General features: G+C 45.1%; 2 non-coding genes across 2 annotated transcripts; one reads left to right on the top strand and one right to left on the bottom strand.

The window, feature by feature from the left end:
• Positions 1–14,107: 14,107 nt before the first annotated feature.
• LOC125577540 lies at positions 14,108–14,214 on the bottom strand. Its single transcript, XR_007315949.1, has one exon. It is a non-coding gene; the product is annotated as a small nucleolar RNA R71 (small nucleolar RNA).
• A 38,605-nt stretch (positions 14,215–52,819) lies between these two features.
• On the top strand, positions 52,820–52,925 carry LOC125577458. The gene has a single exon (XR_007315873.1). It is a non-coding gene; the product is annotated as a small nucleolar RNA R71 (small nucleolar RNA).
• The last annotated feature ends 19,164 nt before the right edge of the window (positions 52,926–72,089 follow it).

Below are 72,089 nucleotides of genomic sequence, written 5' to 3'. Positions count from 1 at the left end.
GCCCATCAAGATGGTGTAAGCTAGGTCAAAGACGAAGCATCAGGACGACTATATAAAGGAAAAGGGAAGCAACGAAAGGATCCGAAACTCTTGACTGACACTTGGCGGCTAGATTAGGGTTTTCACCTCTGCTTCATCTCGCCGTTGTTTGTACTTTTCCGGTAGCTCTTCGAGCCACCGGCTTTCTTTCTGTCGCACTCTTCTCATTTCCTTTGTAACCGACTGAACGTTTCCTCCGACCATTAATAAGACGTCTTTGTTAAACCCACATCTTCTTTATAACCGTTTTCCGATCAAACAAGCTTCATGGGTTCTCGAGCGAGACCTTGGATTTATCTTCTACCATCTTGGATGAAACGTCATTTACCAATGGAAAAAGTTCAAAGAGTATTCACTTCGGGATCTCGGTCTTGTTAGCTCTGATATCACAAAGAAAGAGAGCTCTCACCCTATCGGATTCCAGACAAATGAAAATACTTATTTTCAATATCGTGATCTTGTAAAGAGATCTTGTAGCCCTCTCGAGTTCTTCTTTGTGGGAAAAAGATTCTTCGTTTTAACAAATATGGGGAGGCATTTGTTTTGTGGAGTAAACCGTAAAAGGGTTTCGTGTTTCCTTTTTCATCGAACAATCCCATGGTGGAAGAATTGTCTAATCGTAATGTCACTTGATTTTCCTATTAAATGGAGATGAATTCTTCTTGGTCCGTGAATTAGACATTGGTATTGATTTTTGAACGAGACGTTGGCATCGGTTCTTGGTCGGGACGTCTAGTTCATTGGTCTCAAACTAGACGTCGGTCTCGTCTATAATTACCTCGAATGAGATGTCTTTGCAGTAGAAAGAATTTGTTGTTTCTGCTCTCGAGCTTATGAGCTCTAGAAAGCGGTCTGATCAAATACATGTTCGTTTTTGACCCATCAAGCAGTAGTGGGAAAATTGGTAATTTGGATCTCGGAAACGTGCGAGCTGTTCTTGATGCTTGTGGGCTTCCAAAAAGAATTGTATTCACGTCTCTTACGTGAACTTCCTTGACGAGAATATAAAATGACGTGTGGTTTCGTTTTTTCACAATGAAGATGGATTATAAAGCTTCGTGAACCATATGTCTTCAGATTAAATTAATGAGAGAAATGCCATTTTCTTCTTTCTACATTGTCTATTGGAAAATCGCTCCTCGTTTAATCATCGCGTGGTGCTAAGCTGTGTATGATAAAATGATGTAGATATATTACTCTCCTTGATTTCCTCGAAAGTGACGTTTTGTTGCATGCACCCCTTCGATAAAGCGTCAACGTACTTTTCTTTGAATTAACCGGTAATTGTCCCCCTAGTTCTTCAAGCGAGGTGACGAGGATGGAGAACTGAGAAATCTTCTATCGACTGAAACAACATGATTCCAAAGCCATTGTTCCTTAAAGAGTTCGCGGAATCGTTTGTCGCTATTAGAAGATGGGTGTTTAGATCGATGACAGCACGTTATCTCTTTGCAGCTAGGGTCCGACCGATTTGCTCGATTTTGGTGGGTGAAGTTTCGGCTAGCTCCGCTTTCGTGAGCAGAGGGTCTTGACGGTTCATCTCATTTGGATCTCGTGGAATTTTGTGATCGGGATCTCGTAAGATCGAGAGCGATGTCGGATCCCATTAGATCTGGTGGTTATGTCGTTTTTTTCTGCGTGTTGCGAGTAGGGCAACAACGACTTGGGGCTTCTAGTTTTATTGATCAAGTTTAGCCTGATCTGGTTTGAGTTATGACTGACCACACTTGGTCGGGGTGGTGGTTTCATCAGTTTCGAACAATACGTTTGCTTCGTCGCGATCTCATCAGATCAACTACAATAGGAGAGTTCGTATCTTTATTCGTTGTCATCATCAAAGTATGATTTCGTCTCTCCTTGTAGAAATACGGAGACGTCGTCTTTACCTCGTTCAACAAATATAAAAAATTGAATATCTTTTATTCTCCTCAAACAATATGAGTTGTTTGATCGTTTGTTCTTGTACGTTAATGATTCCATGGCACATTAATAGAAAATGTGGTGGTCTTTTTGGATGCGGCTCTCTAAGTCCAAGCTCCTCGTTTTTCCAGTCTCGTGATGGGGAGCTATGTCTTTGTTATATAATGAAGTTATCGCAATATATTTTTTTTTATTGTCTCTCTTGCTGAACCAAAGAGGTCTTTAAGACCTCGTACTCTTCTTTCCTGAAAGTGGAGCGGTCATCATAGGGAACAGTGTTTACGGTTTTAGCTCTTGAGTTATGGCAGGGAACTCGTGTTCTGCCCTTTCGATCCAGCGGTGGTCAGGACATTAATTGTTTTTTCGTTAGTGTTGTTCCATGAGAGAGAGGTGCCTGTAGCTGTGGTTCTCCAGCTTGTGAGCTCGCGTGGATAGTAACCCTAGCTCAATTTAAATCATCTCGCCGTTCTTAAATGAGACGTCGAGTTCGTTGGATCTCGTCTCGAACCGGAAGTTGGGTTTGTCAGTTCTCCTGAGAAGTCTGGTTCGTCTTCTATAAGTTCCAATTGGCCGAAAATGATCTTGTATTGGGTTTCGTGTGAAGAACTCACGTTATCTCCAAACACGGAGTCGTATCAAGGCAATAGAAGAAATATGAAGAGCGACCTTTTCTCCGGCTCGTGCCCGCCTGTAGGAACATCGCATGATCACTCGTCAAACAGACACGTCGTCAAGAAGACTGGAACATAAGACTTAATGAGAGTGGGATCCTGAAAAAGGCACGTAGTTCTTGTTCTTCTTCATGTCCGCGAAGATTATTATCATAAAATGATAATAACATATTTCTGTTTATAAATATTTCTATCTTCCAATGAAAGTCTTCTTGAGTTTTTTCTCAGGACGAAGGATTCGGGTCTAGTCGAATATATGACCACATCGTGAAACAAACGACGAGCATATAAGTGATTTTTAAGAGCCAGTACTCTTCTTCATTGGAAAGTGAAGCACTCTGGTTTCTCAATGTCTCCTCAATAAATATATCGGGATCTTGAGAATCAGGTGTACTTAGTTTTTTGTGCACAGTCCGAGTGTGTTCGAGGTATTGTGTTTCAGTCTCTTAAAGATTCTTCCTTGACTACGATCATTTAAGTTGCCTGAGACAATATCGACCACTTATTGGATTTGCGATCTAAACTCAGGGAGGTCGGGTTATCATAGCTCATCATCGGTCCGCTATGGTTTGAGGGCGTTGATGAAGAAAATTCCTTTTATCGGTTTCTGAGATTTGATTTGGCTGACGTCGGAATCGAATCTCATGTTTTGTTTCTTGTTGCTGACCTAGCAATATCAAATGTCATTGTGGTGGATGATGGCTAGTTTGGTGCAGTATCGTACTCCATATGAGATTGATCCATTTTCGTGCTTAGAAGCCTTGGATCGGGTTCCTAGTAAGGATGTTATCGTTTCTTTTCCCCACAGTCGGCGCCAAAATGTAGATCCTAAAATCTACACTAAGTATTTGAGATATAAAACTAGGAAAGAAAAAGGATATGGGCAACAATATCCTAAGAACACAATGATGTAATCATGTATGAGTTGACAAAAATGGACTCAATTCGTATGCTGAATAGCATAAAGATATCGGGAGAAGGAAGATCGTGACTGAACTCGGGATCGAGCTGCCTACGTACCCTCGACGAGAGATCAAGTCTAAACGTAGTTCGGTTATTATCATCTCTCGAAAGAGACGTCGGGTTTCTTTGTTAGGTTTCGTTTATTATCATTTCGGGATATACATCGATTATGGATAAGAATAAGGAGTTAGGGTCCTCATATCGGCTAATGACGATCTTGCAAGATAAGGTTTCGTGTGAAGAGCCATTGTTCTTGATTAAACACAGAAGCGAATGTGATCGGGAAGAGTAGCATGTCTCCGGCTCGATGTTGTTGTTCGGGACAAGTTAAACATAAAGGAATAACTTCTCTCTTTGAAAAGTGGAGACGTCATCTACGGTTTAGCTCGAGCTTAGCGAGTTCTCCTTTCCACCTTTCCATCAAGCGGTGGTCTTGACTCTTATGAAGAGAATATTTAATGGTTTCTTTTCTGGTTTTGTTCGTGAGAGAGATTCCCTAGATCACGAGCTCTCCTCCAAAGGCGTAGAGAATTATATATCTTGTTAAGCGTGATCTCATGTAGAAGAAGCGTGATTCCTTCTTCTTCTTTTTCTAGCATTATATCTTCTTATATTTGTGTATATATTTCTTGGAAAACCCGATGTCTTTGAGAGCGACCTCTTACTCTCTTTTATACCAAGAGCTCGGCTCCTTCCACTTCGTAATGTTGTTGCACGTGATTCCACATATTAAGCTGCGACTCATTATTTGTTGACCATATTCCAAGATATGTTGAGAATAATCTCTGTGATCTTTGACTCATTCATTATCCAACGGGCTTTATGGGCTGTCGTCAAGTTCCAACTTCTCGCAGATCCGTTTAAGCTCAACTCACGGTAATCATTAGTCGCTTTTCTGATCCTTTTGGAGGGAGGGATTTTAGTGCTAAATATTGGTCTAAAAAGGACCATACAAACTTAGGGCAACCCAGATCATGTCAGGTTCGACCATTTGAGGAGTTGGGAGAGTTGTGCAAATATAGGGCGAGGTAAGGACATGCGGTCTGTACCATCGACCGTACGAACGAGCAGACACATCAACCTTATCCGGATCGACCTGAAATGGAGTTGTGATGACTTAGGGCACAAGAGACGCGTGGTCTGATCCTTATGGACGTTGGAGACACAAGGGAAGAGAGAGGATGTGGTCTAAGTGGTCGTAAAGACAGCCTGTCCAAAGTTGGAAAGAAAGAGACCTTTGTGGAATGATTAAAAAGAGCCTTTAGGAAACCAATCATGAGCAATCATTTCCAGCCAATCAAACTTCGTGCAGCTTGCAAAGACCACCCAAGACTCCATCCCGGTTGTCCATACTTCAAGCATTATCAACCATTATATGTAGCTTAATGATTTGTAACTCATAAAACCTTATAAAAATCTATGTAGTTGGCAACTTGTAATCTTGTTTTTGATCCGAGTTTACACTAGTCTCATCATACGACCTAAAAAATCCTATTTATGTGTTTTGTAAGCCATTTCTGATGGCTACGATTTCTTTACGCTTTATTCTATTATTTTATTTTATCTTAAAGTTGAAGAGAAGATCAATGCTCCTTCAGAGATTGATTTGAAATCCATTGGTTTTATCACTAATTTGTTATCTGTTATTCGGACTATGACTTGTGATATTGCTTCCATGTCTGATTAATTCACCTGTTAGGTTTAGGGTTCAAATAGGTTATGAATTAGCCAAATATAGAATCGCTAAGTTGTTAATGATATCCATAAATATAATTGTTCTTACTTTTTGTGTTCTAGAGTCCCGAACTATAACCCTGATATTAGGATAATTAGGCGCAAGCAGAAAACTAGTCTTTTACCTGAAATAATTTTTATTGTGCTAGGATTGTTAGAAACAAACATAAGTTGATCTAGGAAACCTAGTGACAATAATTCAAAACAGCTCGGTAAAGCTTGATGGAAGGAACATCGATCGACAATCCTATAAGTGTATCGATCGACGTTCTGAAAGGTGTATCGATCGACACTTTCTCAAGATTGACAGTTGAGATCTGAGATCCAGACAATATATATTCTAAACAAAAGGAAGTTGATAGATTATTACTTAAGTTTGAGTTCTAGAATATCATGCATGCAACTTTAATCTCTATACTATTATAATCCTGATTACTTGAATAGAAACCCTAAGTCTAGCTATTTCTTTGTTGTTTACAAACCTCAGTCAATCAGTCGGACAACTGTCTTGTCCACCATGTTTACAACTTTGTTTACTATTTTAATATTGATTACCTAGCTTAATTTTGATTTCTATAGTCTATTGTGTGCCCTAACTCTCTGTGGATTCGATCCGTAAGTACTACAATTGAAACTCTTATTTGAGAGAGTAAAAATCACTCTTTAGAGTAATTTGTGTGATATCAAATTTGGCGCCGTTGCCGGAGAGCTTTGATTGCCATTAGACTTGATTAATAGGTTTAGTCTAGGTTTTATTTACTGTTTTAAGTTACTCACGATTTTTTTTTTGTTTTTTGTTTTTCACGTACATGCCCACTAATACCAGAGCAGGAAGAAGGAATTACTTTTCTTCTCAGACCCAGCGCGTTTGGAACGCACGATCCGCAAAGAGAAACACACAGCATCAATCGACACAAACTCTTCTTCGTCGATCGATACCGAACCACGAACATACAACATGGTCGCGACTCTTGTGATGACAAGGAATAAAAATGGATACCTGCATGACCCCGAGGTTCATCTGTGTAATGCAGCATGTCAGAAAATAGATGCACAAGGGACTGAAATACTTGAAGCATCTGCTGCTACTGAGGTTGAAAGAGTTCTTCGACAGAGAACGATAGCAGAATTAATCAGGCCTAGTCAGTTCTATACCAACAGGTCTGCGATTCAGCTTCCAGCAATCAAGGGAGTTGATATGAAACCCGCCTATTTCTCCTATGTGGATCCGCACCCTTTTCATGGTCTTTTTCATGAAAATCTTTTGGACCATACTGAGACACTAGAAGAATTTTTTTTGGGCATCCAGGAGCACGAAGCAACCAAAAACTACATCATATGCAAGTTGTTCAAAAATTCTCTTTCTGGGAATGCGGTTAGTTGGCTGAAGCTCCTACCACCAGGATCTCTCATTACCTGGAGTGATGACAAAACGGCATTTCTGACTAAATTCTTTGATGATGCAAAGGCTGAAGAGATAAGAGATGAGATTTGGACATTCTCTCAGGGACCTACTTAAACATTTAAAAGCTTTTAGAAAGGTTTAGGAGATACATAAGGGACTGTCCACATCATGGTTTTACAGAGATCCAGCTGTTGAAACATTTTGGCAAGGGTATTGATGCGCAATACCATATAATGCTGCATAGTGCAAGCGAAGGAAACTTCGAGACAAGGATCCTAGAGAAGAAATTGATTAAAAACATTGTATCAAGAAAAAGTACCAAGAATCTGGATATGCAATGGATGGTGACAAAATCGCTGAGGCTGACAATGGTTATGTAGATGAAGTCTCATTAGTAGAACCGGCTGTAGAGAAGGATGAGAATCATGATGATATACCATGGATTTGACCCATTTTCACCCATGGTATATAAGTATTTTACTATCTATATACTATATATTCTATCATATTAGGTATGTTTTCAGGTTCAGAAGTATCTTGGAGTAAAGTGATGATTATGGAGCATTTAGGAGCTTAAATGAGTATTCATCTGAGCTGACCATTAGAGGTCGATACGAAAAAGACACAATCGATCGATGCATATCCAGTGTCGTCGATCGACACAGAAGAAAAGCCTCGATGATTGAAGATTTAGATCGATCGATGTACATCCGGTACCATCGCTCGATGTCGAGACGCGGAAGAACGACTTGGTTCCAGCCGATTTAAAACCCAGGACTTCACCAAATTACAAGATTACCCCTGACGAGTTTTTAACCTAATAGATATATACTTGCCTAAGTGTTAGGAGGCAAGAGAGCTTTTGGCCACCTTTGTATTCTTATTTTCAGTAGAGAGTTTTAGGAGAGAAGATCATAGAGAGATTTGTGATTGGAACTCCATTGATTCATCTATTCTATTCTATGCAGTTTTTATTTATATTTTGTGTCATGAATTGCTTAGCTATGTCTGAGTAGTTTACTCGTTAGATTCAGGGTTCAAATAGGTTAGAGGGATTAGTCCCAACTATAGATTGCTAAGTTGTGGTATTCATTGATTGATTGTTCGTAATGCTTGTTCCAGATTAGCTACCTAGAATATTGAACCTAGGAATTTGCATGAGTCAAGCATCCTTGACCATCCAGTCCTGAACCTAATCTATCATACTAGACAACTGGAAAAAGGCTACCGCTGAACTAGGAAGCTAGTGAGCATTATCAACTTACGCCTAAGGCTTAACTAGAAGCATCGATCGATATCGTCTTCTGACAATCGATCGATATTTGTGAAAGGTGTATCGAACGATATCTCTATAGGACCATCGATTGACACTTTCTTGTGATCAATATACGACAGTTGAGATCCAAGATCTAGTTAGTTAACCAGTGAAACATTACCATCGCTGATCACTGTGTCTAAGGGGTTGAGCTCTAATATATCATACATGCAACTGATAGGCATCTATATGATTATAATATCCAACACCTGAATAGAAACCATAATACCTTTCCAATAAATTACACCCCCAAATCATCTTGTTAGTCGAGCAATAGACTTGCTCAATTAGGATTGCTATTTACATTTAAACCATAAAACAACAAACACTTAGAATTAATAATTACTAGATTTAATAGGTTCCCTAGCTCCTTGTGGATTTGATCCCTAAGTACTACAATTGAACCTCTTATTTGAGAGAGTAATTCACTCCTTAGAGTAATTTGAGTAGTATCACATGACCATATTCAGAGGATGGAATCTATGATGGAAAAGATCCCGAAAGTTCAGTAGAAGATGAGTGACCACTTAAATCTAAGGTTGAATTTTGTCTACAAGGAGTTTACTGGAAAATTTGAAGCCTTGGACGCCCATGTCATTGTTAGTGGATTTTTGTGTAAGATTTTTGTGAGTACCAAAGAAAGATGGACAAGTATGGTGTTTTGTATTATTTTGAAGAGAGAAGACTTGAAGAGATGTTTTATTGAGTAAACAAGCTGGACCTACAATGAATTGAGTATGAACCCTAGTTCTAGCCGTCTAGCTCTAATCTCTAAGTCTTGAAGTGTCGATCCCCTGTTCTAGGGTTTGGGCTTCCCTTATATAGTCGTCTGTAGGTCGGTCTTGGTCGGCTAGGGCTACACTCTTCCATATTCGGAAATATTGAAGGATCCCCTTATCGGAATATTTCCATTTCTGGAGGAAGGGGGTGGTCCCTAGGACTGGACCAGGAGTGCTCCCTAGCGGGGATCCAAGGCATCTCCTAGCGGGGACCCGGAGGCCGGTGTCCTGCCTGGGGTCAAGAGGAATTCAATACCTGAGTATTTATCTAATCTCACTCAAATTACCCTAAGGAGTGAATTACTCTCTCAAATAAGAGGTTCAGTTGTAGTACTTAGGGATTAAATTCTCAGGGAGCTGGGGAACCTAATAAATCTAATTAAGTTGATTAAGCTAGGTTGATTATGTTTAAATGTAAAAGACAGGTTTATGAGCAAGGTGGTTGCTATGAGACTGATAGAAAATCTAGCAAACAACAGCAGCACCAAGAACACTGACCTTAAAAGGAAGAAGTCTGTTGCATCCCTAGGAAAGGAGCAGATGTACGAAGTTAGATGTGGTTCATGAGCTTCTTAGGAAGCGGGTCTCTTCAGCTGAAGGAGAAGTAGCTGTAGACATGGAAGGAGAAGAAGATGTGAACTACATTGGAGGTACTGGATTTCAGAGATTTGGAAACCAGGGTGAAAACATAAACTACTTTGGCAATGGTCAGAGGAGTAACCAGAGTTCACAGTTCCAGAAACCTTTCAGCAACAACAGCAAAGGCTATGGATACTCATATTACCAGAATCCACCACCATAGACTCAGGAAAGCAAGATTGAAGCAATGCTTGACAGAGTTCTGGAAGGACAACAACAACTCACTGTGGACTTCAATGGGAAGATAGATTCTGCATACAACTGTCTGAACACAAGAATTGAGACCTTAGGGACCCAAGTGAGGAAGCTTGAAATGCAAGTGGCTCAGACTAGAGACACTGTAAAGAGGCAAGAAGCCTTGGCTAGAGAGGTAGGAGTTGAGAAAGCAAAACACCACGTGAATGCTGATACCACTCAAATTACCCTAAGGAGTGTTACTCTCATCAAAAGAGGTTCAGATGTCGTACTTAGGGATCAAATCCACAAGGAGCTAGGGAACAATTAAATCTAGTGTTTATTAATTCTAAGAGTTGTAAATGTTTAAATGAAATAGCAATAGTAACAAACGAAGGTAATAGTAAATGTAACTTGGTTGGAAATGATATTAGATGCAGGACCACTATTCAGGTGTTGGAGATTATAATACCTATAGATGCCTAATTGTTGCATGCATGATATGTTAGAGCTCAATCGCTTAACTCAGTGATCAGCTGTCGCATGTTTCACTGGTTAACAGGCTAGATCTCGTGTCTCAACGGTTAGTATGTTGACATCGAGAGAGTGTCGATCGATGGGTTCTAGCCAGGCCTATGCGCGAGTATGATATGCCCTATTAAGATACTAAATTTGCGGTTAGCCCTCTCTACCAGTCCTAATATGATAGATAGATGTCAGGATGGGATAACAAGGGAGTTTGAATATGCAATCCTATGATCAAGTTCTAGTTAGCAAGAAAAAAACAAGCAATGAATACAAATCTATCATGAATATCACAACAAGGCAGATCTATAGTTTGGGGCTAATCCCACAAACCTATCTGAACCCTGGATCTAATAATTGAACTACTCAGACATAGCAAAGCAATTCATAACAATGAAAAAATAGAAACTCATAGTATAGATGAAAAGAAATGATGACAAGGAGTTCCAATCACAAGTGATCTTCTCTCCAAAACTCTCTTCTCTCTCAAAGTAAAACTTGTAACAAAAAAGGTCTCTCTAAGCTCTTTCTCTAAGCTCTCTGCCTTCAAAACACTTAGGCAATATATAATCTACTAGGTTAAAAACTCATCAGGGCATTTTCGTAATTTGGCTGGGCCTTGGGTTTTAAGTCTGCTGAATCCAAAATGTCGCGTGTCTGATGTCTCGACATCGATCAATGGTACTTGTGTACATCGATCGATATTAATCTTCATCTGTCGAGGCATCTCCTGGTATCGATCGTCAGCACTGATGCACATCGATCGATTGTTCTTCCTCTCGTCGACCTCTACGTGGTCAGCTCGGGTGAAATGTCCTTTAAGCTCCAAAATGCTCCAAAGTCATAGTTTTACTCCGAAATGCACCTGAACCTGAAAACATACCTAGAAGAGTAGAAAACGTAGATATATATATATAGCAAAACACCTATATACCATGGATGAAAACGGGCCAAATCCAAGGTATATCAACTCCCCCAGACTTACCCTTTTGCTTGTCCTCAAGCAAAACATACAGGCAGTCTCTCTGAAAGAGGTTTGAAAATATTAGGGACTTAAGATTTTAAAGCATAGAAATCTTTTCCTCAATAATTTTGCAACCACATTTAAAAAGTCCTAATCACAGAAGAACATTATGCAATATCCTAGCTTAACAACCATTTCTAACATAACACAACTCATCAATTCACGTCTGACATCCCCTCTACTGATTTCATTTCTTAGCATAAATATAAAGTGAATGCTTTACCTTGGGAGTATCGATCATAGGATGCAAGGATTTCAGACAAGTATCTGGAGCTGCAGGTAAAAGTTAGTTCATAGTTTCTCTCTCTCTTATTTTCTCTCTTGAGTCAAAGTCTTCTTCCATTGCAGGATCAGTGACCAAGATTGGACAGACTTCCATGAATCAAAACTTAATGGTGGTTGCCACCAAGCTCTGTTCACTTCTTTTTGACCTATATCCAAGAGTACTTTGTGAAAGCGAGCCTTGAAGATTGCCGCCTCCAAGTCCCGTTTCGAACTCTTTTATTGGAGTCTTTATGAATCAAGCCTTAATGGTTTAGCCACCAAGTCCTGTTCAGACTCATCCTAAGTAAACAATAGATCTTTCTTTTTTTTTAAAAAAAATACTCACTAACTATTCTAGGGTCGAAATTTAGAGAGAGAAAATGTGATAAATAATCTACACCAGGCGTTACCTTCCAGACTTGTCTGAAGAATCCGATCCCATGTATACCAAGCCACAAGACAAGCGGTTATGTCAGGTTTAGTATTGGAAATCAGCTTTGGTTGCTTCATGCTTTTCAAGGCAAGTGTGTAGTTGACAGGTTGATCTGCTTTAGCATCTATAGTGCTATCTGCAATCAGTAAATCTAAAATGGTGCTAAAGATTGGTTAGATATTCAAGTTTAAATCAATATAAGATTATAGTCCCTATTTTCAATAGCTAAGCACAATTTATTAAAATTCCTTTTATATAAGAATAAAATAAATTATATCAGTAAATCTCCCCCCAAACTTAAATTACACTGTCCCAGTGATATGTGGTATTTTTAATACCAATATATGTGCACTTTTAGCTCATTCTCAGTCCTAATTCGTGTTTAATTTACATCATTCCAGGTTGGGAGCAGGTGAAAGAATAAAGAAGAGAGATTCAGGAAGTCAGATGCCGTTTTGAAGAATTCAACGTGGAACAGTCATTTAGAACAACCCAAGGGTTGCTTCCGAAGAGATCAAGCATTTGACTGCTCCCGATCATTAAGGAAACTTCCTATTCCGGGAGTTTGCCCTAGTTTCGACTTTCTCTTTCTCTTATTTTCCTATCACTAGCGCCTCCCTATAAAAGGCCTAGGCTATCATTTCTTTTACTTACGCTAGTTTTGCAAGAAACCTAGACAATTCTCTTTGGATTTACGCAACTTGTAAGGGAGAAGACTCCATCTCTCATTCTCACGAGAAGATTATCCTGAACCCTTGTCTTTCTACTTATTTTATATGCAGTATTATTCAGAAATCATGTCTGTGTCATCTTGCATTATGATTGAGTAGTAGGCTAAGCTTGCTTAGGGTTGTAGGGTGTTAGCCGCATGAACTGAACACAAATAAGTGATCTCAACTGTTCTTCGTTCATATTGATCTTACTGCCTGCATTGAACTGATCACTTAATGTTGGATCTTTGATTTAATCCTCTAGCTAACCGTTAGGAGATAAGTTGACATATATTGAATGAGCTTTGTTTCCTTAATCAGCAAGAGTAGATATTAGGGTATTAAGTAAACTAATCAGATCTTGCATCTAAGGCTTGCTATCGCGTCTTGTTCGAAGCGAGAGCTTAGGATTCAAGACCGACACGCATAGGGAACAAGATCACGATAGTGAGTTGTTCCAGCCGAGTGATCTGAGTTCTAGACCGCATTTCATCGCACTTGAATAGTTGTTCCGTTCTGCAATTAACATCCGATCATTGACCCTAAGCCAGCTTCATTTAAATTGAATTCGAATTACCTAGGCATTCTTGTTACTTTTGTCACAATTAATTCTCAAAACCCACTTGTTTCTCAGCTTAACATTGAACTCATAAGAGTAAAGAGTAAACTGGTCCTCTGGATTGAATCTCAAATATTACAACTACCACTGTTAACTTGACAGTAACAAGGATTCATTTTTAGTGTATCAAGTTTTGGCGCCGTTGCCGGGGACTAAGCTTTTACCTTTATTTTTCAGTTTAATATTTAGTCTGAGATATCTAACTTGCTTTACTTCTTTGTTGGAACAGATGATCCAAGTGCATGACCAGTAGACATACTCGGAGCAACGCACAAGAACCACTACATCAGCTGACTAACAAAGAACTCGCAAGATTAGAAAGACAGAACCGTCAACAGCCAAGAACAACCGACACCAACATGGGTGATCATGGTAATATGGATGACCTCACTGCTGCATTGGCACTCATTCAACAACAAATGCAGAATCAGCAACAGCAGATGCAGCAGATGCAGCAAACCATCCAGAATCAGCAACAAGCTGCACAAGAGCAAGCAGCCGAGAACGCTGCGCGAGAGGAGCGTGGTGCTCTTATTGGGGAGCGAAACCTTCCGAGGAACTTTGCTACTAACCGCTCTCCCATCAATCCTCCACCCTGTACTTGACAAGATTATGAGATCAAACGTGCACTAATAGGTCTGGTATAGAAGAGCACATTCAGTGGCCTCACTTCAGACATACCAATGGACCACATAGAGGCCTTTGAGAGGATCTGCAATTTCTCTCGCTCTAATGGAGTGCCACCGGATTACGTCAAGTGCACGCTGTTCCCATTTTCTCTCGAGGAGAAAGCTGCACGCTGGCTGCAATCTCTCCCAACCGGTTCTCTAACCTCATGGGACAAGGTTCGATCAGCATTCCTGAGCCAGTTCTACCCAAAGTCCAAAACCGCGGCTCTAAGGCATAGAATCTCCAACTTCAAGCAGAAATCTGATGAACCTTTTTATGAAGCTTGGGAGAGGTATAAAGAGTACCAGAGGGAGTGCCCACACCATGGGTTTGATGACGATTACATATTGGAGGTGTTATACGATGGAGTGAGCTATGAGTACCGGAACACCCTTGATTCCTCTAGTAACGGAGACTTCATGACTCAGACCACCCCTGGTGCATTCGCGCTGATTGAGAACATGGCTTCTAGTTCACTCAACAAGAACAAGGAGCATGATCGTTCCAAAAGTGTGAACAGCATAGACGACTTAGCGGCGAAGGTGGACCAACTGCTGAAGGGAAACCAGAGCCAGGTTTTCATAATGGAAGAAGCATCTCCTGAGAAGAGTGCGGGCGACAAGGCGTTTGAAGCTGAGCAGGCAGGAGACGATCAGCAGGAAGTGAGCTACGTAAATGGACAAGGGTGGCAGCTGAAGAATTACCACCCAAACCCTAACGTAAGGAACAATCCACAACTTTTCTGGCCTAAGCAGGACAAACCAGTTGATCCGGCGCAGAACAACCAGGGCCAGTATTCGGGGTATCAGAAGAGCTATCAACCCCGAACCTATGTTCTAAGCCAACCACAGAGCAATCAACCTCAGATACAGAACCACCAGAACACTCAAGTCGCTACCTCCACCCCTGTCACTGTTCCGCAAGATGAAACTAAAACCATGTTGCAGCAACTCCTCCAAGGACAACAGCTCCAAGGGAAAGCTCTGAACCAAGTCACTACCGAGATGAATACTAGAATGAACCATATGTTCGGAGACCTGAGCACCAAATATGATAATGTCGCAAGCCATATGAGACAGATGGACATTCAGATAGCTCAGACTGCCGAGAGTGTCAAGAGGAAGCAAGGTACTCTACCTGGTAAAACAGACAAAAACCCCAAGGAGTGCAATGCGGTTCAGCTAAGAAGCGGGAAGCAACTTTCCGAGCCAGAAAGGAGGAGGTTCACCGCGGCTGAGAAGGGGAAGCAGAAAGAGTCAGAACCAGCAGATGAGGGGAATACAGAGCCAGCAGTTGAAACAGGTTCGCCAGGCTCAGAACAACCAGCTGAAGCAGTGCGTCCGATTCCAGAGGCTGTTCCTCCTCGCGAATACATTCCGAAGGTCCCTTACCCTGTTCCAGCGAAGGTCACTCGTAAGGACAAAGAGGAAATAAAATGCAGGAAGATGCTGGAGGATCTAACCGTCCGACTTCCGTTGATGGATGCGATCCAGATGATGCCCTCCATGCACAGTTTTATGAAGGAATTGATCTCAGGGAAAATATCAGAGGAGAGCGAGTTCATGACGGTTTCCAAGGAGTGCAGCGCAGTGCTTCAGAACAGGCAAATTAAGAAGCAAGGGGATCCCGGCAAATTTGTCCTCTCTATCCAGATTGGGAAGACAGTTTTCGCATGCTCCTTGGTTGATCTTGGGTCCAGCGTAAATCTCATGCCGTACTCTGTAGCTCTACGTCTAGGATACACGCATTTCAAACCGACTAAGATGTCCTTGGTTTTCGCAGACAGATCAGTCAAATCCCCTGTTGGTATTCTAGAGGATCTCCAAGTGAAAGTGGGGAACACCTCTGTTCCAGCAGACTTTGTTGTTCTGGAATTGGAAGAAGAGTCTAAGGATCCTCTCATCTTGGGAAGACCATTCTTATGTACTGTTGGAGCCAGCATTGATGTGCGACAGGGGAAGATTGATCTGAATCTTGGGGACATAGTTATGCAATTCGAGATGGATGAGTTGCTAAAGAAGCCGATGTTGGATGGGCAAACCTTTGAGGTCAATGAAGGGATTGATCCGCTCCAACCACAAGAAGGAATGATCGAGGAGATTCTTACCGAAGACCCACTGGAATTTGCACTGGCGCGAGCTGAAGCCGAGCAGAGTGTGGTGAACATTGATGCAGATGGATATGCCAAGATGCTTGACTCCGCGAGGAGTATGGGGAGAATGGTGGCGAGTCTAAGTCTGGGGGAGGAGAGCAACAGGAGCGAGACCACTCCATCTGGAGTGACCCCTACACCGGACCAACCAGAGGATCCCTGGAGCGAGCTTAAGGCTCCCAAGGTTGAGCTAAAACTTCCCAAAGGGCTCAGGTACGCTTTCTTAGGTCCGAATTCTACATATCCTGTCATTGTGAATGCTGAGCTGAATAATGTGGAAACTGCATTGCTTTTGTGTGAGCTTAGAAAATATCGTAAGGCATTAGGATATTCGCTAGCTGACATCCCTGGCATTTCACCTGATTTATGCATGCATAGAATACACTTGGAAGATGAATCAATGACTTCTGTCGAACATCAGAGGAGGTTAAACTCAAATCTAAAAGATGTCGTTAAGAAGGAGATAATGAAACCTCTTGAAGCAGGTGTGATCTATGCCATTTCTGATAGTAAATGGGCCAGTCCTGTTCATGTTGTACCTAAGAAAGGTGGGATCACTGTTATCACAAATGAAAAGAATGAATTGATCCCTACTAGGACAGTGACAGGACATCGCATGTGCATTGATTTCAGGAAATTAAATGCAGCAACTAGAAAAGATCACTTCCCACTCCCTTTTATTGATCAAATGCTTGAGAGATTGGCTAACCACCCATATTACTGCTTTTTAGATGGTTATTCAGGTTTCTTTCAGATTCCCATCCATCCAGACGATCAGGAGAAGACGATGTTCACATGCCCCTACGGAACGTACGCTTACAGGAGAATGCCATTCGGCTTGCGCAATGCGCCAGCAACATTCCAGCGCTGCATGATGTCGATCTTTACTGACCTGATTGAAGACATTATGGAAGTTTTCATGGACAATTTCAGCGTCTATGAAACCTCCTTTAATGTCTGTTTGTCAAACTTGTGCAGGGTGCTTAAAAGATGTGAGGAGAAACACCTCGTACTCAACTGGGAGAAATTCCACTTCATGGTCACAGACGGGATTGTTTTAGGGCACAAGATCTTCGTGAAAGGAATTGAGGTGGATAAGGTAAAGATCGAGGTGATGATGAGTTTGCAACCACCAACAAACGTGAAGGCAATCAGGAGTTTCTTGGGTCACGCTGGGTTTTACCGACGGTTTATCCAGGACTTCTCAAGGATAGCAAGACCACTCCCAGACTGCTCTGCAAGGAGATCAAATTCGATTTCAACAATGAGTGTCTAGCTGCCTTCCACACCATCAAGGGAGCTCTAGTTAGCGACCTGTTGTGCAACCGCCAGACTGGGACCTACCCTTTGAAATCATGACTGATGCAAGCGACTTTGCAGTTGTAGCAGTACTTGGGCAGCGTAAGGACAAGAAACTTCATGTGATCTATTACGCAAGCAAAACTATGGATGAAGCTCAGTGCAGATATGCTACAACGGAGAAAGAGCTTCTGGCTATTGTTTTTGCTTTCGAAAAATTCAGGTCCTACCTAGTGGGATCTAAGGTGATTGTGCACACAGACCATGCTGCTCTTAAATATCTGCTCACAAAGAAAGATGCGAAACCAAGGTTGTTAAGGTGGATTCTTCTCCTCCAAGAATTTGATCTAGAGATAAAAGATAAGAGAGGTGTCGAGAATGGGATTGCTGACCATCTGTCCAGAATGAAGATCGAGGACGACACAACTCTTGATGAGGAACACCCAGTGGAACACGTCAACGCGATTGGTCTGTGTTACGTGGAACAATCTCTACGAACCACATCAGACTGCTCCAGCATCGCGGAACAACCTCCGAGGAAGGCACCCGATTGTTCTCACATCTCGGAACATCCAGTCGCCTTGATCCAAAAGCAATACCCTCACCTCCCATGGTTTGCTGAGATTGCGAATTATCTAGCTGCTGAAAAGCCACCCCTTAAGTTCACAGGAAACGACAAGAGGAAATTTTTAAGGGAAGCAAGGCGTTATGTTTGGGATGAACCGTTCTTGTACAAACAAGGCAAGGATGGTTTATTCAGAAGGTGTGTTCCAGAGGCAGATATCCCAGGAATTCTGCACCACTGCCATGGTTCATCTTACGCAGGCCACTTTGCTACATTCAAAACGATTTCCAAAATCCTCCAAGCAGGGTTCTGGTGGCCAACTATGTTCAGGGATGCTCAAGCCTACGTAGCCAGGTGCGATGCATGCCAGCGACTTGGGAACATCAGAAAGAGGAATGAGATGCCTCAGAATTACATTCTAGAAGTTGAGGTGTTCGACTGTTGGGGAGTCGATTTCATGGGACCATTCCCTTCGTCCTTCAAAAATGAGTACATCCTTGTCGCCGTTGACTACGTTTCTAAGTGGGTAGAAGCAATAACGAGCCCTACTAACGATGCAAAAGTGGCGACTAAGATGTTCAGCTCAATCATATTTCCAAGATTCGGAGTGCCTAGGGTCGTAATCAGCAATGGTGGAACACACTTCATCAACAAAGCATTTCAAGGCCTTTTGAAGAAGAATGGAGTAAAACACAAGGTGGCGACCGCTTACTATCCACAGACGAGCGGACAGGTCGAGGTGTCCAACAGAGAGATCAAAACCATCCTGCAGAAAACTGTCAACACTTCGCGAAAAGACTGGTCACTTAAGCTGGACGATGCACTATGGGCCTACAGAACAGCCTACAAGACGCCGCTAGGAACGACCCCCTACCACCTGGTGTATGGTAAAGCATGTCACCTCCCCGTCGAGCTTAAGTACAAGGCTGCATGGGCAGTCAAGCTACTGAACTTCGACATCAAGCCAGCAACCGAGAGACGCATGATCCAGATCCATGAGCTGGAGGAGATAAGGCACCTCGCGTATGAAAGCTCCAAAATTTACAAAGAGAAGACCAAGGCCTACCATGACAAGAGGATCATTGCCAGACATTTCGAACCAAACGATAAGGTCTTGCTTTTCAATTTGAGGCTGAGATTGTTCCCAGGGAAGTTGAAGTCTAGATGGTCTGCGCCTTTCACTGTTAAAGAAGTTCGACCCTACAGAGCAGTTGTGTTACTGGACAGAAAAGGCGACGAGTTCGTAGTGAATGGGCAGCGCGTCAAGCATTACCTTGCTGACTCCACTATCGCGGAGGGAGAAGAAATTCCCCTAAGCGATCCCCCATCAGCCTGATCGATTGATCCAAGTCGAGCTAATGACTTTAAACAAGCGCTTGGTGGGAGGCAACCCACTGGTCAGTACATACATTGTTTACATAGTCTGTTCTTTTTCTTTTCTAATTTATTTTGTAGGTGAAAAACAAGAAAAATCGGACTCTTCACTTAGAACAACCAATGGACTGTTCTTCTGATAGAACAACCCATCGACTGTTCCAGGTAAGTGTTCCGAATAAAAAAAAAACAAATAATAAAAAAAGAGAGGATAATTTCGGGAGCAGTTAGGGTTTTGCCTATTTAAGGCTTCACCCTTCACTTTCCCCTTTCAGTCTGCCGTACACTGATCTCCCCCACTTGCGATTTTTAAACAACCACCAAATCTTTGATTCTCAACCGTTTTAAGTGGTTTTGCTTCTCATTCGTTTGGAATCTCGAGTTCCCTCTGTTTTTGCAGATCACTTCACCAGTTTCTACAGGTAAGAGGCTCGACAATTCCCATCCAAATCGCAAAAAACTCGGTTTGCAAGTTCATTTCTAACCGCTTTCATCGATCGATTAATGTTTAACCACTTGATTTCGATCTCCCCTCGTGATGTTAGGGTTGATTTAGAATATGAACACTCTCCTCTTTCACATTTGCGATTTGAGAATGAAGCCATAGGGGTTTAGATTTCAGTTTGGATTGGTTGAAATTTGTTGAAGTGAAAAGCGGTTTGCAGTTCGCACACGGAGAGATGGGAATAATTTGATTCCATTTCTTCTGTGCGACATAATGGAACTAATGCTTGATCTTGTTTGCCTTGTAGATGGCAAGAACTAAGCAATCCGCCAAGCGAACGAGAGCCACATGCAGCACACCACCCCCGCAAGCGCAGCAACAAACTTCCGCCTCCTACCCATGGCCCCGTGAACAAGAGGGTGAACGGATTGATCTCGACAGCCCATTGCTCTTGGACTTCAATTGCGAGGGGTGGGATAAGGGGACAGCAGCGCGTTACAATGCCCTCCTCCGAGTTGACATGCAACCAACTCGTTTCTGCCACGCGGAAACTTTGGCTGATCTTGGGATCGACGAGGATGTATTCGAGACGCTGCACGCCATCGGGATTGCTCCTCTGTGCTACACAACGCACGAGCGCTACCCAGACCTTGTTTGCCAGGTGCTCGCCACAGCCACGGTCACTTACGAGGATTCCGACGCACCCTCCTACGCCAACTGCTCATTCTCTTTCATGGCAGATGGAGAGTACTGCTCCTTGTCCCTCGACAAGCTTAATGAAATCTATGAGATGGCCACTAAACCGAAGGGGGTAGTGTTGGGGTCAAAATCGGTCACGAAGGAATCAATGTCTGAAAGTCCGTAAAAATCAGCATAAACGTTTTTACGAAAAGTAATCTTCGTAAAGATATCTTTACGAAGAGCCTTGCAGTAAAATATCGTCCAAATCTCAATCGAACCACTAAATACCGATTGTCCGAAGGCAACGGACATGTATCCAAATCGGCCGCGGACAAACTCGAGTATGGAAATCAGACCGCGGACAAGCCAAGCCCGATCGATCCGCGGTGTTGGGGTCAAAAACGGTTACGACGGAATTACCACCCGAAAATCCTCGGAGATCGTATTTCCGGAAGAGATAGTAAAAGAAGAGATGTAATTTTCGTAAAAATAACCAATACGAAGTTTTTACGAAGAAGTATCCTTTGGGATTCAAACCGAACAAACCAAGCTCGGTCACCACGCATACACGCCGTCCGATCGCTATGCAGCAACCAAACCTGAGCCAAAGCTCGATCGCTACGTAGTGACCGAGCGACCGTCCCGCTCGGTCGCTACGTAGAGACCGAGCTCGAGTCAAAGCTCGGTCGCTACGTAGCGATCGAGCGATCGTCTCGCTCGGTCGCTACGTAGCGACCGAGCAATCGTCCCGCTCGGTCGCTACGTAGCGACCGAGCTCGAGCCAAAGCTCGGTCGCTACGTAGCGACCGAGCGATCGTCCCGCTCGGTCGCTACGTAGCGACCGAGCTCGAGCCAAAGCTCGGTCGCTACGTAGCGACCGAGCGATCGTCCCGCTTGGTCGCTACGTAGCGACCGAGCTCGAGCCGAAGCTCGGTCGCTACGTAGTGACCGAGCGATCGTCCCGCTCAGTCGCTACGTAGCGACCGAGCTCGGCCAAGCTCGGTCGCTACGTAGCGACCGAGCGATCGTCCCGCTCGGTCGCTACGTAGCGACCGAGCTCGGCCAAGCTCGGTCGCTACGTACCGACCGAGCTCGAGCCAAAGCTCGGTCGCTACGTAGCGACCGAGCGATCGTCCCGTTCGGTCGCTACGTAGCGACCTAGCACTCGTCTCGCTCGGTCGCTACGTAGCGACCGGGCTCGAGCCAAAGTTCGGTCGCTGTGTAGCGATTGAACCTTTCCGAACATCGATACGACACCAGTCTTTGCATTCTCGTCAAACCTCCGAATGCTATCTCCCGAAGACCATAGCAAGCTCAATCCATGTTTCCCGCTATTCTAATTCATCGATCAAACTTCTCGGATTAGAAACCGCGGAAAACTCGTAGTAAACGTGTCGAGTCGGAAGACGGCCCAAAGGGACCTAAAACACGACTCGAGGCCCATCCTACGATTTTTCCTAACCAAAAGCCCGTGAACCACAGCATTGTTCACGCTTGGCCCACGAGAAAGGATAAATGTCAAGTTTCCGCGGATAAATACGGAAGTTTTGAGGATAATTGTGAAGATCGGGAAAAATGGAATATCTCCATTTTTATGCTATGACGGCTTAAGGGCAGAAGAGTAAAAGCGTAAACCGACCTTGGAGCTAGTATATAAGGAGTCCTAGGCGAGGAGCAAAGAGGAGAACTTTTTCAGAGCAAACTAAGCACTTAGAGCAATTTAGGCATTTTTTCCGTTTTTGTTATTTCGAGCTGCGACTCAATTAGGTTTAGCCGTCTTAGGGTTGCTAGAACTAGGAATCTCGCCGACAGCTCTCGACCCTAGGCTTATACCTTGTTCTAACGCTCATACGCAGATTCATAATAAAGATCTACTTTGCTCTCTTTTCGATTTCTTATTTTTATCGTTGTTATTCTCGTGTTCTGATTGCTTGACGTGTGGTAATTACCAGATATCCGGGTCCTCTGGGAAATTAGGTTTTTCCTAGTTTCCTTATTTAAACGGAAATCGACAGTGCGAATTTCGGTTCCCACAGTTTGGCGCTAGAAGGAGGGGGACTTACGGATCAATCTAACCCGCAAAAGCTACAACACTCTCAATCAGACATGTCAACTAACGACGCGGATAACGTGCAAACCCCTCTTAACGGAGGCAGCGGCACCGATCTCCATTCTCCAGCAGCGGACGTATCCGCGGCCAACGCACAAGCCAACGCCGCGACGCTCGAGGAGTTTAAAAAGATGTTCGCCACCTATGAGAAAAGGTCGGAAGAACAGGATAAGCTCGTGAATACCTTGACCAAACAGGTTGAAACCTTAACGGCAAGGACTCGAGCAATCCATCCCCGCGGAACCACTAAAGTTCGCGGGAAATGACTCGACTTCGCAACACCACTCGATAGGCCTGGAACCGCGCGGTAACGACCAAACTGTGGAAGTACGGATAAAACTGGGGGTAGATCGGCCTTGGTCCGACCATTCGCTACGTATTGAGCGACCAAGCCAATCGGTCGGTCGCTACATATTGAGCGACGAAGGCACTCGGTCACTCACTATGTATTGAGCGACCTAGCCATTCCGTCGGTCGCTACGTATTGAGTGACGAAGACTCTCAGTCGGTCGCTATGTATTGAGCGACCAAGACACTCAGTCGGTCGCTACGTATTGAGCGACCAAGACACTCCGTCGGTCGCTACGTATTGAGCGAGGAAGACACTCCGTCGGTCGCTATGTATTGAGTGACGACTCTCAGTCGGTCGCTACGTATTGAGCGACCAAGACACTCAGTCGGTCACTACGTATTGAGCGACCAAGACACTCCGTCGGTCGCTATGTATTGAGTGACAAGACATTCAGTCGGTCGCTACGTATTGAGTGACCTAGCCACTCGATCGGTCGCTACGTATTGAGCGACCAAGACACTCCGTCGGTCACTACGTATTGAGTGACGAAGACTCTCAGTCGGTCGCTACGTATTGAGCGACCAAGACACTCAGTCGGTCGCTACGTATTGAGCGACCAAGACACTCAGTCGGTCGCTACGTATTGAGTGACAAGACACTCGGTCGGTCGCTACGTATTGAGTGACCTAGCCACTCGATCGGTCTCTACGTATTGAGCGACCTAGCCACTCGGTCGATCGCTACGTATTGAGCGACCAAGCCACTCTGTCAGTCGCTACGTATTGAGCAACCAAGCCACTCGGTCGGTCACTACGTATCGAGCGACCTAGCCACTCGGTCGGTCGCTACGTAGTGACCAACCTGCGAACGAGTCGATCGCTATTATTTTTTCGGAAAAACTTTCGTAAAACTAAAATAAGCAACATTTGACAACCTTCAAAATTCTAACAACAATCGTAGAAAAAGAATCTCTGATAAGGGAAGCGATGGAGCAAAATCCGAGAATCAGAATTTGCCCATCCGCCTCTCTCCACGATCTCCCAATCCTTCCTCTCACAACTCGATTTTTTCGACGATATGCTCATTCATTTTCGTAAATCCAATGATATTAAGATCGAAACATGGATCACGAAAATCGAGAAAATTGGTAGCTGCCTAAACGCGGCCAGGAAAGCATAGATATCCAGGAAGAATCAATATTCTTGCTATTCGAAATGAGCAGACAGACACGAAAAGAGTAAGGGCAAATGAGCAAGCAAAACAGAGAAGAGGCTAACCCAGATCTACGAGAGAACTAAGGTATTCCCGACTTGAAATCAGGCTTGGAATTTCGTAGAAAATTACTAAGAAATAGAAACGCCTAAGAGACTGCCGTAGAACTTTAGGGAACTTAAAACCTAGGTGGATAGTCTAGTGAAATAAGTCTTTGGCGATTTTTCCTGTCTCGGTATATTGTTCCATAATTGTTCATCCAGATCTTGTAAACCGATCTAAACTCTCCGAAAGTCGAGAAACGATCGCCACGCTTGCTTCCTAAAGAGAGAAAAAGTTAGAGACATGAACGTCGTCTTAAAACCGATTCGTTTCTGGCAATTTTCTCGGAACCGACATATCCCAAGTCGTCAACGTGGAAACAACCAAATCACAGTCCAAACGTCGTCTATAAATCGCCCCGAATTATCGATCATTCCAAACATCAGAAGAGAAAACGTACACAACCCTTCAAAGTATCGGTTCAACCGTTTTCTTTCGTAAAAAAAAAAGGGGAGTAGGTACGTATACTATACTCGTATACTCCCAAACTTCAAAAAACTTCTGCAAATCGTCAAGAATAGGCAAACGACAATCTTAATATTCGTCTAAACGCTAGCAACATATCCAGACGATCATGAACATAATCTCAAAAACTATACATTATTTCTTGTCGCAATCATGCGTACAGAAAACTTGTACCAATATCAAACTGAAGCTCGACGATTAGCCAAAGTATTGAAGCCTTTTCCGGCTTCAGAAAGCCAGTTTCGTTTTAAAAATTTCTACGAGAAATCATCAATCACCAAAGCATTTCTTTCAGTTTCCGTTGTACCAAGTAAGTCACGGAAAAGCATCGAAAACATTTGCGACAAAGAAAACTCGAGAATATATGTAGCATCGTGCACATTAAAAGGATCACTTTCCTCCCGATGGTTAGCTAGATCCACCTCTGGTTGACCAATTCGTTCAAGAAACGAATGTGTCATGAGAATCCTCTCGAAAAACCTATGAAAAACGTTTCGCGACTAGATCGTATTGAAATAAACTTCGGTAATACTCCATGAGTAACTCCAAGCAACTTTCATCTAAGATCAAAATCACAGCGGGAACGTTTCTCGTAAAACCCGCAGAAAAAATGCTACTTTGACATATGTATACATATCACTGATTTACGACCTTCGTAAAATCGGTGATATGATATGATAAATTATCGTATAGCCCACAGTCGGAAATCATATGGTAAATTCTTCGTAACGAAACTAAGTCCTAACAACCAAACGGTTAACGGAAAATCTAAACTTTTCGAAAATTGACCAAGTTCAATACGCTCCACAATTCACTTTAAGCCCGCAACGTTTTAACCATAATACGCGGCATGTAAGGAAAAATTCGTAACAAAGCTTCTTCTAGAGCTATACGAAACATCCTAAAAAATGCACGAAATACATCTCGGAAGGCCAACACTTCACAAAGCACTATGAAGGAAAACGCTTGTTCCCATGGACAAATTTACACGACACCTCAGTCATAATTCCTCGATCGCAAATAAAACTATTAGCATCCAAACATGAACAACAATTTTGGCTGCGAACATTCGTAGTCAAACTAGAATGTTTTTCAAACGCATGGCTAAGACTAAACCCTTGCAACATCGCGAAATATCTTCAAGCCCGCGAACATTTCAAGCACGAAACGTGGCATACGAAAGAATAACAAATCTTCAGCATCGCGAGACGTCGCAGACGCCTGAAGATTAGTTCTTCGACGAAATTTCCTTCCTCGATAAAAATACCTTCATGGAAGACCAAACAGTCATACGCACTAACATCTTCTCAAAAAATATTCTTCGCGAAGACTCGAAACGGTATTTTTTACCATTAAGTTTGTTGCTGATCACAACAAACTCTCAACGTCCTAAACAGACATAGCCATCTCACGAAGATGACTCTCTTACATCTGACACAAGGATAATAGCGCTATAAAAGAAATCCGAAATTTTGGTCCAACACTTCCGGTCTCCGGAGAGATGGTCGATTCGTATCAAACAAGTCGTGTAAGCCGAGAACCTATCGCGGACTTTAAATCGATACGAATCAGGAAGAAATCGCAACAGGAAAAACGATAGCCGGCCAGTCACCGCACAATCCTTAAACCGAAAGTAAACCTAGGTCTTGCCCTAAACCCAGCGCACTGGTCTCTAACATCTCTAGGCATAGTATCAAACACTCTGATACGAGATCCCAAAATTTGTCTCTTTGCCAATGTTCGAACGTCTTCAGAAAATCCCGCAAGTTTACACACTGCGGAAAACTCTCGAAACAGATTATGGATATGGCAATTCACACAGAGTTAGATTACGAGACGACAACTCGTAGTCTTCCCTCTACATCCATACAAAATGCCATCGGCAGCAACACGCCTTATAACCGCTACATAAAAACTAGACCATAAAGGTCCTACTGGAAAACTAGTCATAAGAACCTTAACTCCAAGACGAACTACGAAAGGCTTGATCCCTTCAACAAGGGTACGTAGGCAGCCGTCATAAGGCGCAGCCCCAATCTTATCGCGCTTTCTACTTTTAGGAGAGCGAGAGGATCACTTACCACAGACCTTTTCAACCATTAATTCCGCCTAACTCACCTAACTTGCCAAGCCACTCGCTAGAACCTCACGCTAGAAGCTCATGGTTCTAACGAGCTGGGGGGCTAACTGTTGGGGTCAAAATCGGTCACGACTGAATCAATGTCTGAAAGTCCGTAAAAATCAGCATAAACGTTTTTACGAAAAGTAATCTTCGTAAAGATATCTTTACGAAGAGCCTTGCAGTAAAATATCGTCCAAATCTCAATCGAACCACTAAATACCAATTGCCCAAAGGCAACGGACATGTATCCAAATCGGCCGCGGACAAACTCGAGTATGGAAATCAGACCGCGGACAAGCCAAGCCCGATCGATACGCGGTGTTGGGGTCAAAAACGGTTACGACGGAATTACCACCCGAAAATCCTCGGAGATCGTATTTCCGAAAGAGATAGTAAAAGAAGAGATGTAATTTTCGTAAAAATAACCAATACGAAGTTTTTACGAAGAAATATCTTTTGGGATTCAAACCGAACAAACCAAGCTCGGTCACCACGCATACACGCCGTCCGATCGCTATGCAGCAACCAAACCTGAGCCAAAGCTCGGTCGCTACGTAGTGACCGAGCGACCGTCCCGCTCGGTCGCTACGTAGTGACCGAGCGACCGTCCCGCTCGGTCGCTACGTAGTGACCAAGCACTCGTCTCGCTCGGTCGCTACGTAGCGACCGGGCTCGAGCCAAAGTTCGGTCGCTGTGTAGCGATTGAACCTTTCCGAGCATCGATACGACACCAGTCTTTGCATTCTCGTCAAACCTCCGAATGCTATCTCCCGAAGACCGTAGCAAGCTCAGTCCATGTTTCCCGCTATTCTAATTCATCGATCAAACTTCTCGGATTAGAAACCGCGGAAAACTCGTAGTAAACGTGTCGAGTCGGAAGACGGCCCAAAGGGACCTAAAACACGACTCGAGGCCCATCCTACGATTTTTCCTAACCAAAAGCCCGTGAACCACAGCATTGTTCACGCTTGGCCCACGAGGAAGGATAAATGTCAAGTTTCCGCGGATAAATACGGAAGTTTTGAGGATAATTGTGAAGAACGGGAAAAATGGAATATCTCCATTTTTATGCTATGACGGCTTAAGGGCAGAAGAGTAAAAGCGTAAACCGACCTTGGAGCTAGTATATAAGGAGTCCTAGGCGAGGAGCAAAGAGGAGAACTTTTTCAGAGCAAACTAAGCACTTAGAGCAATTTAGGCAATTTTTCCGTTTTTGTTATTTCGAGCTGCGACTCAATTAGGTTTAGCCGTCTTAGGGTTGCTAGAACTAGGAATCTCGCCGACAGCTCTCGAGCCTAGGCTTATACCTTGTTGTAACGCTCATACGCAGATTCGGAATAAAGATCTACTTTGCTCTCTTTTCGATTTCTTATTTTTATCGTTGTTATTCTCGTGTTCTGATTGCTTGACGTGTGGTAATTAACAGATATCCGGGTCCTCTAGGAAATTAGGGTTTTCCTAGTTTCCTTATTTAAACGGAAATCGACAGTGCGAATTTCGGTTCCCACAGGCAGCGGTGGCGAAAAAGTTCTCTCCTTCTAACGCCTTTTGGGACTGCATTGCAAATGGGAACTTCACAGCCGGAAAGGTCTACCAGTCGCAGATCCGGAACCCCGCGCTTCGTGTCATCGCAAAGATCATCTCAAACCTCCTGTTCGCTAAGGATCTGACCTCGAAGGTCACCAACGGGGAGCTGCAAACCCTGTACACTGGTATTGAGGATGAAATTCGCGCCTGTGGATCCGGCATTCCCATTCAAAAGGTTAAGACGAATCCTGGTTTCAACTTCATGACCATGATCTGCGAGCGGCGACAGTGCCTTATGCACGGCTCGAACAAGAAGGACATAAGCGGCAGCCTGCTCACACCGCTCTTCAACCATTTCGGCATTGATCTCACCAAATACAGCGTCAACAAGGAGGTCCAATACCTCGACATTAGGTACCTAATGGCGTGCCAAATCATGCGAGATGAAGAGACCTACAGCTTTTTTGATAAAGCCGGTACCCAGCTGTTCACAAAACTGCCGCACCCCAAGATCACCAGGTTCAGCGTGTTCGAGAACATACGATTCCTCCCGCCACCCGAGCTCCTTTGCACTGATCCACGTGCTGCAGTCCCTGACGAAGACATGGATGACGTTGAGTACATCACCCCCGAGGCCGACCCATCATACGACCTCGGAGAGCTTGCTGATGTGACCGATGATCAAGCTTACAGACGCTGGATGGTGGACTCGCAGCGAAAGAACAACAGCCTCATGCGGAGGATACTCCACCTCGTCACTGGAGGATGCATTGGAGGGAGCGCCCAACGCCAGTCTACGACAGAGCGACCTCCAAGATCACACCGACCAGGCAAGGAGCCCATGGGAACTGGCCCTTCTTCAGAAGAGGTTCATCGCTCGCGCAACAGGCGATCCTTTGACCCAGCCGAAAGCGGCGAGTCCGACTGAGTCCGCAAGGACTATCCTCTATCCATTGTTCTATCCATCTGAACTCTTTATTTTTATGTTTTATGCTGTGTTGCTTTTTGGCTGACCTCAGCTTCATTTCCACCAGGGATGGTGTCGATTAAGTCTGGGGGAAGCACTGTGTGCTGAAACTCTATTTCTTTGTTTCTTTGTTTTTGAGTTAGTCCTTGCGTTATTTGGATGTTTTATCGCGTCAGTTTAGGATCGAGTCAGTTAAAACTCCTGTGGGAATTAGGACCTTGTGATATATTCTTTTAACCCCCTCGTGCTCTAACACTCTTATCCAGTGACCTTAGCAGTGATGAAAGAGCCCACACTTGGACCTGGAACACCCTTTGACTCATCTCATTTGAATCTCCAGAAGCTCTCATCCGATCAGGTTACACTGGGTAGACTCAACTCCACCCAACTTGAACCTAATCTTGACTGAAATTCTTCTTGTTATGGGCACTAGATCAGGAAAACGAGACCAACGCTCAGGGCTTCTTATCCTTTTTACCAATCTTGCTGATCATGAGCGGCTAGCTCATTTTTAGCTAGTTCCAACCTTCTACCTAAGCCTCTATTTTCACCCTCATGCACTATGTTTTTTCAATGTCATATGTGCAGATATGTGCAAAAGGGCCGGAGAGGATATGATTGACACAGCCCCTTACTCATTGACGCCTCACACTCAGAGAGGAGAGCAAGCAGAATGAGAACAGTCGACAAGATCAACCCTTAAAGAAAGGAACAGTCGAAGGTGCATGGTCTAGCAAGAGGATCAATGGCACCCCGCGAGAAACAGAGGATAGACCCCCAGTGGCTGCAAAACATTCATCCCGATACCTTTCTCCATCTCCACTAAAAAAAATAAAATATGAATACTTTAATTTTGAGATGGGGAGGGTAGATTCGAGATGCATGCTGCTGGAAAAGGGTGAGCAAGAAGTGGGTACAGATTTTTGAGGAATAAAAAGAAGTCAAGAGCTGGAGAACAGTGGCACGAATGATCCACATTGTAGAACAACCCAATCCGTGAAGCAGAAATGAGTAAGGGTTGTGGGCTTCAATAAATCCGTCCTCTCTTGCTATTTTGCGCGATATCCTGCATGCACTCAAACACGGTAACCCTTAAACACTCTCAGCTCCACCGTAAAACAGCCTGTTCCTTATCAACCCGTCTACCCTGGATAGTGCTTGTAATGAGAAGCTCACGCTGTTCTTAAATAATTCTTAAAGGAGTTTTGTCTCGATAGTGCAACCTTTTCAGGTATGAGATAGAGAGTACGGAGCTGATCTTCGAACAGCAATCGTGGGGTGTTCTGGTAAGGGTGTGCGATCTGATTCTACAGCTTGTATGGTTCAGAGATGTGTGGTAAGAGCATGGTTATTCAGAGAAAGCGATTTCCCGCTCCTTCGAACCTTTCTCCCTGTTCTTGAGGCTTGGTCTTGTTCGAGGACAAACAAGGATCTAAGTATGGGGGAATTGATATGTGGTGTTTTTAATACCAATATATGTGCACTTTGAGCTCATTCTCATTCCTAATTCGTGTTTAATTTACATCATTCCAGGTTGGGAGCAGGTGAAAGAGTAAGGAAGAGAGATTCAGGAAGTCAGATGTCGTTTTGAAGAATTCAACGTGGAACAGTCATTTAGAACAATCCAAGGGTTGCTCCCGAAGTCAGATGTCGTTTTGAAGAATTCAACGTGGAACAGTCATTTAGAACAATCCAAGGGTTGCCCCCGAAGATATCAAGCATTTGACTGCTCCCGAACATTAAGAAAACTTCCTATTCCGGGAGTTTGCCCTAGTTTCAACTTTCTCTTTCTCTTATTTTCCTATCACTAGCGCGTCCCTATAAAAGGCTTAGGCTATCATTTCTTTTACTTACGCTAGTTTTGCAAGAAACCTAGACAATTCTCTTTGGATTTACGCAACTTGTAAGGGAGAAGGCTCCATCTCTCATTCTCACGAGAAGATTATCCTGAACCCTTTTCTTTCTACTAATTTTATATGCAGTATTATTCAGAAATCATGTCTGTGTCATCTTGCATTATGATTGAGTAGTAGGCTAAGCTTGCTTAGGGTTGTAGGGTGTTAGCCGCATGAACTGAACACAAATAAGTGATCTCAACTGTTCTTCATTCATATTGATCTTATTGCCTGCATTGAACTGATCACTTAATGTTGGATCTTTGATTTAATCCTCTAGCTAACCGTTAGGAGATAAGTTGACATATATTGAATGAGCTTTGTATCCCTAATCAGCAAGAGTAGATATTAGGGTATTAAGTGAACTAATCAGATCTTGCATCTAAGGCTTGCTATCGCGTCTTGTTCCAAGCGAGAGCTTAGGATTCAAGACCGACATGCATAGGGAACAAGATCACGATAGTGAGTTGTTCCAGCCGAGTGATCTGAGTTCTAGACCGCATTTCATCGCACTTGAATAGTTGTTCAGTTCTGCAATTAACATCCGATCATTGACCCTAAGCCAGCTTCATTTAAATTGAATTCGAATTACCTAGGCATTCTTGTTACTTTTGTCACAATTAATTCTCAAAACCCTCTTGTTTCTCAGCTTAACATTGAACTCATAAGAGTAAAGAGTAAACTGGTCCTCTGGATTGAATCTCAAATATTACAACTACCACTGTTAACTTGACAGTAGCAAGGATTCATTTTTAGTGTATCACCCAGTGTAACTCAGTCGGAGTTATGATGAAATAGTTCATGATGTACAAAATGTAACAAGTAGGGAAGATACATCTGACCGGAGTAGATATCGATCGATGGGAATATGTTACATTGATCGTCGTGTGGTTGTCGATGTCGAGCGATGTCGACGTCTCGTCGGCGGTCGATATTCAGGTCCTCCTACTTGGGTCTCCTAAATCTGAAAGTGGGTTGCCTCCCACTCAGCGCTTGGTTATAGTCTTTTAGCTTGAATGTGGTAGTGATTTGCTATTTGGTGGAGAAACAGCTGCTTGTTGGAAAACAAGCATCCACGTCATCTCTGCACATTCTGGACCAAGATGCAATGAAACTTCTTGTGGCCTCATCATTTCTTGTCCATTTGTCATCCATCTTCGCAAGTACATTGGAGATGTTTTGTAGCCTATCTTGAATGTTGTCAATGCTGGCCTGGTGCCAGCCTATGTTGTCATAGGCGTATGCTGAAAGTTCTGTCAGTTCCTTGTGCATTGACTCTATTGTCTTGTGTATCAGCTGCTCGCCGGCTGGTGTAGACTCGGCGTCGATCGATGCGATTATGTGTTCGTCGGTCGATCTCGGCGACTTACCATCGAGCGATATCGCTCGCGTCCTGTCGATCCATGCTGATATCTGGTGCTGAGCTGCGAGTTGTTCTGAATGGCTTTAACTTCTTTCTGTAGCCATTCTGCGTGGCTGTCTAGTCCACTGATTTTGTTGTCGAATGGGAAGTAGATGTCATCGCAGCGTTTGTCAAGTCGTTCCTCCATGGTGTGTATAGCAGTGTAGATCTTGGATGTGATCTTGTCAACCTCTGCTGCTGTGTAAGGAAGTAACTCCACGGGATTCTTACCATCGATCCAAAGCCCTCGTAGCCTGTCGATCGATGCTGATTTTGCCTGCAAAAAATTTTGATTAGTAATGTTATCAATATTCCTTTGGGCATGAAGTAATTGACTAGACAATTTGTTTAAATCTAGCATGACTGGTGATATAAAGCGGTCATGCATGTCTTCGTAAGTCCTCAGCCTCTCATTCAGGGCTGAGACCTTAGAGTCGAGCGATGTGAATGTACACACGTCGATCGATTGTTAGGGTCAAAAACGGTCACGACGGAATTACCACCCGAAAATCCTCGGAGGTCATATTTCCGAAAGAGATAGTAAAAAGAAAGATATAATTTTCGTAAAAAATAACCGATACGAAGTTTTTACGAAGAAGTATCCTTGAAGATTCAAAAGCAAACGAACCAAGCTCGGTCGTTGCGTAACTACCGCACATACACGCTGTCCGGTCGCTACATAGCAACCAAGTCCGAGTCGATGCCGGTCGCTACAAAGCGACCGAACATCTGACCTGCTCGGTCGCTACGTAGCGACCAAGCTCGAGCCAAAGCTCGGTTGTTACGTAGCGACCGAGCAATCGTCCCGCTCGGTCGCTACGTAGCGACCGACCTCGGCTAAGTTCGGTCGCTACATAGCGACCGAGCTCACGCCAAAGCTCGGTCGCTACGTAGCGACCGAGCGCGTAGCGACCAAGCTCGAGCCAAAGCTCGGTCGCTACGTAGCGACCGAGCGCACGTCCCGCTCGGTCGTTACGTAGCGACCGAGCTCGGCCAAGCTCGGTCGTTGCGTAACGACCAAGCTCTTCCGAACATCGATACAACACCAGTCCATGCATTCTCGTCAAACCTTCAAATGCTATCTCCCGAAGACCGTAGCAAGCTCAGTCCATGCTTTCCGCTATTCTAAATCATCGATCAGACTTTGCGAATTAAAAACCGCAGAAAGTTCGTTCTTTATCGAAAGAACTCGTAGTAAACGTGTCGAGTCGGAAGACGGCCCAAAGGGACCTAAAACACGACTCGAGTCCCATCTTACGATTTCTTAACCAAAGGCCCGTAAACCACAACACGGTTTACGCTTGGTCCACAAGGAAGGATAAATGTCAAGTTTCCGCGGATAAATACGGAAGTTTTGAAGATAATTGTGAAGATCGGGAAAAATGGAATATCTCCATTTTTATGCTATGACGGCTTAAGGGCAGAAGAGTAAAAGCGTAAACCGACTTTGGAGCTAGTATATAAGGAGTCCTAGGCGAGGAGCATGGAGGAGAATTTTTTCAGAGAAAACTTAGCATTTAGAGCAATTTAGGCATTTTTCCGTTTTTGTTATTTCGAGCTGCGACTCAATTAGGTTTAGCCGTCTTAGGGTTGCTAGAACTAGGAATCTCGCCGACAGCTCTCGAGCCCAGGCTTATACCTTGTTGTAAACGCTCATACGCAAATTCGGAAATAAGATCTTCTTTGCTCTCCTTTTCGATTTCTTATACTTTATCATTGTTATTCTCATGTTCTGATTGCTTGACGTGTGGTAATTAGCAGATATCCGGACCCTCTGGGAAATTAGGGTTTTCCTAGTTTCCTTATTTAAACGGAAGTCGACAGTGCAAATTTTGGTTCCCACAGTTTGGAAGGAGGGGGGAGGGGGTACAGATTAATCTAACCCGCAAAAGCCACAACACTCTCAATCAGACATGTCAACTAACGACGCGGATAACGTGCAAACCCTCTTAACGGAGGCAGCGGCACTGATCTCCATACTCCAGCAGCGGACGTATCCGCGGCCAACGCACAAGCCAACGCCGCGACGCTCGAGGAGTTTAAAAAGATGTTCGCCACCTATGAGAAAAGGTCGGAAGAACATGATAAGCTCGTGAATACCTTAACGGCAAGGACCCAAGCAATCCGTCCCCGGGGAACGACCTTCCGGTCAAAACCCTAGCGAGAAATCTCCCATCGAAAAGGGGAACCCAGAAAGTCTTCTGCCCCCTGCAAAGGACTCGGAGGATAACGAGGCCGAACGCATTGACCTGGATCGTAGCGATGTCTCCAACGACACCGACGAGGACGTCGACAGACACCCAAGAAGGACCAGGAGCCGATCTGCTCGGGAAGGCTCCCCGTTCGAAAAAACAATGACGGAAGAAGAAGAAATCGCCTAATGGAACGAACAAGAGGAGCTGGCTGAAAGGTAAACCGAGCTCACTCGCAGTAAACGCCGACAGGCTCGGAAATCTACTGACGAGACACCGGATATTCGCGATCTTCGTGACTATATCACCAAGACTGCGGCAGAAGTGAAGGCCGTAAAGTCTCAAATCCATCATGCTACTAGTGCTGCCCCCGAAATCGATCGACTGCTGGAAGGAGCTCGGAAGACCCCTTTTACCAGTCGAATTTCGGACATGAGGGTGTCTGATCCGGGAAAAATCAAAATACCAAAGTACGATGGTACGGCCGATCTAAAAGCGCACATTCAGGCTTTCCACATCGCGATGGGAAGAGCTAGACTGAAGGACGGCGAAAAGGATGCCGGCTACTGCCGCCTGTTCGTCAAAAACCTGGAAGGAGCAGCGCTTGAATGGTTCGCACGCCTTCGTCGTAACACCATCGGGAGTTTCTGACAGCTCGCATCGGAATTTCTTAAACAATACTTTGTATTCATAGACAGGGAAACTTCCGATGTTGATCTCTGGAGTCTCTCCCAGAGGGAAGACGAACCCCTCCGCGAGTTTATCAGTCGGTTCAAGCTGATAATGTCCAGGGTCAGCGGGATAAGCGACAAAGTGGCCATCGACGCGCTGAGGAAGACGCTCTGGTACAAGTCAAAATTCAGAAAGTGGATAACTCTCGACAAACCGTGAACGATCCAGGACGCCCTCCACAAAGCAACAAACTACATCATAGTCGAGGAAGAAACTAAGGTCTTATCTCAAAAACATAAGGCGATAAGACCATCCCTGAAGGACGTGGATTCAAAAGGAAGAAAGAAGAACTCTCGTAACGACAAATACGTCCATCACGAAGGGGAAGATCTCCAAGGGGCGCATAATTATGCGATCAATTCGGATCAAGGCCGAACCACGGGCAACACGTGGACTCGCAATCAAGGGTATGACAAAAACAGCTTCTGCGAGTTCCACCAGTCCCGAGGACACTCCACGACCAACTGCAAAGTCTTGGGAGCAAGACTGGCCGCGAAGCTACTCGCTGGAGAGCTCTCGGAAGTAACTAGCGTCAAGGATCTCATCCTCGATTCTGATCGCCCTCCAAAGACGGACAGAAATCCGCCCGCTGAAAAATCCCCTCAACAAAACCAGCCTGGGGATAAATGCGGTAGGAGGCCGGACGACAAGGGGAACGATAACAATCGTCGCAGAGTCAATATGATCATCGGAGGATCACAATACTGCAGCGATACTGTGTCGTCCATCAAGGCTTACCAACGGAAGGCAGAGTCGAGTGCAAATTGGACTACATGGTCTCCTCCCCGAGATGGCAAAAATTGCTCGATCACCTTCACCAAGGAGGAAGCCGGCGGCATCGATCAACCTCACTGCGATCCACTCGTCATAGATCTCGTCATTCGAGACTTAGAAGTCGGAAGGGTACTCGTCGACACGGGAAGCACAGTCAACGTAATCTTCCGCGACACTCTCAAGCGGATGAGCATTGAACTCGGAGAAGTAATTCCGACGCCAAAACCGCTCACGGGTTTTTCAGGCGAAGTATCGATGACTCTTGGATCGATCCAGTTGCCAGTCATGGCCAAGGAGATCACGAAAATCGTCGAGTTCGCGGTAGTCGATCATCCCGCTATCTACAACGTGATCATGGGAACCCCATGGCTCAACGCCATGCAGGCAGTTCCGTCGACCTACCACCTGGGTCTCAAATTCCCAACCCCAAGCGGAGTCGCGGCTATCTAGGGATGCCAAAAACAGTCGCGGCTATGCTTCGTCGCAGAGCACAAGTTAGGGCAAATCACGACTTCTGCAGCTGCAAACGGCAAGCGCTCGAGGATAGATCGATCTTCGGCCAAAAACGCCCCGAGGAAAGACGAATTAAAATCGGCTGCCGACGCAAACGCATCGGACGTCGAAACTCAACACGAGTCCGAAGCCCACGCTACAACTCAATCGGAACATCCGGAAAATAGCGTTGACCCAGCCACGATCGACATGGTTAAGGCGGACATCGCGACATCTACTGCCGAGTAAAAACACTCGCGGCATGAAACAGAACTACGAGATGACTTGATCCTCGAAAGGGGTACGTAGGCAGCCCGTCAAAAGACGAGTTCAGCTATCCCCCTCTCTAAAAAGGGGGGGGGGGAATGGGTGCGTATACTCGGACACTCCCACTTAGAAAAATCTTCATTATTGTAATCGAGTTTTTAGAAACTTCAAAAACTTTTACTACAATCTACGTTGCTTCTTTTTATCGAAAACGTTTACGCTTCAGTTAAACACAAAAAACTTTCAGGACACGCCTGGAAACATTAAGAATCTTGTCTGCGGCCTCATCCGGGCCAAAAATCGTAAAGTTATCATCTTTCAAACATTTGAAGATACACGTATAATCCTCGAAACAACTGCGAGACGTCGCAAAGTTAAAATTCAAAGATAATACGAACAAACTGTCCGAACGCGACCACCAAAAACCTTACACCCCGTTCGTCGATTGGCCCCGACGAACACGCCAGCCGTCTTAAACAAACGCAATTCGATCACTCTTTTGATCTTCAAAAACGTCCAACACAAGGACAAAAGCGCGCTACAACAAAAATCCAAAATTTTGGTCTAGCACTTCCAGTTGACTCTGAGAAGATGCTCGATTCGTACCATGATCACGAGTAAGTTGCGCTCCTCGCTCCAACTTCTCGCCTTGCATGCGAGCGAGATCTCGTTCCGCTTTCTCCGCTTTAAAACGATAGACCATAGCCTCCCTATGGCTCGCTTCAATGGCCGAGCCAAGCAAGTTGAGGCCCTGCGAAACCAATTAACGCATTGTGAGCAGAAAAAGAAATACCCAGGCAATCACAAATATTTTCGAAAAAATCATACCCCATTGATGTTTCGAGACCCTTCTGCGACGACTTTCGGCCTCGCCGACTCTTTCGCAGGTGGAGGAGCATCAAAACCGGGTGACAGACCAGCAAAGAAATCATCGAAATCCGGAATAGGGAGCTCGCTCAAGCCACTCCCATCGCCATAAGCAAGGTTCGGATCCCATCCTGGAAGCATAGAGTCATCCATCGAAAATTCTATGTCGCCAAGGTCGATATCCTTTCCCTTCCAAGAGCTCGACTCCGGCACAGCTGCTGGGGCTACAACGGGATTCTGGTTATCAGGTTCGGAGTCGCTTCCCGTGTCCGCAACCGAGGCAGGACCAGGGTGCACGAACCTCAGTGCCTTCCGAATCCTCTTCGGCGTAAAGGAAGTCCAAAAGAAGGGACCATTCCTAAGAAGATCCCTCACCGCAATGATGTCCTCGGGGAACAGAGCAAGAGGATTGATGAAAGGATGATCGTTCGGCAACCTCCGGAACAGTGGAATGCAACTCTCTTCAACAGACGCAGCGTCTATACGAACAAAGAAGAAAAACTTCTTCCACGAGTTGAAGTTCGAAATGAACTTCTTAACCACTGACATAAAGTTCCGAGGGACCAGCCTATGCTTGTCCGTATCTTTGACGAGTTGAAGCCTCAAAAGCGCTTCAAAATGATCGACGGAAAGGGAAAGGCCATGCTCGTAGCTCAGGATCAGGATCCCAATAAGATGCTGAATGGCGAGAGGAGTCAACTGGCTTATCGCAACCTCGAAACGGTCCAACACTCGGACGAGGATTTCGAGGATTGGAAACCATAAGCGACAACGTACTACGAACGCCTCGTAGCAAGTGAAGTAACCCTCTGGGGGCTGCTAGCACACTCTCCGGGATAGGGAATCCGGAACTCCACAGCATCCGGGATATGGTAGAACGATCGCATGATCACGAGAAACTCGTCGGTACTCCTGCTTGCATCCCCTTTCTCGACTCCACGATGGATCAGGACCGGGAACGACTTCTCTTTGGGAGGAGTCATCGAACCATAAGGCGCAACCCACCATGCCTCATTCTCGGCGGGATGTACCGAGTGAGGCACAAACTCCATCTTCGGAACAATGAGCTCTTCGTAAGCACTCGCGGATGAAGACCCTTTTTTCGAAATCTTTTTCTTGCTCGACATTTTACACTTCTCTTGACAAAATAGAGGAAAAGGGTGGAGAGAAAGAAATAGACTTTTCTTAAGAAAGATCTTAGAGAAAACAAGAAAGTGAAAAAAATGTGAAACAAGTTACCTCCCTTCTTATAGGCATGAGAATTTACTATTCAAGCTCGGACTTTCGGATATTAATTCCATCCAATACGCCTAACTTGCCAAACATGCCTAACCGCACGATAGGACCCTGTGATGCATGGTCCTAACGGGCTGGGGGGCTAACTGTTGGGGTCAAAAATGGTCACGACGGAATTACCACCCGAAAATCCTCGGAGGTCATATTTCCAAAAGAGATAGTAAAAAGAAAGATATAACTTTCGTAAAAAATAACCGATACGAAGTTTTTACCAAGAAGTATCCTTGAAGATTCAAAAGCAAACGAACCAAGCTCGGTCGTTGCGTAACTACCGCACATACACGCTGTCCGGTCGCTACATAGCAACCAAGCCCGAGTCGATGCCGGTCGCTACGAAGCGACCGAACATCCGACACGCTCGGTCGCTACATAGCGACCAAGCTCGAGCCAAAGCTCGGTCGCTACGTAGCGACCGAGCAATCGTCCCGCTCGGTCGCTACGTATTAACCGAGCTAAAGCTAAAGCTCGGTCGCTACGTAGCGACCAAGCAATCGTCCCGCTCGGTCGCTACGTAGCGACCGAGCTCGGCTAAGCTTGGTCGCTACGTATTGACCGAGCTTAAGCCAAAGCTCGGTCGCTACGTAGCGACCGAGCGCGCGTCTCGCTCTGTCGCTACGTAGCGACTGAGCTCGGCCAAAGCTCGGTCGCTACGTAGCGACCGAGCGCACATCCCGCTCAGTCGTTACGTAGCGACCGAGCGCGCATCCCGCTCAGTCGTTATGTAGCGACCGAGCTCGGCCAAGCTCGGTCGCTACGTAGCGACCGGGCTTGAGCCAAAGCTCGGGCGTTGCGTAACGACCAAGCTCTTCCGAACATCGATACAACACCAGTCCATGCATTCTCGTCAAACCTTCAAATGCTATCTCCCGAAGACCGTGGCAAGCTCAGTCCATACTTTCCGCTATTCTAAATCATCGATCAGACTTTGCGAATTAAAAACCGCGGAAAGTTCGTTCTTTATCGAAAGAACTCGTAGTAAACGTGTCGAGTCGGAAGACGGCCCAAAGGGACCTAAAACACGACTCGAGGCCAATCCTATGATTTCTTAACCAAAGGCCCGTAAACCACAGCACGGTTTACGCTTGGTCCACAAGGAAGGATAAATGTCAAGTTTCCGCGGATAAATACGGAAGTTTTGAAGATAATTGTGAAGATCGGGAAAATGGAATATCTCCGTTTTTATGCTATGACGTCTTAAGGGCAGAAGAGTAAAAGCGTAAACCGACCTTGGAGCTAGTATATAAGGAGTCCTAGGCGAGGAGCATGGAGTAGAATTTTTTCAGAGAAAACTTAGCATTTAGAGCAATTTAGGCATTTTTCCGTTTTTGTTATTTCGAGCTGCGACTCAATTAGGTCTAGCCGTCTTAGGGTTGCTAGAACTAGGAATCTCGCCGACAGCTCTCGAGCCCAGGCTTATACCTTGTTGTAAACGCTCATACGCAAATTCGGAAATAAGATCTTCTTTGCTCTCCTTTTCGATTTCTTATACTTTATCGTTGTTATTCTCGTATTCTGATTGCTTGACGTGTGGTAATTAGCAGATATCCGGGCCCTCTGGGAAATTAGGGTTTTCCTAGTTTCCTTATTTAAACGGAAATCGACAGTGCGAATTTCGGTTCCCACAGTTTCACTAAAAGAGTCCTCAGAATCCCAATCGAAAAAGCTTTGATGAAGCTTACTTCACACACCGGTTGTGGATGTCCTTCAGAGAAACAAAGGTAACTGAGGAGGACATTAGGAGAATGTTTCATCAAGTCAGAGAGACGATGAGACAAAGGATCACATTGACGAAGAAGAGTGATCCTGGGAAATTTGCAATACCATGCGTAGTCAAGGGTGTTGAATTTCCTCCATTTAATGTGTGACACAGGAGCATCAGTTAGTATCCTCCCTAGGATCATGGCAGACCAGCTTGGTTTGACCATCGAACCTTCAACAGAATCCTTCACCTTTGTGGATCTTTCAGAAAAACGATCAGGAGGTATCATACGAGATCTGGAGGTACATATTGTTGGGGTCAAAAACGGTCACGACGGAATCAATGTCTGAAAGTCCGTAAAAATCGGCATAAACGTTTTTACGAAAAGTAATCTTCGTAAAGATATCTTTACGAAGAGCCTTGCAGTAAAATCTCGTCCAAATCTCAATCGAACCACTAAATACCAATTGTCCGAAGGGAACAGACATGTATCCAAATCGGCCGCGGACAAGCTCGAGTATGGAAATCAGACCGCGGACAAGCCAAGCTCGATCGATACGCGGCGACCAAGCATGCACACAGCTCGGTCGCTACATAGCGACCGAGCTCGAGCCAAGCTCGGTCGCTACGTAGCGACCGAGCATCCGTCTCGCTCGGTCGCTACGTAGCGACCGAGCCCGAGCCAAGCTCGGTCGCTACGTAGCGACCGAGCCTGAGCCAAGCTCGGTCGCTACGTAGCGACCGAGCGTCCGTCTCGCTCGGTCGCTACGTAGCGACCAAGCCCGAGCCAAGCTCGGTCGCTACGTAGCGACCGAGCGTCCGTCTCGCTCGGTCGCTACGTAGCGACCGAGTCCGAGCCAAGCTCGGTCGCTACGTAACGACCGAGCCTGAGCCAAGCTCGGTCGCTACGTAGCGACCGAGCGTCCATCTCGCTCGGTCGCTACGTAGCGACCGAGCCCGAGCCAAGCTCAGTCGCTACGTAGCGACCGAGCCCGAGCCAAGCTCGGTCGCTACGTAGCGACCGAGCATCCGTCTCGCTCGGTCGCTACGTAGCGACCGAGCATCCGTCTCGCTCGGTCGCTACGTAGCGACCGAGCCCGAGCCAACCTTGGTCGCTACGTAGCGACCGAGCCTGAGCCAAGCTCGGTCGCTACGTAGCGACCGAGCGTCCGTCTCGCTCGGTCGCTACGTAGCGACCAAGCCTGAGCCAAGATCGGTCGCTACGTAGCGACCGAGCGTCCGTCTCGCTCGGTCGCTACGTAGCGACCGAGCCTAGCGACCGAGCATCCGACTCGCTCGGTCGCTACGTAGCGACCGAGCCCGAGCCTGAGCCAAGCTCGGTCGCTACGTAGCGACCGAGCGTCCGTCTCGCTCGGTCGCTACGTAGCGACGGGCTCGAGCCAAAGTTCGGTCGCTGCGTAGCGACCGATCTCTTCCGAACATCTGTATGACACCAGTCCATGCATTCTCGTCAAACCTTCAAATGCTATCTCTCGAAGACCGTAGCGAGCTCAGTCTATGTTTTCCGCTATTCTAAATCATCGATCAAACTTCGCGGATTAGAAACCGCGGAAAGTTCTTTCTTTGTTGAACGAAATCGTAGTAAACTCTTCGAGTCGGAAGACGGCCCAAAGGGACCTAAAACACGACTCGAGGCCCATCCTGCGATTTCTTAACCAAAAGCCCGTAAACCACAGCCCGGTTTACACTTGGTCCACAAGGAAGGATAAATGTCAAGTTTCCGCGGATAAATACGGAAGTTTTGAAGATAATTGTGAAAATCGGGAAAAATGGAATATCTCCATTTTTATGCTATGACGGCTTAAGGGCAGAAGAGTAAAAGCGTAAACCGACCTTGGAGCTAGTATATAAGGAGTCCTAGGCGAGGTGCATGGGGGAGAACTTTTTAGACTCGGAATTCTCTGCACTTAGAAACTTTAGGCTTTATTCTCGACAAGTTCGGTTTCTATGACTGGCACTCAATTACTAGACGAACTCGCCCAGGCAGTTCGATCTCTTGTCCAGCTCTATCAACTGAACTACGTTCGGCTTGATCCTCGAAAGGGGTACGTAGGCAGCCTTTAACAAGGTTCAGTCCGAAATCAATCAAAAACCTTTTATATATCTTTTTCGTCTTTTGTTATCGAGCTGCAACTCAACTAGGTTTGAGCTTTTAGGCTGCTAGAACTAGGTAACTCGCTGATAGCCTTTGCGGCCAAAGCTTTTATGATCTCTTGTAATGATCGCAACGCTCTTACGCAGATTCGAAATAAGATCTATTGTTTTCTCTAAACTCGTTTGTTATCTTTTCACGATTTCCACATATATTTGGTCACTTGTCGTTGGCTCTCGCAGAGATCCGGGACCTCTGGGAAATTAGGGTTTTCCTAGTTTCCTTATTTAAACGGAAATCGACAGTGCGAATTTCCACATATATTTGGTCGCTACGTAGCGACCGAGCGGGCTTTCGTCGGACATCTTGATTCTTTCTTCCGTAAAGCTTTTTCGTAAGGAAGAATCTATTTCGAAAAGTACTCTTCGGAGGAATTCTTATTTTCTTCCTTGGACGTTTTTAATATTAAATTTGTCGTAACCGTTTTTTACCCCAACAGTTAGCCCCCTAGCCCGTTAGAGTTATGACTCTAGCGGGCGGATAGATGACTTTGACAAGTTTAAGTGTATCGGACGAAATTCACATTTTAAACTCCGCGGAAAAAAGTTGTCGAGACGATATTCCGACCCCATACTTTTATAAGTAGTGAGCTCTTGTCATTCATTTTCTTCACACCTTCCCTTCTTCATTCCTTCAAAAACCTCTCTAGTTTCATAACTTCCCTTTCAACATGTCTTCCTCCCAAGGTGATAAGAAGAATTCCGACGTCGAGATGGGCGAGGCCACTTCTCCGGCTCCGGTTCTAACTTCTCCGGCGGAAGCGCCGGCTTGTGTTGCCGGTCATCTTTCTTTCCGAGAGAAACTAGTTCGTCGCCAAGCCGAGAAAGAGCTAGCTCAAGCTGGCTCCGAGTTTCCATCTTCTTCCGCGCAGGTCGTTGCCCCGTGTCATGGGACCGAAGTCATGGCTCCTCTCTCGCAAGCCCTTCCTGCGGGATCTTCCACGACTCCGATCCTCGTCGAGGACAAGGAGAAGGCTGCTGACTCTATGCCTCCTCCTCCAGCCAGAAAGGAAATCGTTCTGGCATTGCGTGCTCCTAGCGCTGTCCTGGATACTCAGCCTAAGAGTCGGAAGAGGAAACTCGCCAAGAGTGGCGACGGGGAGACTTCGCAGCGAGGTGGATCGAGCCTAGCCTCGGGACTTCGCGGAAAGGTTTGTCTCTTGTTTGAATTCTCGATCGTCTTTTGTGCATTCTTTTCTCGGACTTAGTCTTAAGAATTCTCACCGTTCGCAGTTCATATCGTTGATCGATGGGATGATCAGCGAATGTGGTTCTGAGACCAGTCGCCTTTCCGGGGAGTTGGTGGAGCTTCAGGGCAGATGGTCCGAAACCGAGGCCATGTTGACGGCTGTCGAGGACTCTCACTCTGCGAAAGTGTCGAAGCTCGAGGTTGCGATAGGAGAGCTTGAGAGGGACCTTGGGAAGACGGCGAGTTCCTTGCTTAAGGAAAAGAAGGCCAGGAAGGCCAAATCCTCGGAGGTGCGTCGACTCCAGCGTCAGATCGAGAGTGACGCGGGACTAGCGCGCCGCGGGATCCAAGAGGCTACGGATGCCCTTCGTGCGGAGTTTCAAGCTCGCTTGGCGAAGATTTCTGCTTCCCTGGGTTCCCTCGAGTGTATCCGGAGCAGGGATTTCGCTTTGGCGATGATTGAGGGCGGGATGGCCGTGGTTCGGTCGTTCCAAAGTGAGACTCCCCCGACCTTGGAGGCCGAAGAGGCCCGACTGTCCGGCTGCAAGGGAGATATGGCGGCCGAGGATGGAGATTTCGGTCTCATCCTGGCCGACCTGAAATCCGCGTGCTTCCTTCCGACGTGTTCAGAAGACCCAGAGGGGAAAGACCCGATGGTCGGAGAGAACGGAAGTGGCGCGGCTCCAGGCTCGGACGAGGCAGCGGGTGAAGAGGGGGCGTAAGTTCTGAGGGGGACTTAGGTTAGATCTCTTGCGAGATTTTTTTTTTTGTTTTTTATGTTTCGGCCTTGAATGGCCTTGTTTGTATTTCGGGACTGGCCGTGTGTGGCTTTGAATCCCTGCCGCTCCGCGGCTTTCTTTTTATAGTACGATAATCGGATAACGCTTTTTTATGAGTTTGTGAATAGTGGGGAGGAAGGTGATGAGTTGTCGTCTCATATCCTTCTTCGATTGTGAAATGTTTCATTCGAGATCTGTTTCGAGAGTTCTTCCGCGAGATGTGAACTCTGCGGGGGTGCTGAAGGTGTCGAACATAAACATAGAGGCATGGTTTAAGAATCTCTTATCTTTCGATATCATGTCTTTGAGATGTTAGAGACCAGTGCGCTGGGTTTAGGGCAAGACCTAGGTTTACTTTCGGTTTAAGGATTGTGCGGTGACTAACCGGCTATCGTTTTTCCTGTCGCGATTTCTTCCTGATTCGTATCGATGTAAAGTCCGCGATAGGTTCTCGGCTTATATGACTTGTTTGATACGAACCGAGCATCTCTCCGGAGACCGGAAGTGCTAGACCAAAATTTCGGATTTCTTTTATAGCGCTATTATCCTTGTGTCGGATGTAAGAGAGTCATCTCCGTGAGATGGCTATGTCTGTTTAGGACGTTTGTGAGTTCGATGTGATCAGCATCGGACTTGGTGGCGCGTGCCGTTGTTTTGAATATTTTGCGCAAAATAAGTGTTAGTGTGTGCATATATATATGCCTTTTTTGTGACGGAGGTTTCGTTCGCTCGAAAGAAATAAACTTTGAGGCATCTTTTGCGACGTCTCGCGATGCTAAAGGTTGCTTCTCCTAAGCGGCCGACTAATTTCCGAAGACCTCGTTCTGATTTTACGGGTGAGGATGTTTTGATAAGTCGAAAACACCAAAAGCGTGGTAAGAAGTTTTTCGATTTTTTGGGAGTATACGAGTATACGTACCCACTCCCCCCCTTTTTTAATGAGGGGGGACAGCTGAATTTGCCTTTCGACAAACTGCCTACGTACTCCTTGCGGAGATCAAGCCGTCTCGTAGTTCAGTGATTGCGAGTTGGTTTGTTTAGTGATAGTATTTTTTGAGATGCATCGCGTTCCAGGTTCTAGGGATTTTTATGCCCTGCATGTTGGCTATTTCGTAAGAACCTGGTCGGACGACTTTTTCGATTTTATAGGGACCTTCCCAGTTTGCTCCGAGTTTTCCCGCGTTTCGTTCAGCGGTGTTTTGGAAGACTTTGCGAAGGACCAGATCTCCCTGATTGAACCTACGATTCCGTACGTTGGAATTATAGTATCTCGCAGCGGCGTGCTGGTAGTTTTGAATTCGGATGAGCGCTCGATCTCGGCGCTCGTTAATGAGGTCGAGATCATCCAAGAGCATAGCATCGTTGAGTTCCTCTCGTTCGGGTAAGAACCTTCTTCGAACACCGGGAAATTCTACTTCTGCGGGAATCATGCATTCCGTGCCGTATACCAGGGCGAAGGGAGTTTCTCCCGTTGCTCGCCTTGGGGTGGTACGGTGAGACCAGAGGACTCCCTCGAGTTCGTCGGCCCATCTACCTTTTTTGGCCTCTAAGCGTTTCTTCAGTCCGTCGAGAATGGTCTTGTTGATTGTTTCAGCCTGTCCGTTGCACTGCGGATATCTGGGAGTTGACTTGTTGAGTCGTATCTTCCATTTTTTGCAGAATGCCTCGAATCGGGTGGAAATGAACTGAGACCCGTTATCGGTTACGATTTCGTAAGGAACTCCATGCCTACAGATGATGTTTTTCCATACGAAATTCTCGACTTGGACGTCTTTTATACTTGCGTACGAGTCCGCCTCTACCCATTTTGAGAAAAAATCGGTAAGGACTAGAAGGAAACGCTTTTGCTTTGAATTATGCAGAGGTCCGACAATATCCATGGCCCAGCGCATAAAGGGATAGGGCGATGTAATGGAGGAAAGAACTTCGGCCGGTTGTCGGATAGTTGGCGCATGCCTTTGGCATTTTTCGCATTTTCGTGCGAATTTCTCGCAATCTCCGATCATTGTTGGCCAATAGTATCCGTGGCGTTTGATTTTCACGGCTAGTGATCTTCCGCCGGAATGGTTGCCGCAGGAGCCGGAATGTATTTCCTCCATTACTTTCCTCGCCTTTTCTCCTTCCAGGCACGTCAGGAGTGGTCCGGAGAATCTCCATTTGTAGATTTCGCCGTCCACTGTTACGTAGCGTGCGGCCTGTGTTCGGACCTTGCGAGCTGCCCATTTTTCGGCGGGCAGTTGCCCGTCGACAATGTAGTCTCGAATCGTCTGAAGCCATGGGGTATCACAGCCGTAATCAGATTGCTCCGATGGTGGTGGTATCGTAATTTCTTCTTCCTCGTCGTCTTGACCCTCTATGAGATTGACGACGACTGGCGGTCCGATACTCGGATGTTCGATGAATTCGACCGGAATTACCCTTTTGAGTCCTGGATCGGAACTTGATGCTAGGGCCGCGAGGGCGTCCGCCTGGACATTCTCGGAACGGGGGATCCGGGTAAGGGCGAAACAGTCGAAGTCTTGAGCTAGACCTTGGACCAGTTTGAGGTACGCGTCCATCCGTTCGTCTCTGGCTTCATACTCTCCGCTGAATTGACTGGCCACTAACTGGGAGTCGCAGTAAGCGTGGAGATTACGTATTTTTAAGCCGTGCGCCAAACGTAGACCTGCGATTAATGCTTCGTATTCGGCCTCGTTGTTTGAGGCATGGAATTCCAGCCTGAACGATTGTTCCAAGATCTCGCTCGTTGGAGATGTGAGACGGATCCCGATACCTGATCCTTGCTTGGATGAGGATCCGTCGACGTGGAGGAGCCAGGTGGAATTTGGTTCCTCATTGGTTATTGTTCCCATTGGAAGTTCGACCAAGAAGTCTGCGAGCACTTGTGATTTTGCGCTCGTCCTTGGTCGGTATTCGATGTCTTACTCGCTCAACTCGATCGCCCACTTAGCCAGTCGGCCTGATTGACTCGCCCTATGCAAAATTGTCCGTAAGGGAAAAGTCGTGAGGATGAAAATTGTGTGGGATTGGAAATATGGTCTTAGTTTTCGGGCCGATGTAACAACCGCGCATGCCAATTTTTCCATCAATAGATACCTAGATTCGACATCCAGCAAGGTTTTGCTTATGTAAAAAATAGGTTTCTGCTCCCCGCGTTTTTCCCTGATCAGGACTCCGCTTATGGCCGTTGCTGACACCGCGATGTACAAGAATAAAGGCTCCCCTTCCACGGGTTTTGCGAGGATTGGAGGAGTAGCTAAATAACGCTTCAGCTGTTGGAAGGCGTTTTCGCACTCTTCCGACCATTCGAATTTTTTATTTCCTCGCAGGACGTCGTAGAAGGGCAGGCACTTATCTGTTGATCGTGAAATAAATCGGTTAAGTGCTGCGATTCTACCGGTCAGTCTTTGGACTTCCTGTTTATTCTTTGGCGAAGCCATCTCGATTAGAGCGTTGATCTGTTTTGGATTTGCTTCGATGGCGCGGTATGTGACCAAGTAGCCGAGGAATTCCCTTGATGCCACGGCGAATCTACATTTTGTCGGGTTGAGCTTCATGTTTTGGGAATTTAGTTGTGCAAGGCATTCTTCAAGATGTGACACGTGATCTCTTGCTTTGAGGGATTTGACGAGCATGTCGTCGATGTAAACCTCCATCGTTTTTCCGAGTTGTTTGGAGAACATTTGGTTCACGAGTCGTTGGTAAGTTGCACCAGCGTTTTTGAGGCCGAAGGGCATTACCTTGTAGCAATAAGTTCCGCGATCGGTAATGAACGCAGTTTTTTCACGATAGTCGGGATTCATCCTAATTTGATTATAACCTGAGAAGGCATCCATGAAGGATAAGAGTTCGTTGCCCGCTGTTGCTTCTACCAATCGATCGATATGTGGTAAAGGGAAGCTATCCTTTGGACATGCCTTGTTTAGGTCGGTAAAATCCATGCAAACTCGCCACTTCCCGTTCTTCTTTTTGACTACTACGGGGTTGGCGACCCAGTCCGGGTACCTTACTTCTGTTATCGACCCAACTTTAAGCAATTTTTCGACCTCATCGTTTACTGCGGCAGCACGTTCGGGTCCTAGCTTCCGTCTTTTCTGTTTGACGGGTTTGAACGTTGGGTCGATATTCAGCTCGTGACATGTTATGTTGATGTCGATTCCCGGCATATCTTCCGCAGCCCATGCGAAAGTATTAAGGTTCTTTTTAAGACAGGTTATGAGTTCTGTCCTTAAAGGTTCGTGGAGATTGGCTCCAATCTCGACGCAGCGTTCTGGGAAGGCTTCGTCGAGACAGATCGTTACCACGGGTTCGCATGTTGGCTCGCGTTTTTCATCTAGAGCTGCGATACTGCGAGACTGCCAGAAGAATTCCGCTGAATCCTGACTTCGCGTATCTTTGCTGGAGGTCTTTTTCTCCGCTTTTCTAGGAGTGATTTCGAGGATCGGTCTCTTTCGCTTCAGTTCCGCGGCGAAATAAATCCGTGAAACTCTCGGATTTCCCCAAATTACCTCGACTCCGTTAGGGGTCGGGAACTTGAGGCAAAGATGGTAGGTTGATGGGATTGCGCGCATGGTGTTCAGCCATGGCGTTCCCATGATAACGTTGTAAGATGCAGGACGGTCAACGACTAGAAACTCTGTGACGTTCGTCACGGTTCCGGCTTTGACAGCGAGATTAATCGATCCATAGGCCATGGTCGTTTCCCCCGAAAGCCCTAGCAGTGGGCTTGGGCATTTCGTGACTTCGGATTGATTGATCCCCATCTTTTCGAGAGTGTCTTTGAAGATGATATCGGCCGAACTTCCGGTATCGATTAGCACTCTAGCGACGTCGATATCTCGAATCGTCAACTCGATAACAAGGAGGTCGTTTCGAGGTTTGGCTCGATCGATCGTTGCTCCCCCCTTGAATGAGATAACGTTCGCGCATGTCGAATCTTGCATACCGGTCCTGATCGTTGAGTGGCTTTTGCGGGTTAGATTGATCCGTATGTCCCCCTCTCTCTAGCGCCAAACTGTGGGAACCGAAATTCGCACTGTCGATTTCCGTTTAAATAAGGAAACTAGGAAAACCCTAATTTCCCAGAGGACCCGGATATCTGCTAATTACCACACGTCAAGCAATCAGAACACGAGAATAACAACGATAAAGTATAAGAAATCGTAAAAGAGAGCAAAGAAGATCTTATTCCGAATTTGCGTATGAGTGTTTACAACAAGGTATAAGCCTGGGCTCGAGAGCTGTCGGCGAGATTCCTAGTTCTAGTAACCCTAAGACGGCTAAACCTAATTGAGTCGCAGCTCGAAATAACAAAAACGGAAAATTGCCTAAATTGCTCTAAGTGCTAAGTTTGCTCTGGAAAAGTCCTCCTCATGCTCCCCGCCTAGGACTCCTTATATACTAGCTCCAAAGTCGGTTTACGCTTTTACTCTTCTGCCCTTAAGCCGTCATAGCATAAAAATGGAGATATTCCATTTTTCCCGATCTTCACAATTATCTTCAAAACTTCCGTATTTATCCGCGGAAACTTGACATTTATCCTTCCTTGTGGGCCAAGCGTAAACCGTGCTGCGGTTTACGGGCTTTGGGTTAGGAAATCGTAGGATGGACCTCGAGTCGTGTTTTAGGTCCCTTTGGGCCGTCTTCCGACTCGACACGTTTACTACGAATTTTTCGCGGTTTCTCATCCGCGAAGTTTGATCGATGAGTTGGAATAGCGAAAAACGTGGACTGAGCTTGCTACGGTCTTCGGGAGATAGCGTTCGAAGATTTGACGAGAATGCATGGATTGATGTATGTCGATGTTCGGAAGAGTTCAATCGCTACACAGCGACCGAACTTCGGCTCGAGCCCGGTCGCTACGTAGCGACCGAGCGGGACGAGCGCTCGGTCGCTATGTAGCGACCGAGCTTTGGCTTGAGCTCGGTCGCTACGTAGCGACCGAGCTTGGCCGAGCTCGGTCGCTACGTAGCGACCAAGCGGGACGATCGCTCGGTCGCTACGTAGCGAGCGAGCTTTGGCTCCAGCTCGGTCGCTACGTAGCGACCGAGCGGGACGATTGCTCGGTCGCTACGTAGCGACCGAGCTTTGGCTCGAGCTTGGTCGCTACGTAGTGACCGAGCGGGACGATCGCTCGGTCGCTACGTAGCGACCGAGCTTGGCCGAGCTCGGTCGCTACGTAGCGACCGAGCGGGACGATCGCTCGGTCGCTACGTAGTGACTGAGCGGGACGATCGCTCGGTCGCTACGTAGCGACCGAGCTTTGGCTCAAGCTCGGTCGCTACGTAGCGACCGAGCGGGACGATCGCTCGGTCGCTACGTAGCGACCGAGCGGGACGATCGCTCGGTCGCTACGTAGCGACCGAGCTTTGGCTCGAGCTCGGTCGCTATGTAGCGACCGAGCGGGCTTTCGTCGGACATCTCGATTCTTTCTTCCGTAAAGCTTTTTCGTAAGGAAGAATCTATGTCGAAAAGTACTCTTCGGAGGAATCTTATTCTTATTTCGAAAAGTACTCTTCGGAAGAATCTATTTCGAAAAGTACTCCAACAAAAACCATCCATCTCCTTATCGTTAGCTTCCCTCTTAAGGTTCTTAGGAATCTTCTCCTTTCTTTTCCTTAACCTTCTCCCTTCAGTTTCTTGTTCTTCTTGAACTGGTTCTGGTGAACTAATTAAAGGGTTGGGTTTTGGTTCGGGTGGGCTAGCTAATGGTTTAGGTGGCGGTCTGAGTGCGTTAATATAATCATTATCGATTGAGGGTAACCGCACTCGGTATGTCAGAGGTGCCTGTCGATCGATGGGAGGTGGGGTGTGACGATCGACGTCAGACTCACTCTGTCGATCGATGGTTAGCTCAACCGATCGATCGATTTTATCATAGAGAGGGGAGGGCGGGTGAGGATGCTTAGCTGCGAATTCCTCATGAGTTAGAATTCGAACTGCATTGCATTCAGTCGATTTAGCGGACGGCGTCGATCGATGACTGGAGTAATCCGTCCATCGATCTTCGTCATGGTCTGTCGATCGATGCGAGTTCATCGACATCGGTCGACACCATTGGGATCCGCCGAGACTCATGGAGCTTTCGATTTTGAAGTCTCCTTCCTCAAGCTTTTCATTTCTCACCACTTGCCAGAAATCATCATCTATGATGGCATTTATGTGGTGTTTCCCTTTGTCGCCTCCTGCCTCTTTAGTGAAAGCTTCTTGCCTTTTAATAGTCTCGCCCGTCTGAATTACTTGCGTTTCAAGTTTTCTCACCTGAGTCCCTAAGGTCTCGATTTTGGTGTTCAGATTGTTGTAGGAGGAGTCTATTTTACCATCGAAATCCATGGTGATTTGTTGTTGTCCCAACAGTACTCGATCAAGCATCTCTTCGATCTTGCTTTCCTGAGTTTGGGGTGGTGGATTCTGGTAGTAATAGTTCGAGTATCTTTTGCTGTTGTTGAAAGGTTTTTGAAATTGTGAACTCTGGTTACTTCTTTGACCATTTCCAAAGAAGTTTCTGTTTCCGTCCTGGTTTCCAAATTTCTGGAATCCGGTACATCCGATGTAGTTCACATTTTCTTCTCCTTCTGTATCTGCTACTTCTCCTTCAGCTGAACAGACTTGCTTCCTAAGAAGCTCGTGCACCACATCTAACTTAGCTCTTACTTCGTCCATCTGTTCCTTCCCGATAGAGGCTACAAACTTCTTCCGTTCAGAGTCAGTGTTTTTGGTGCTGCTGCTGTTAGCAAAGTTTTCGATAAGTCTCACAGCTTCCAACGGATTCCGAGTAGTGAAGTTTCCTTCACTCGCCGTATCAAGAGCCATTTGATACTGTAAGGTGAGACCTCGGAAGAAAGTGCTTAGCAGCTGCACTTCGTTAAATCCGTGGTGTGGACAGTCTCGCTGGAAGAACCTAAATCTAATCCACACATCTTTGAAGTACTCTCTAGCCTCCTGCGAGAATGTGGAAATTTTGTTCCGAAGTTCTTCAGCGCACGCCTCATCGAAAAAGTTTCGTAAGAAAGCATTCTTGATGTCGGCCCAGGATGTTAAAGATCCCGGGGGTTGCTGCCTAAGCCAGTGCATCGCTTCTCCATTCACCTTGTATCTGAAGAGCTTGCACAACAGTTAGTCTTTGGGGACTCCTTCCATCCGAATAGCAGCGATTAGATCCTCGTGCGGTAACCCAGAGTAGGGTATCTGCGACACTAGGGTGTATTATTGAGGCTTCAGCTCGAAATTCTGCTTCTGGATCTCCGGAAGTCGAATAGCTGATCTGTTGGAATAGTACTCATCTGGGCAATTGTAGTCGGCCAGTGGTTTCGATCGAGCGTCCTCATCTACAGGTTGAGCAGCTCCTGTAGCATTAGCATCAGGGATTACAATCCCCTGAGCGTCTATTTTCTGACCTGTTGCATTACGCATATGACCGTCCTGGTCATACATGTTTTCGTTCTCGTCCTGTGTTAGAATAATAATGTTTACCATTTTTGACGACACGGTATCGATCGACGTACGCGGTGTAGTATCGATCATTGTCGAACGATTGGGATCGATCGACGATGAAGGTCTGGTGTCGATCGACGGTTGGTTGTGCGTATCGATCGACGATGATGTTGTTGCGTCGAGCGATGTGGAACGTTGACCTCTATGGATGGTGCGTTCCAAGTGAGCAGGATCGTCTGAGAACAGCAAGTCTTTCTCCTTGTTGCTTCTGGTACCGCTGGGCATGCACCTGAAAAGACAAGAAAAAGATTATTAGAAAGGAGATAGAGAAAACAATAAGAATCAATAAAGCTAAATCTAATGGCGATCAAAGCTCCCCGGCAACGGCGCCAAATTTGATACCACTCAAATTACCCTAAGGAGTGTTACTCTCATCAAAAGAGGTTCAGATGTAGTACTTAGGGATCGAATCCACAAGGACTTCAATGGGAAGATAGATTCTGCATACAACTGTCTGAACACAAGAATTGAGACCTTAGGGACCCAAGTGAGGAAGCTTGAAATGCAAGTGGCTCAGACTAGAGACACTGTAAAGAGGCAAGAAGCCTTGGCTAGAGAGGTAGGAGTTGAGAAAGCAAAACACCACGTGAATGCTGATACCACTCAAATTACCCTAAGGAGTGTTACTCTCATCAAAAGAGGTTCAGATGTCGTACTTAGGGATCAAATCCACAAGGAGCTAGGGAACAATTAAATCTAGTGTTTATTAATTCTAAGAGTTGTAAATGTTTAAATGAAATAGCAATATTAACAAACGAAGTAAATAGTAAATGTAACTTGGTTGGAAATGATATTAGATGCAAGGCCACTATTCAGGTGTTGGAGATTATAATACCTATAGATACCTAATTGTTGCATTCATGATATGTTAGAGCTCAATCGCTTAACTCAGTGATCAGCTGTCTCATGTTTCACTGGGTTAACAGGCTAGATCTCATGTCTCAACGGTTAGTATGTTGACAACGAGAAAGTGTCGATCGATGGTCCTATTGGGACATCGACCGATACACCTTTGCCTACGTCGACCGATAGTCAGTTGAGGACATCGATCGACGGGTTCTAGCCATGCCTATGCGCGAGTATGATATGCCCTATTAAGATACTAAATTGGCGGTTAGCCCTCTCTAACAGTCCTAATATGATAGATAGATGTCAGGATGGGATAACAAGGGTGCTTGAATATGCAATCCTATGATCAAGTTCTAGTTAGCAAGGCTAAAACAAGCAATGAATACAAATCTATCATGAATATCACAACAAGGCAGATCTATAGTTTGGGGCTAATCCCACAAACCTATCTGAACCCTGGATCTAATAATTGAACTACTCAGACATAGCAAAGCAATTCATAACAATGAAGAAATAGAAACTCATAGTATAGATGAATGTGGAAACCGAAATTCGCACTGTCGATTTCCGTTTAAATAAGGAAACAAGGAAAACCCTAATTTCCCAGAGGACCCGGATCTCTGCGAGAGCCAACGACAAGTAACCAAACAAATGCGGAAAATATGAGAAAACATGATAAAACGAATTTACAAAGAAAGTAGATCTTATTTCGAATTCGCGTAAGAGCGTTGCGATCATTACAAGAGAATACAAAGGCTTTGGCCGCAGGGGCCGTCAGAGAGTTACCTAGTTCTAGCAACATAAAACCCTAATCCTAGTTGAGTCGCAGCTCGATAACAAAGGACGAAAAAGATATCTAAAAGGCTTAGATTGATTTCGGACTGAACCTTGTTAAAGGCTGCCTACGTACCCCTTTCGAGGATCAAGCCGAACGTAGTTCAATTGATAGAGCTGGACAAGAGATCGAACTGCCTGGGCGAGTTCGTCTAGTAATTGAGTGTCAGTCATAGAAACCGAACTTGTCGAGAATAAAGCCTAAAGTTTCTAAGTGCAAAGAATTCCGAATCTAAAAAGTTCTCCTTCATGATCCTCGCCTAGGACTCCTTATATACTAGCTCCAAGGTCGGTTTACGCTTTTACTCTTCTGCCCTTAAGCCGTCATAGCATAAAAATGGAGATATTCCATTTTTCCCGATTTTCACAATTATCTTCAAAACTTCTGTATTTATCCGCGGAAACTTGACATTTATCCTTCCTTGTGGACCAAGCGTAAACCGTGCTGTGGTTTACGGGCTTTTGGTTAAGAAATCGCAGGATGGGCCTCGAGTCGTGTTTTAGGTCCCTTTGGGCCGTCTTCCGACTCGAAGCGTTTACTACGATTTCTTTCGACAAGGAAAGAACTTTCCGCGGTTTCTAATCCGCGAAGTTTGATCGATGATTTAGAATAGCGGAAAACATAGACTGAGCTCGCTACGGTCTTCGGGAGATAACATTTGAAGGTTTGACGAGAATGCATGTACTGATGTCGTACCGATGTTCGGAAGAGCTCGGTCACTACGCAGCGACCGAACTTTGGCTCGAGCCCGTTCGCAACGTAGCGACCGAGCTTGGCTCGGGCTCGGTCGCTACGTAGCGACCGAGCTTGGCTCGGGCTCGGTCGCTATGTAGCGACCGAGCGAGACGGACGCTCGGTCACTACGTAGCGACCGAGCTTGGCTCGAGCTCGGTCGCTACGTAGCGACCGAGCGGGACGGATGCTCGGTCGCTACGTAGCGACCGAGCTTGGCTCGGGCTCGGTTGCTATGTAGCGACCGAGCGAGACGGACGCTCGGTCGCTACGTAGCGACCGAGCGGGACGGACGCTCGGTCGCTACGTAGCGACCGAGCTTGGCTCAGGCTCGGTTGCTACGTAGCGACCGAGCTGTGTGCATGCTTGGTCGCCGCGTATCGATTGAGCTTGGCTTGTCCGCGGTCTGATTTCCGTACTTGAGTTTGTCCGCGGCCGATTTGGATACATGTCTGTTGCCTTCGGACAATCGGTATTTAGTGGTTCGATTGAGATTTGGACGATATTTTACTGCAAGGCTCTTAGTAAAGATATCTTTACGAAGATTACTTTTCGTAAAAACGTTTATGCTGATTTTTACGGACTTTCAGACATTGATTCCGTCGTGACCGATTTTGACCCACCAACAGTTAGCCCCCTAGCTCGTTAGAACCATGAGCTTCTAGCGTGAGGTTCTAGCGAGTGGCTTCGCAAGTTAGGCAAGTTAGGTGAGTTAGGCGGAATTAATGGTTGAAAAGGTCTGTGGTAAGTGATCTTCTCGCTCTCCTAAAAGTAGAAAACGCGATAAGATTGGGGCTGCACCTTATGACGGCTGCCTGCGTACCCTTGTTGAAGGGATCAAGCCTTTCGTAGTTCGTCTTGGAGTTAAGGTTCTTATGACTAGTTTTCCAGTAGGACCTTTATGGTCTAGTTTTTATGTAGCGGTTATAAGGTGTGTTGCTGCCGATGGCATTTTGTATGGGTGTAGAGGGAAGAATACGAGTTGTCGTCTTGTAATCTAACTCTGTGTGAATTGCCATATCCATAATCTGTTTCGAGAGTTTTCCGCAGTGTGTAAACTTGCGGGATTTTCTGAAGACGTTCGAACATTGGCAAAGAGACAAATTTTGGGATCTCGTATCAGAGTGTTTGATACTATGCCTAGAGATGTTAGAGACCAGTGCGCTGGGTTTAGGGCAAGACCTAGGTTTACTTTCGGTTTAAGGATTGTGCGGTGACTGGCCGGCTATCGTTTTTCCTGTTGCGATTTCTTCCTGATTCGTATCGATTTAAAGTCCCCCGATAGGTTCTCGGCTTATACGACTTGTTTGATGCGAATCGAGCATCTCTCCGGAGACCGGAAGTGCTGGACCAAAATTTTGGATTCCTTTTATCCTTGTGTCGGATGTAAGAGAGTCATCTTCGTGAGATGGCTATGTCTGTTTAGGACGTTGAGAGTTTGTTGTGATCAGCAACAAACTCAATGGTAAAAAAATACCGTTTCGAGTCTTCGCGAAGAATATTTTTTGAGAAGATGTTAGTGCGTATGACTGTTTGGTCTTCCATGAAGGTATTTTTATCGAGGAAGGAAATTTCGTCGAAGAACTAATCTTCAGGCGTCTGCGACGTCTCGCGATGCTGAAGATTTGTTATTCTTTCGTATGCCACGTTTCGTGCTTGAAAAGTTCACGGGCTTGAAGATATTTGGCGATGTTGCAAGGGTTTAGTCTTAGCCATGCGTTTGAAAAACATTCTAGTTTGACTACGAATGTTCGCAGCCAAAATTATTGTTCATGTTTGGATGCTAATAGTTTTATTTGCGATCGAGGAATTATGACTGAGGTGTCGTGTAAATTTGTCCATGGGAACAAGCGTTTTCCTTCGTAGTGCTTTGTGAAGTGTTGGCCTTCCGAGATGTATTTCGTGCATTTTTTAGGATGTTTCGTATAGCTCTAGAAGCTTTGTTACGAATTTTTCCTTACATGCCGCGTATTGTGGTTAAAACGTTGCGGGCTTAAAGTGAATTGTGGAGCGTATTGAACTTGGTTAATTTTCGAAAAGTTTAGATTTTCCGTTAACCGTTTGGTTGTTAGGACTTCGTTTCGTTACGGAATTTATCATATGATTTCCGACTGTGGGCTATACGATAATTTATCATATCATATCACCGATTTTACGAAGGTCGTAAATCAGTGATATGTATACATATGTCAAAGTAGCATTGTTTCTGCAAGGTTTTACGAGAAACGTTCCTGCTGTGATTTTGATCTTAGGTGAAAGTTGCTTGGAGTTACTCATGGAGTATTACCGAAGTTTATTTCAATATGATCTAGTCGCGGAACGTTTTTCATAGGTTTTTCGAGAGGATTCTCATGACACATTCGTTTCTTGAACGAATTGGTCAACCAGAGGTGGATCTAGCTAACCATCGGGAGGAAAGTGATCCTTTTAATGTGCACGATGCTACATATATTCTCGAGTTTTCTTTGTCGCAAATGTTTTCGATGCTTTTCCGTGACTTACTTGGTACAACGGAAACTGAAAGAAATGCTTTGGTGATTGAAGATTTCTCGTAGAAATTTTTAAAACGAAACTGGCTTTCTGAAGGTGGAAAAGGCTTCAATACTTTTGCTAATCGTCGAGTTTCAGTTTGATATTGGTACAAGTTTTCTGTACGCATGATTGCGACAAGAAATAATGTATAGCTTTTGAGATTATGTTCATGATCGTCTGGATATGTTGCTAGCGTTTAGACGAATATTAAGATTGTCGTTTGCCTATTCTTGACGATTTGCAGAAGTTTTTTGAAGTTTGGGAGTATACGAGTATAGTATACGTACCTACTCCCCCTTTTTTTTTTACGAAAGAAAACGGTTGAACCGATACTTTGAGGGTTGTGTACGTTTCCTCTTCTGATGTTTGGAATGATCGATAATTCGGGGTGATTTATAGACGACGCTTGGACTGTGATTTGGTTGTTTCCACGTTGACGACTTGGGATATGTCGGTTCCGAGAAAATTGCCAGAAACGAATCGGTTTTAAGACGACGTTCATGTCTCTAACTTTTTCTCTCTTTAGGAAGCGAGCTTGATATGCGTGGCGATCGTTTCTCGACTTTCGGAGAGTTTAGATCGGTTTGCAAGATCTGGATGAACAATTATGGAACAATATATCGAGACAGGAAAAATCGCTTAAAACTTAGTTCGCTAGACTATCCGCCTAGGTTTTACGTTCCCTAAAGTTCTATGGCAGCCTCAAAGTAATTTCCTACGAAAATTCCAAGTCTGATTTCAAAAATTTCAAGTCGGAAATACCTTAGTTCTCTCGAAGATGCAGTTTTGTCCCTTCTCAGTTTTGCGTGCTCATTTCCGTTTCCTATTCTCGTGTATGTTCGCCATTTCCGATATTGGTGTTTATCCTTTGAAACTTGACATTTATCTTTCGAACTTGACTGTTATCTTCTCCTTAGATAAGACGTCGAAAAAGGTTCAACGTAATCGTATAGTTAAGGCGGCTAAGGTGTTAAGTTAACCGTTGCCGTTTTATACGATTAATCTGAATCCATGCGAGGAAACAGGTCTTTGCGGGTTTTTTTTTATATCATAAAGTCTCAATGGTAACTTCAATCGAGGCGAAACAAGAGACGTTTCTGTCGAGATTCGAAAGTGAACGCAAAGATGGAGGTAGGGCAAGCAGGAACAAGCCAAGGAGTTTGAGATGAGTTTTACTTGTTTTCGTCGTAAAATCTCAACGGAAACTCCGATTGAGACGAAACGAAAAGCGTTACGATGAGGATTCAAAGGAGAACGCAAAGGAGGACCCCTTTGAGGCCTGACAGGTCGCTATAGCGAGTGAGGATGTCATCTCGGTCGCTATAGCGAGTGGAAGGGAGCCGAGACGAGTCCCACTTGTTTCGTCGTAAAATCTCAACAGAAACTCCGATTGAGATGAAACGAAAAGCGTTTCGATGAGGATTCAAAAGAGAACCCAAAGGAGAACCTCTCATAGGCCTTAGAGGTCGCTACGTAGCGACTGACGGTCTGACAGGTCGCTACGTAGCGAGTGGAAGCAAGCCAAGAAGAGTCCTACTTGTTTTCATCGTAAAATCTCAACGGAAACTCCGATTGAGACGAAACGAAAAGCGTTTCGATGAGGATTCAAAAGAGAACCCAAAGGAGGACCTTTCTGAGGCCTTACAGGTCGCTATGTAGCGACTGACGGCCTGACAGGTCGCTACGTAGCGAGTGGAAGCAAGCCAAGAAGAGTCCTACTTGTTTTCGTCGTAAAATCTCAACGGAAACTCCGATTGAGACGAAACGAAAAGCGTTTCGATGAGAATTCAAAAGAGAACCCAAAGAAGGACCTTTCTGAGGCCTTACAGGTCGCTACGTAGCGACTGACGGTCTGACAGGTCGCTACGTAGTGAGTGGAAGCAAGCCAAGAAGAGTCCTACTTGTTTTCGTCGTAAAATCTCAACGGAAACTCGGATTGAGACGAAACGAAAAGCGTTTCGATGAGGATTCAAAAGAGAACCCAAAGGAGGACCTTTCTGAGGCCTTACAGGTCGCTATGTAGCGACTGACGGCCTGACAGGTCGCTACGTAGCGAGTGGAAGCAAGCCAAGATGAGTCCTACTTGTTTTCGTCGTAAAATCTCAACGAAAACTCCGATTGAGACGAAACGAAAAGCGTGGTGATGAGGATTCACAAGAGAACCCAAAGGAGGACATTTCTGAGGCCTTACCGGTCGCTACGTAGCGAGTGGAGAGTTGGCTTGAGCTCTGTGCGTGCTCGGTCGCTACGTAGCGACCGAGCGGTGTGCGTGCTCGGTTGCTACGTAGCGACCGAGCGGTGTGCGTGCTCGGTCGCTACGTAGCGACCGAGCGGTGTGCGTGCTCGGTCGCTATGTAGCGACCGAGCGGTGTGTGCGTTCGGTCACTACGTAGCGACCGAGCGGTGTGCGTGATCGGTCGCTACGTAGCGACCGACCGGTGTGTGTGCTCGGTGAGCGGTGTGCGTGCTCGGTCGCTACGTAGCGACCGAGCAGTGTGCATGCTCGGTCGCTACGTAGCGACCGAGCTAGGTAATCGTTTTGTTGTGTTTCCTTTTTCCGCGATTAACCTAGGGGTTTTTCAGCGGTTTTTGGGAGAACAAGTTTTATCCTTCCGAAATGTCAACGGAAAACGTGTTTTGGTAAAACCCTTACGCATCGAGATTTCTTTTGTTCGATAATGAGCCAAACTCACGGGATTTGATAAGATTTATCGTTTCCCTTTACGTTTAGAAAGAGAAATCGCGAGCTTGTTTTAGTGCTCTTCCTGTGGCGGAAGGTCGCAGCAAGGTTTTCAATTTTGTTGAACATAGGAGCAGTCAGTGCTGCGAGTTTGTCTTTCATATATCCAGACATAGTTTCGATCAAGCGTTTTGTGGCCATGAGTAAGAGTAATCCGTAACACCCCCCCCCCTCCTTCTAGCGCCAAACTATGGGAACTGAAATTCGCACTGTCGATTTCCATTTAAATAAGGAAACTAGGAAAACCCTAATTTATCAGAGGACCCGGATCTCTGCGAGAGCCAACGACAACTAACCAAAAAAAATGCAGAAAATTTGAGAAAACATGATAAAACGAATTTACAAAGAAAGTAGATCTTATTTCGAATTCGCGTAAGAGCGTTGCGATCATTACAAGAGAATACAAAGGCTTTGGCCGCAGGGGCCGTCAGCGAGTTACCTAGTTCTAGCAACATAAAACCCTAATCCTAGTTGAGTCGCAGCTCGATAACAAAGGACGAAAAAGATATCTAAAAGGCTTAGATTGATTTCGGACTGAACCTTGTTAAAGGCTGCCTACGGACCCCTTTCGAGGATCAAGCCGAACGTAGTTCAATTGATAGAGCTGGACAAGCGATCGAACTGCCTGGGCGAGTTCGTCTAGTAATTGAGTGCCAGTCATAGAAACCGAACTTGTCGAGAATAAAGCCTCAAGTTTCTAAGTGCAAAGAATTCCGAATCTAAAACGTTCTCCTTCATGCTCCTCGCCTAGGACTCCTTATATACTAGCTCCAAGGTCGGTTTACGCTTTTACTCTTCTGCCCTTAAGCCGTCATAGCATAAAAATGGAGATATTCCATTTTTCCCGATTTTCACAATTATCTTCAAAACTTCCGTATTTATCCGCGGAAACTTGACATTTATCCTTCCTTGTGGACCAAGCGTAAACCGTGCTGTGGTTTATGGGCTTTTGGTTAAGAAGTCGCAGGATGGGCCTCGAGTCGTGTTTTAGGTCCCTTTGGGCCGTCTTCCGACTCGAAGCGTTTACTACGATTTCTTTCGACAAGGAAAGAACTTTCCGCGGTTTCTAATCCGCGAAGTTTGATCGATGATTTAGAATAGCGGAAAACATAGACTGAGCTCGCTACGGTCTTCGGGAGATAACATTTGAAGGTTTGACGAGAATGCATGTACTCATGTCGTACCGATGTTCGGAAGAGCTCGGTCACTACGCAGCGACCGAACTTTGGCTCGAGCCTGTTCGCTACGTAGCGACCGAGCTTGGCTCGAGGTCGGTCGCTACATAGCGACCGAGCTTGGCTCGGGCTCGGTCTATGCTCGGTCGCTACGTAGCGACCGAGCTTGGCTCGGACTCGGTCGCTACGTAGCGACCGAGCGAGACGGACGCTCGGTAGCGACGTAGCGACCGAGCTTGGCTCGAGCTCGGTCGCTACGTAGCGACCGAGCGAGACGGACGCTCGGTCGCTACGTAGCGACCAAGCGGGACGGACGCTCGGTCGCTACGTAGCGACCGAGCTGTGTGCATGCTTGGTCGCCGCGTATCGATCGAGCTTGCCTTGTCCGCGGTCTGATTTCCATACTTGAGTTTGTCCGCGGCCGATTTGGATACATGTCCGTTGCCTTCGGACAATCGGTATTTAGTGGTCGATTGAGATTTGGACGATATTTTACTGCAAGGCTCTTAGTAAAGATATCTTTACGAAGATTACTTTTCGTAAAAACGTTTATGCTGATTTTTACGGACTTTCAGACATTGATTCCGTCGTGACCGATTTTGACCCCAACAATGAAAAGAAATGATGACAAGGAGTTCCAATCACAAGTGATCTTCTCGCCAAAACTCTCTTCTCTCTCAAAGTAAAACTTGTAACAAAAATGGTCTCTCTATGCTCTTTCTCTAAGCTCTCTGCCGTCAAAACACTTAGGCAGTATATAATCTACTAGGTTAAAAACTCGTCAGGGCATTTTCGTAATTTGGCTAGGCCTTGGGTTTTAAGTCTGCTGAATCCAAAATGACGCGTGTCTAATGTTTCGACATCGATCGATGGTACTTGTGTACATCGATCGATATTAATCTTCATCTGTCGAGATATCTCCTGGTATCGATCGTCAGCACTGATGCGCATCGATCGATTGTTCTTCCTCTCGTCGACCTCTACGTGGTCAGCTCGGGTGAAATGTCCTTTAAGCTCCAAAATGCTCCAAAGTCATAGCTTTACTCTGAAATGCACCTGAACCTGAAAACATACCTGAAAGAGTAGAAAACATAGATATATATATATATAGTAAAACATCTATATACCATGGATGAAAACGGGTCAAATCCAAGGTATATCAAATGCCATCCTAGATGATGATTTCTAGCAAGTGGTGAAGCATGAGAAGCTTGGAGAATGAGACTTCGAAGTTGAAAGCTCCATGAGTTTCGGCGGATCTCAATGGTGTCGACCGATGTCAATGGATGCACATCGCTCGACAGACCAGGACGAAGATCGATCGACGGATTACTCTAGACATCGATCGACGTCATCTGCTGAATCGACTGCGGAGTGTAGACCAGTTCGAATCATGACCCATGAGGAATTTGCAGAAAAATACCCTCACCCACCCTCCCCTTTCTACGTCAAAATCGATCAACCACATTAGCCAGCCATCGATCGACAAAGGGAGACCGACATCGATCGACCCCCCTCACCTCCCATCGATCGACGGGCACCTCTCACCCACCGAGTGCGATTACCATCAATTGATAGTAACCAAATGAACACACTCAGACCACCTCCTAAATCTTTAGCAAACCCACCAGAACCTACAACCAACCCTTTAGACACTACACCAGAGCCTATGCAATTTGATGAGGCAATTAAGGGAAGAGTCTTAAGGAAAAGGAAGGAAAAGATTCCTAAACACCTTAAGAGGAAAGCTAATGAGAAGGAGATGGATGGTTTCAATAAGAGAGTCCTCAGCATCCCAGTAGAGAAACAATTTGATGAAGTTTATTTCACACACCGGTTGTGGATGTTCTTCAGGAAGACTAAGGAAACTTAGGAGGACATTAGGAGAATATTTCATCATGTTAGGGAAAGGATGAAACTAAGGATCACATTGAAGAAGAAGAGTGATCCTGGGAAGTTTGCAATACCATGTTGGTAAAGGGTATTGAATTTCCCCATGCACTTTGTGACACAGGTGCATCAGTCAATATCCTACCTAAGGTTATGGCAGACCAGTTGGGTCTGAAAATAGAGCCCTCATCAGAATCTTTCACCTTTGTGGATCTTTCAGAAAGGAGCTCAGGAGGCATCATAAGAGACCTTGAGGTACAGATTGGTAACGCCCTTGTCCCAGTAGATTTTCATGTCCTTGATATCAAGCTTAACTGGAACTCTTCACTACTGCTTGAAAGAGCTTTCCTAGCTACAGTAGGAGCTGTATGTGACATGAACAAAACCAGATTGTGTCTGACACTGATAGATCCAAAGGTCCACTATGACCTAGTTCGAGTTGTGAGACAACTGGTCAACCTCGTGGAGCTTGGAAATGATCTTGGCTACATTGCAGCATGCCATTGTGGAGCAGAGTATGAAACCGACCTTTCAACAACCCAACAAGAACAGACGAGATGACTATTCCATAGGCAGTTGGCCAGATAGTGGATTCCATGAAAGTTTTGCAGTGGAGACTGTGTTTCTTTCATCCAATGAGGATCCCACTGAGGAGTATGATGAGGATTACTGGAAGGAAAGAGCTACAGAGATTGCTATGCAGGATGAAAGATATTCAACCCATTCCTTCAACAACACGCCTCCACCATCGATCGACAGAATCTACTCATCATTGGTCGATTCTCACCCTCATCCGGCAAAACGATCATCTGCATCAATCGATACCACACCTGGTACATCGATCGATATTAAAGCCGCCGCCTTAGAAAAGGAAAACGGGAATATTCCAATTCCACATAGGTTTACCAATACCTATATAAGGAGTTTTGCACCCCAGATTACTTCTCACCAAACAGAAGCAGAAAAGATGAATGCTCCCATACAGCAATCGGAAGGAACATCTAGGAGAAGCATTCGATCCAAAAACCCTAATTCAGCAGACAAACGTCTACCATCGATCGATACCCCATTATCAACATCTATCGATTCTCATTCTAAACCTAAACTTTCTTTATCTACTAAGAATATGAGTATTCCCCTAGCAAGAACAAAAATTTAGAAAATTTCATGTTCATACCACAATGATGCGTGAGTTAAGCGATCTAAGTAGATAGAGGGTTGAAAATCGGGTTGATTGAGCAAAAGAATCGTTGGATTTGGCCAGAAAACGAGAGAGAAAAGATATGGGAGCGTTTTCGTAGGGTTTCCGGGTTTGTGCGAATGTCGACTTAAGTGTCGACTGAAATGAGCCCGTGTCTGTTCATTCGATGTCGATCGATGAAGAGGTGTCGTCGTCCGTCGACAGGCGCTTTGTTTTCTGATAAATTTGTTTTTATATCCTAAAAATTCTAAAAATTCGAATAATAAAAATGGGTTGCCTCCCATTCAGCGCTTATTTCAAGTCTTTAGCTTGACTCGACGTTCGATTTTTCTAATTATCGGGAAGGGTGTCTAATTTTATAGTCCTGATATTTGGCGGTTTAGCCCAATAGTGCTTTAATCGTTGGGCATTTACCGTGAATTTGTCTCTTTTATTATTTAGAAGCGTAATGGCTCCATAAGGATTGTCGTTCACAACAGTGAAAGGACCTGACCAACGAGATCAGAGATTTCCGGGAAACAGCGTTAGCCGAGAGTTATATAGGAGAACCTGGTCATTTGACTCAAAGTGTCTGGAAATGATTTTTTTATCATGATATGCTTTCGTTCTTTCTTTGTATATCTTTGAATTCTCATAGGCTAAATGTCTAATCTCATCCAGTTCGTTAAGCTGTATGAGCCTCCTTTTAGCAGCTGGCTTGATGTCGAAATTTAATAATTTAATAGCCCATGCTGCCTTGTGTTCCAGCTCAACCGGTAAGTGACATGTTTTTCCATATAGCAGGTGAAATGGGGTGGTTCCTAAAGGAGTTTTGAAGGCAGTCTGGTAAGCCAAGAGTGCATTGTCCAACTTTCTAGACCAATCTTTTCTAGATGTTCCCACAGTTTTTTCTAACATTTCTTTGATCTATCGATTTGAGACTTCTACCTGCCCGCTCGTTTGCGGGTGGTATGGTGTAGAAACTCTATGGTGCACTCCATTCTTACGGAGTAATCCTTCAAAAACTTTCTTAATGAAATGGGATCCACCGTCACTTATAACTATTCGGGGAATTCCAAATCTCAGGAAGATAATGCTTTTGAAAAGTTTGATAACTACGGATGCGTCGTTTGTTGGGAAGCTACCGCCTCAACCCATTTTGACACATAATCAACAGCGACTAGGATGTATTTGTTCTCGTAAGAAGAAGGGAAAGGACCCATGAAATCTATTCCCCAACAGTCGAATACTTCTACTTCTAGAATAGATTTATGTTCCATTTCATGTCTTTTATTGATTTTTCCCCTTCGTTGACATATGTCGCATTGTGCTATGAATGCACGAGCATCACGGAACATAGTTGGCCACCAGAATCCTGCCTGAAGAATTTTTGATACCATTTTAAAGGTTGCAAAATGTCCAGCGTAATCAGATCCATGGCTTTGGAATAAAATATGTGGATTTAAGTTTCGGCGACGCAGCGTCTATACATCCCGTCAGAGCAGTGTTTGTAGAGATATAGTTCGTCCCAATGATATCTCCTAACTTCTCTCAAAAACTTCTTCCTTGTATAGGCTCTCAATTCTTCGGGTTCTATGTCATCAGCTAGATAGTTCACTATATCAGAGTACCAATGTCTGGTCTTTGAACTTTTTCCAACTGCGTGCACTTCCCGATACAGACTTTCGTCTACGAGGGAATCATGGTCAGGGTGCAGCTCGTTATACGCATTTAATTTTATATCGAAGGTGAGGGTTATGGGATTTATTTCTTTATTTGGATCATCTAGAGTATCGATCGACATAGCGTTGTCAATATTGATCGACATTGCATCGCTGTCGTCGGTCAACACTTCCTCAAGAGTGAGACATACATTTTGGATGAATGAATCCATCTGGTAAACGTTTTCTGTTGGCATGAAATCATCGATCGGAACGTCATCTTCTATTTGTATTCGGGAAAGATGATCTGCAACTCCGTTTTCTACTCCTCTTTTATCTTTAATCTCAATATCGAATTCTTGGAGTAGAAGGATCCGTCGCAGGAGTCATGGTTTCGCATCTTTCTTTTGCATTAAATATTTGATCGCAGCGTGGTCAGTATAAACGATGACGCGCGAGCCAACCAGGTATTGGCAGAACTTTTTAAATGCATAAACTACAACAAGCAGTTCTTTTTATGTTGTTGCATAATTCCGTTGTGCCTCATCGAGTGTTCGACTGGCATAGTAAACTGCATGTAGCTTTTTGTCTTTCCTTTGGCCTAGAACTGCTCCTACTTCGAAATCGCTCGCATCACACATAATTTCAAAAGGAAAATTCCAGTCAGGTGCTTGTACGATGGGGGCAGTTATCAGGGCTTTCTTTATCTCGTTAAAAGATTTTACGCATTCTAGTGTGAAGTCGAATTTAACTTCTTTACAGAGGAGGGAGGTGAGAGGTCTAGCGATTTTGCTAAAATCTTGTATGAACCTCCTACAGAAACCGGCATGCCCAAGAAAACTTCTCATGTAACGTTCTTAAGTGCAGGCAGGCCGGTCATTACCTCAATCTTTGCCCGATCCACTTCTATACCAGCAGCGGACACTTTATGTCCTAGGACGATTCCATCGTTAACTATAAAGTGGCATTTTTCCCAATTTAGAAAGAGGTTCTTTTCTTCACGTCTTGCCAGAACTTTACATAGGTTATCGAGACAGTTTTTGAAACTGGATCCATACACAGAGAAATCGTCCATAAAAACTTCCATGAAGTCCTCAATCATGTCTGTGAAGATTGACATCATGCAACGTTGGAAAGTGGCTGGAGCATTACAAAGACTGAAAGGCATTCTGCGATATGCGAATGTTCCGTAAGGGCATGTAAAAGTTTTCTTTTCTTGATCGTCAGGATGTATAGGGAATTGGAATAATCCGGAGTAACCGTCAAGAAAAAAAAATATTGGTGGTTTGCCAATCTTTCTAACATTTGATCAATGAAGGGTAAAGGGAAGTGATCTTTCCTTGTGGCTGCGTTCAAGTTCCTATAGTCGATACACTTCCGATGTCCGATGACAGTTAACGTTGGGATGAGTTTCTTTTTTTATCATTCTTTACCACAGTGATTCCGCCCTTTTTTGGTACGACATGCACGGGGTTAACCCAATTGCTATCTGAAATCGGGTAAATGACACCGACATCTAAAAGTTTGATTATTTCCTTTTTTAACAAATTCTTTTAAGTTTGGGTTTAGCGGCCTTTGGTGTTCCACTGACGATTTTGAATCGTCTTCTAGGTGAATCCGGTGCATGCACAGATCTGGAGAGATACCAGGAATATCATCGACAGACTATCCGAGGGCTTTCCTATATTTTTGCAGCTTGTTTAATAACAACACAAGTTCTCCGTTGGTAAGGTTGGCGTTCACGATGACGGGGTATTAATCTTTATAGAGATAAGCATATGTGAGTCCAGCAGGTAGTTGCTTTAACTCAATCTTTGGTGCTTTTTCGGGATCCCAATCTTCTAAAGAAGATGATTGCTGATCGAAAACTTTTTTAAAATATCTATCAACGTTGATTTCCGAAACGTCATCCCTTATGTCATCAACATTTTCTACTTCCATACTTTTGCGTCCATCAATCGTGTGTATTCCTCAGCTCTGCTGTCAACACTGGACGTAAGTACTTTCTCCAGGAGATCATCTGAGCACAAATATATGAAAGATTCTTCAGCCAACTCAGAGATATCATCTACGTTGGAAGTTTGTTTATCGATCAAGGGTCGTCTAATCAGCTTTTCCATGTCGAAGGTCATCGGAATGTTTCCAATGCTTAGACATATCCTACCTTCCTTGACATTGATGATAGCACAAGCTGTAGCTAGGAATGGTCTACCTAAAATGACGGGATCTTTCTGTTCATTTTGGTATTTCAGAACAACGAAATCCGTAGGTACGTGACAGTTGTTAATCTTTATTCGCATGTCCTCAAGTACCCCTCAGTTATTCTAACGGATCTGTCGGCAAGAACTAAAGTTATTTTGGTAGGCTTGAACTTGTCGTATCCCGGGGATATCGCGACAGAATGCGACATAAGGTTCACGCTGGAACCTAAATCACAGAGGGATCGAGGAAATCTCTTGTGTCGTATATTGCAATCTAGAACAAAACTGCCCGGATCAGGTCTCTTAACCGGGGTTTCGCCTTGGATTATTGCACTTACATCCTCTGAAACCATCATGACGCTGTGTTTTGTTTTGATGAGATCAATATATAGGAAGAGAAAGACATGAGGAGTTGAGTATGATGAAAAGGCCGTACATGGCGTAGTAATACTAGTTACCCGAGTAACTTACAAAGGGTAAACCCAAGTTACCCTAGTAATATTAGTATAGTAGTTATACTAGTTACCCGGGTAACTTTGGAAGAAGAAGAGAAGCCCTATTCCCTTAGCTGACCGTTGCAAGGGAAGAGGAGGCGCATGTGACAGGCTGGAGAAGAGCTGGATAAAGCAAAAGGAGCTTTATTGACCAGGAAGAAGCTCATTGGATGGTTTGAATTAAAGCAAACCTTATCTCTTGTAATAGTGCCACTTTATGAAACCTTCATCCTAGTGTTGCCTCCTCATATATATTGTAAGCTCTGATCAGATTAATAATTAAGAAGTATGGGATTATCTCTCTAGACTCTCTCTCTCTTGTTCATGATGATTCTTAAATACTCTTAAACATGATTACTACCTAATCTCTCTACAAATCTCCCATTAACCTTCTCTAATCTACCTTTAATCTCTCAGTACCTACTCTATTCTCTAAAATCATATGGTATCAGAGCCAGGTTGGCTTTGGTATTGAGAAACCTCGTTCCATTTCTTTCTTTCTCTAGCTCGTGTGTCCTTGTGTTCTTGCTCTTGTGTTCTTGAGGATTTCGTGAAGCTGTGTGATAAAGTTGAGTCCTGTGGTGCTATCCTTTGAGTTCGTGTGTTCTTGAAGTCTGGTACTGTGTGTTCTTCAGCTGAGTTGCAAGTTTGAAGCTTTCTGGCCATTTCTGGTTCAAGCAAGAGAAGATGGAGGGAAACAACTTCAGCAAGCTAGTTACTGTCCCGGTTGCGTTGAAGGGTTGTTCAAACTACCTCTTGTGGTCTAGATTGGTGAAGACTGCCATTGGAAGGCTAGGGCTGTGGAGCCACATCACTGATGATGGTTCGAAGCCAGTGGCCAAAGAAACTGAAGAAGGTGAAGAGGAAAAGACTCTCACCAAAGTTGAAGCCAAGAAGTGGGTACAAGAAGACTTGATGGTGCTCTCCATGCTGCAAGGATCTCTTGATGTTCCTCTTCTTGAAGCTTACAGCTACTGTGAGACTCCCAAACACTTGTGGGAGACCCTCTCAAAGACGTTTGGAAACGTCTCCAACATCAGCCGTGTGTTTGAGCTGAAGAGAGTCATTAACTCCATGAAGCAAGATAGAGGAGAGCTCACCAAACACATGGGAAAGTTTGGATCATTATGGTCTGAACTTGAAAGTCTAAGACCTAACAACACTGATCAAGCAGCTCTTATGGAAAGAAGAGAACAAGATCAAGTGTTTGGGTTGTTGATGACATTGGATCCTTGCTACAAGGATGTCATCAAACACATCTTGAGATCGCCTAACCTACCATCCATGGAGAAAGTATGCGCACAACTTCAGAAGGAGGAGGGATTTCTTGGCATGTTTGGAAGCAAGGGTGAGCTTACTATGGCTCATCAAGCTGAAGGAATGCAAGCAAACAAGGCTGCATACAGAGGCTCTGGAAGGAAGTATGAAAAGTATGAGGAAAGCTGTGAGCATTGCAAGAGGACATGTCACAAGAAGAGTGAGTGTTGGATCCTACATCCTCACCTCAGGCCACGCGGAGTCAACAGGGATAGGGAAGCAAAGGCTCATCTTTCTGCTGAAGCAAATGGTGTTGGTTCATCCAGAGCTAGCTCAGGCGCTAAGGTGGGTGAAAGTGAAGGTAGAGCCTTGGCGTCTCATCAACTGATTGGAAAGGGTATGGATAAGGAGGTGTTCAAGAGAGCTGATCTTGAAGCCTTCTTCAAAGCTCTTAAGGAGTCTGGTAACACCCTCGGAAATACCCTTGGATACTCATATGCTGCTCATACATTGCCTAGTAATACTGATAAATTACTAGACATTTTTAAAAGCTCTTACACTGCTGCTAGTAATCCTAATAATACAAATAACTTACTAGATATTTTTAAAAGCGCCTACACTACTGCTAGTGAGCCTCGTATAACTAGTAAAATGTTTGGATTACTAGGAAACCTGATAAAACAAAATGAACTATCAAGGACTGATATTACTAGAAACATGCATAAACCTTTGATCATTGATTCTGGTGCAGCTCATCATATGATTAGTGATAATAACCTGATTAAAGACATAGAACTGGTCATGGACATGTTATGTGATACCACTCAAATTACCTAAGGAGTGTTACTCTCATCAAAAGAGATTCAGATGTAGTACTTAGGGATCGAATCCACAAGGAGCTAGGGAACAATTAAATCTAGTGTTTATTAATTCTAAGAGTTGTAAATGTTTAAATGAAATAAATATAGTAACAAGCGAAGTAAATAGTAAATGTAACTTGATTGGAAATGATATTAGATGCAAAGCCACTATTCAAGTGTTGGAGATTATAATATCTATAGATGCCTATTTGTTGCATGCATGATATGTTAGAGCTCA

This window comes from Brassica napus, chromosome A8 (assembly GCF_020379485.1).
Source record: "Brassica napus cultivar Da-Ae chromosome A8, Da-Ae, whole genome shotgun sequence".
NCBI classification, from domain to species: Eukaryota; Viridiplantae; Streptophyta; class Magnoliopsida; order Brassicales; family Brassicaceae; genus Brassica; species Brassica napus.
Note: the sequence above shows the minus strand (reverse complement) of the source record. Positions and strands in the feature narration are given on the sequence as shown.